Genomic DNA, 72,089 nt, shown 5'->3' on the forward strand with positions numbered 1-72,089 from the left:
TCATTGTTAATAACAGGTGCTTTGAAAAAGCAGTCCTTTAAAACTGATATTTCTATTCTTTGGCAGAAAGTTACCTTTGTCAGATTTACTAAATGTAACGCCCTTGGGAAATATAAAATAAGTACAGTCCTGTATCAATAAACATACAATTGGTACGCACAATTTTATAAATAAATATGGTTGTTGTAAAGTCACCACAAAGCTCAAAATTGAGTATAAAATATACCAGCAATGGTAAATATAAGATTAGTGAAATTTTCATAATTGCACTATTTTGTTAGGAAATTAAGAAATTTTCAAAGCGAATCTCTCTGAATGTTAGATTTAATACATGCATACTCTAAAATAAACTCTCAGCAAATGAATAAATGCATCAGTGAAAGCAATACATCTTCCAGAGTTAAATTTGTGCTTATATGATGTACAGTGATTTTACTTGCATGTACATATTTAATAGGTGTGTAATCTTCTAGTTTGAATGAGAGTCATCATATATGCAGGCACCAAGAATTGGCAAAGAAAATAAACATTAAATTGGGTTTAAATGTTCTTCAAAATTGATTATAGCAAATTACCCAAACTAAAGCTATATTTAGAAGTAAACCTAGGAAATCTTGTTTTGGCAGATGATGTAGGTCTCCTGACTAAAGATGTACAAATTCTTTCCTGAGGGCTTAGAAGAGTGCTCCTGGAGCCAGGGGGCAGAGCTGGGGAGACTGTTTTGATTCGCTGTCACAGTCAAAGTTACACACCAATAAATTTTATATTTTGATCCAAGAGCTGTTTCAAGTAGGCGTTATTTCCCAGAATTCAAAAACCAGTAGGCACATTTTTATGACTGTCTACTTGATCATAATTGGCACATGATGAAGTCTTTCCCTCAGTTAGCACAGGTTGAAGTATCTGAACTTCGAAGACTTTGATTTATCTTTATACACCTCTCATATCCCCTCACTACCCTCTGTCCTATATCTCTTCATAGAAAGCCTCAACATTTCCATATGAGTTAAATTTTCTTGTCTACTAGATCTGGTTAGGCCTTCAAATGGTCTTCAGTATGCTGTTAGCACTCTTTATGTTTCCAAATATACTTAGAATTAATTTTATTCTTATATTCTATACCTATATTCTTATTTTCATATTCTATAGGGATAGAATATGAGAATAAAATTAATATGTAAATAATATATTGTATTATGGCATAAAATATAACAATAAATTGACATATATATCCTTTCATATATATATGTTCATTTATGTATATATACGTAAGCCATTAACAGGCAATGTTCTGGGTTATATGAATATAAAGATGAATAAAAAGAGCAGCAGCCTTCACATAGTCATGACCTGGCAGAACAAAGTACATGGGATTATAAATTATTAACATAATAACCACTATTTCCACTACTGCCAATAGCAAATTTACATGATCTAAGACTTGCTAACTGAATACTATGTGTCATTACTCTATTCGTTTCCCTATAAACTGATTACTATTTGGCATTATCTGCTTATTTCATAGATATAGGTTATTTAGAGATGAGGAAACTGAGGATTAGCAATTTAGAAAGTTATTCATTAGCAAGTTGGGAGGTCAATTATTGGAATCCAGGAAGGCTGACTCTAAATCCTTGGTACTTGGCTGCTATGGGACACGGGCAAAGAACCAATTAATTACACATGAGAGGATTAGGAAGATTTCATAGAAAGGATTTCTTTCTATTTATTTTATAATATATATTAAGTACCTATTATGAGCTGGGTGCTGTGCAAGACGCTAAAAGGACACATAAAAATAAGACACAATGTCTCCCCTTAAAGTGTTCACTCATTAGTAGCGAAGATGGCCTCATTAAAAAAATGACTGACAGGGAGATAAGGGCAATAATAGAGACATATGGAATGAGGGCAACAGGGAGCCAGGCACCTGCTTGAGTGGGTGAGGAATGGCTTCACAAGGAAAAGACAAGTCCTACTGAGACCTGAAAAATAAGATAGAATTGACAGATGGCCATAGTGTAGTTCATTTGTGGCTCAGCATGTGGAAAGGCATGGAGGTTTGAAATATCATTATATATATATGGGAATATTGAAGCTGGGGCTTTAGTGAATGTGAGGAGCATCTTGGGTCTAGTTGGGTGAGTAGGAGAAGATCAAAGTAGTCTTTGGGTAGGAAGTATAACATGGTATTCTTTATAGTCCTTCTTATTAAAGACTATAAAATTTTATCTTATATGGTATGTGGAGCCATTAAGAAAGTAATCTGGCAGTGGGGGAGGTGATGGTAAAGTAATCACATGTGTGGTTTTAAAATAGGGCGAGAGTTCAGTGAATTAGGATTTGTCTAGGCTCCATGGTGGAGAAAAGTACTTCAGAAGGGTCAGAGAGAATGCACAACAGAATGACACCAAATGATATCTTCAAGGAAAAATGAGTAATGCAAATGGCAGAGAGAAGGACTGAGACTGAATAGGCTGACTAGGGTAAATTTTAAAGGACATTCAATTCCATGCATAGGAACTGTTTTGTTCTAGAAGATATGTCCAGAATAATAGTATGACCATATCTGGCTTTTAGAAAGATAAATCTAGTGGAAATCAAGAGCCATGATTGTCGCCAGACAGCCCAGCGAGTAGGTTTTGTGACAGTCCAGGTGTGAGCGAAAAAGAATAAAAAATGAAGTAGCAAGTAAAATGGAAACAGGATAGTAAATTTCAAAGGATTCTATGTGGAAACAGCATGACTTAGTATAGAAAAGGATGGACATGGTGGGAAACAGGGTAGAATTAAAGACTATTCTAATGTTTGCCTATGTATTCTAGTCATGAATTGTCTTGTACTATAACATTTTAATGTATAGATGATCTCTCCTCAAATAGTTTATATTTAAAAAAATCTTGTTTAAATTAAAAGTGGATCAAATTAGAGATGGACAGGGCCTAGCAATAGCTGGGAAAAAGGAGATGACAACAGAACAGTGAGGCAGATAAGAAGACATCCAAGAAGCAGATAAGAAGATATCCTAGATTTCTAGGCAACGAGAATCAGGGATGTGGGAAATATATATGTGAAGATTCAGGGATTCTATTTCAGTGTTGAGGGGTATTAGATCCTCACAAATATCTATTCAACTATTTAACCCTGGAGTACAGATTCAAGACAACAAGACAGGAATCAAGACAGGTAACTAGAAAAGTATAAGGCAGTGTCTTGGTCACAAGAAAGAAAACAAAACCCACCATTTGGTTAGAAAGTCTGAGTAGACTCAGTAGTACTACTGAATTGGTGGTAAGTTAATAAATTCTTGCCCATGGCTCCTTCCATCTGTCTAGAAACAAATTGCATCCTGAAGTCTGCAGAGAGCTAAACCCATAGACGCATGTCACACCTCCGCAGAGTCAGAGAAGTGCAGAACTCTAAGTAAGGCATTGCATGAGTAGAAGCTTTTGGAGGGGAGGAAAGCGAACAACTGTTTACTGCACTTCTCTTTCTGTGCTGGGTATTGTGCCCACTGGTAACAATGCCAGACATAGATTTTATTATTCCCATTTTACACACTTGGAAAACTAATTAGTGGTAAATTGTCTAAAATTGCAGAGCTAATAGGATAAGCTGGGTCTACTCTGTTTAATTCCAAAGCCAAAACAAATTCTGCCATCCCATGCTTGCTCCTAGGAGCAATCCACAAGACCTACTTTAAAATGCTTAGTGCATGTGTGTATACACACGCATGCACATACACACACACAGCCCAATAGATAACACTGCAAATACCTCCTAAATCAAAGAAGTGACTCTGTTTCTTAGGCCGAAAATAAACTGATGAGATATTCTCTCAGCAAAATATGAAAACAGAAATGTATTACCCTAACTTCCCCTATTCCCTGGGAACCTTAACTCCTTGCCCCTCCTGACCTTTTTTGACACCAATAGGGTTCTAAGTGAAGCAGCTACTACCAAGCTTTTCTTTCCTTGCTAACTAAAGTCCACCTAGCTGCTGATTTTTTCATCATCATCTCCCTGCTTATGATTGGAAGAGAAATTGTAAAACATGCTTGGATTCATTTAGACCAAGTAAGGGGCAATGGGTCATTTGAATGACAACTTTCCAGTTCTGTAGAAACTCTATGTCTGATCTAATCAATAAATCATGTAGAGTCATCAGGTCAGGAGTATGAATTCCCTTGTCACCTCACTAACAGAACTTCAGCTTCTGAAATACTTTTGAGAACTGGAAGTCCAAGCAAGATGGTGCAGGAAAATGGTACAACCAAAGTGATGTGAGGTGAGACATTGACCATCTGCTGAAGAGGCCACACACTGGGATTCATCTCTGTTGATTTTATAATATTTCTGCTACAAAAACATGCTTTGCCTTAAGACAAAGAAATTAAGTTTTATAAAGGGAAGTGTTAATTCATTTCTTCTAAATCATAAAAAATATTGCTCAAATACTAAGATTTGCACTAAATCCTCTAGCAGCTAGACCATGTACATTCACTGTGTCTTTTTACTGCTTCACTGCTTTAGCTTGGTAGACAATTAATAAATATTATCTGATTATTTCATAAAGACTCTGTGAATCACACCAAGCATCTGTGTTTTTCTTGTATCCCCAACATATTTTATTTTAGACAACTGTGCTTTCTTGTCCCTGCATTCTATGCAGCATGATTTATTAAGCACCCTAATGCAGCTTTTTGATAAACTATAAACTGTCTCCCATAAAAAAAAATGAGCTTTATTTTTTTTATTTTTTTTTTTTTTTTGAGGTGGAGTCTCGCTCTGTCGCCCGGACTGGAGTGCAGTGGCCAGATCTCAGCTCACTGCAAGCTCCGCCTCCCGGGTTTACGCCATTCTCCTGCCTCAGCCTCCCGAGTAGCTGGGACTACAGGCGCCCGCCACCTCGCCCGGCTAGTTTTTTGTATTTTTAGTAGAGACGGGGTTTCACCATGTTAGCCAGGATGGTCTCGATCTCCTGACCTCGTGATCCGCCCGTCTCGGCCTCCCAAAGTGCTGGGATTACAGGCTTGAGCCACCGCGCCCGGCCGAGCTTTATTTTTAAAAGACAGACTTGTTTGTACTTGATTGTGAAGGAATCCTAAGTCTTCAAAGGCCATGAAGCTGAGAGCCCAGGATGAGGTGGTTGCTTTTATTCTCATTACAGATTCTCTACATGGCTTCCTTACAGGATGAGGCTTTCCTTTCCACATCAAAAATAACTCATAGTTTCTATTGTACTATTTCACCCACTCACCCCCCACAAAAAAAAAAAAAAAAAAAAAAAAAAAAAAAGGAGAAAAAGAGAATTTGTATGTTTTGGAACAGATTTCGAAAAATAATGTGTGGCTAAGAATGATATCACACAGCTCATAGTTTTAATTTTTAATAATCAACACGGCCGGGCGCGGTGGCTCAAGCCTGTAATCCCAGCACTTTGGGAGGCCGAGACGGGTGGATCACGAGGTCAGGAGATCGAGACCATCCTGGCTAACACGGTGAAACCCCGTCTCTACTAAAAACTACAAAAAACTAGCCGGGCGAGGTGGCGGCGCCTGTAGTCCCAGCTACCCGGGAGGCTGAGGCAGGAGAATGGCGGGAACCCGGGAGGCGGAGCTTGCAGTGAGCTGAGATCCGGCCACAGCACTCCAGCTTGGGTGACAGAGCGAGACTCCGTCTCAAAAAAAAAAATAAAAAAATAAAAAAAAAATAATCAACAGACACATTTCGAAATACAACAAACCCAACCATCCTACAAATGTATGTTCAGAATCTACAAAGAGCAAGACACTGGTGAGTGCTGGAAAGCGTTAAGGAAAGCGTTAAGGTTGAAGGAGCCAGGCTCTAATTTCAAGGAGAACTAAGTAGAATGAGCTTCTTTCCTGCACGATCATACAACACACAGCAAGTAAAAAAGAAGGCAGACTGTTTCACACTCTATAACTAAAATATTAACCAAATACTAAATGAGAATCAATACAAAACTGAACCCAAAAAAAGTCCAGACATTTTATCTACATTCCCCATTAGTCCCAAATTTCCTGGAACTAAGAATGTTGTAAACTCTTGATACTTAAAAAAAAATCTTATTTATAACTCACTTGAAGGTAGGAAGGAAAGAATCAGATAGAAAGACATCCAAGATATTTGGAGAGCAAAAGGTACGGATATTGGAAACACATAATGATCGGAAAATTATAATTGAGTCCTAGGAAGTGCTGGATTCCCAATAAATGTCAGTTCAACTAGTCAGTTAACATATAATAGATAGAGTAGATAATCAAGGCAAAGACAAGTGTGGAAGAGAAAGACGGGTAAGATATAAGGCAGATATACATGAATGGTATATGTGTCTATGTTGAAAGAAAACAATGTAGGTTATCTAGCTGTAAAAATTTAAAAACAGATACACTTTTTTTTTTTCCTCCAGAAGGTATACTCCGTGCTCATGCTAGTAACATTCATTTGTCTCAAGTAGTATGACAGAATCACAGTTATTTCCTGCATGGTGGTGATAGTGGGGATAAGGATAGTATAGGCAGAATAGCTTTGTAATAAAATAGCCATGTTTTGAAGTCCAGCAGATTTGGTACTAAATTCTGCCCCATCACTTCCTAAGGCCTCTGACCTTAGGCAACTCTTTGCCCTTTTGTGAATTTATATGTTGTCATCTATAAAATGAGGAAAACAATCTTTACACAAGATTAACAAGTTAATACAGGTTACACATAGGACAGTGCCTGGTAGATAGTGAGAGCTCAATCAAAGATGGAAGGAAGATAGTAAGAATAGTGGCAACCTTATAGGTCACTGGAACAATAGATTGTTAAACTGATTTGGCATAATAACTAACGGCATAAGAATTGATTCCAGTTTCTGCAGAAATGGTATGGGATGTATGTTAAGTTCAGAGTGATACATTTAGAAGGGGCCAAAGCAGCCTACTTAAAAGTATCTGGGAAAAAAAAGCATTGTTGGTGATATTGTCAGCTTGTTCCAGTTTACATAATTTCTTCTAGTCTTCTGCTTGTTTTTCTCAAGTATTGATCTCAGCTCCATTTCTGGCATTTCCTAGAATCTCTTCCTTGGCAATATGATGGCTCAAACACAGAACCCTATGTCTCTTCCTAGTTTTCTAGTTCTCAGTAATCCCTGGTCTTACCCACTTGTAGACCACAACCTAGAGCAGATGCTGCTGTACCCTATAGGCTATACTTGATGTGAAAATGCATTTTCTTTGGCTGTGCATTTATTTTACTTTTTAAGCAAGTTTTCTTTTCTTTTTTTTTTTTTTTTTTTTTTTTTTTTTTTTTTTAGGTGGAGTCTTGCTCCGTCACCCAGGCTGGAGTGCAGCGGCCTGACCTCAGCTAACTGCAACCTCCACCTCCCGGGTTCACGCAATTCTCCCTCCTCAACCACCCAAGTAGCTGGGATTTCAGGCAGGAGCCACCACGCCCAGCTAATTTTTGTACTTTTAGTGGAGACGGGGGTTCCACCATGTTGGCCAGGCTAGTCTCGACCGCTTGATCTCAAGTGATCCGCCCGCCTTGGCCTCTCAACGTGTTGGGATTACAGTCATGAGCCACGGTGCCCAGTCAGCATTTTTTATTGGTACGTAATAGATGTGCTCAGTTTGGGGATACATGTGATAATTTAATACAGTTATATGATTTGTAGATACTAAATCAGTGTATTTGAGATATCTCTTACCTTAAATATTTGTCTCTTCTTTATGCTAGAAACATTTAAGTTATTGTCTTCTAGCTATTTTGGAATGTACAATAGATTATTGTTTACTATAGTTACCCTCCTGATCTATCTAACACTAGGTCTTACTTATTCTATCAAGCTATTTGCAACCATTCATGATGTGCAGTTATTTTTAAACACAAAAGTGATTTTCATAAAATTTACAGCTTTGTTCATGAAAGAAACCCAGTGATCTCAGCCCAGAGTCCCTAAAAAGGGTAACTGGCTGGAGCTAAGCAGGGATATAGAAGACACCAGTGACCAGCATCCTTTCTTTCCTTTCCTTTTCCTGGCAGAAATATGTCAGTTCAGATGCACAACTTCACGTAGCCTTTAAGACTCCATGAAAGGTGACTCCCTCAGCTTCTGAATTTTTTCTTTTAGCAGAAATGTGTCCCTCCTAGAATATATGACCAAATATGGGCTGATGAGATGTTAGGAGATATTTTCTTGGACTTCTAGAAAAGTTCCTTCTTCCTATATCTTCTGAGAAGCTTCCCAAGCTGTCCCTCCCATTTCTCCTAGATACTATTGGTCATGATCATGAGGCTTGGAACTGCTGCAGTCATCTTGCTACTACTGTCTTGAAGATAAAACCCTACACAAAGGAAGACAGAGCCAGGGGAATTTCAGGGAGACGGAGGAATAAACGTTAGAATAAGTCAGTTCAAAATTTTGTATCACCACCGAACTTACTATTATGTTAGTCAGTAGTTTCTTCATTTCATTCATTTTTAATTAGGTGGTTATTGCCTATGCTTGAAAGAACAGGAGACTACACAAGTGCACCCTACTCATCTCCACAGCAACATCTCTTCATGCACGCTCCCTGCCCTTCTTCATTCCTTTTAGCATTTGAGTTTGTATCTTTTATTACAGACATATGCTGAAACAAATTCTGACCAGGAAAGTATCAGGTTTTGTGGTGCTTCAGGAGTCAAGAGTGAAATATGGTAACTGGTGACTTCCCTCTTTTTAAAAAAGGATTGACAGAACAAACGCTCCCAGGAAATGTCTCCTACTTTTCTATTTATGGATAAGGTTTCTGCCCAGGGGTTGGTACAAAACAGTACTTCGAGGTGAGGGTTGTGAGATCAAACTGCTTAGGTATAAATTCTGGTCTTTTAGCTTTCCATCTGCATAACTTGCTCTAAGTGACACATTTTAAAATCTTCAATATTCTTACCTAAAATATTAGGATAATAACTTTACCAAACTTATTGGGCAGTTGTAAGAAGAAAATGACACATAGTATATGTAAAGTATTTAGTAGACTCCCTAATTCACATGGAATACTCAACACCTAGTTCCAAAAAAAAAAAAAAAAAAAAAAAAGACATATTAAAACCAAGATACTTATTTTAATGGTTTTGAGTCAATATATCTTAACTAGGAAATGGCTCTTTAAAATGCAGTTTCAATGATGGTATAAAGAACAAATAGACAAATGTAGGCATATACTTTTCTTTATTGAGCTTTATCATTTTTTGACCTAACATCTTTGATTAACACCCACAAAATTAACTTCTAACGTTAAAATACTGCATTTATGTATCCTCAACCTTGTGTAGGGGTATTATATTGTTTATGTTGCAAAAAGAGACATTTATGAGCTTCCTCTGCAATGCATCAGAATATTTATTTAAGAATTTTATTTGAGGATGGATACCTTGGACACTTCCTGTATGTGTTTCCCAAGAAGTTACATTCCAACTTGGGAAGAAATCTCCATTTAGACTTTAAATAGAAAATCGCAACAACAACAACAAAAAAAAACAGATAAAAATTGCATATATTTGGAACTTTGACTCACACAATTAAAAAGAATGGCATTCTACTCAAAAGGCAGGAAACAAATTGGTAGTCACTACAAATCCACTGAACTTTGTTGCTGGCATCACTCAATAGCTTAGCTCAAGAATTTTTGCATACTTTTACTCAACAAAACCTTTTCAATCATTAAATTAATGTACACACCTTGAGCGGAATATAAATTAAATTAACCTTTTTTGACACTGTTACATTTGTTCTCAAGGTTTTAACTAAGAAGAGGTATGGATTGAGTTAGAAAGAATGAGTACCACTGTATCCCCACCTTTTGCTTGTAACTAGGGTATGTTTATATTAGCAGATTCAGTCTGGATTAAAGTGAAAGTCAGAGATCTAGGAATTATAATTTGAGCTTCAGTCCTCCTAGAACTGTATGATATAATCAATTCCTCTGTCTCCTTAAAGACTTAATTTCTTTTAAAAAATAGATACAACATTTGTGCTTTCCTTTTTTGAATTTTTCAAATTGTAGTAAAATACATATGAAGTTTACCATCAACCATTTTTAAGTGTGCAGTTCAATAGCATCAAGTATATTCATGTGAATGTGCAAGCATCACCATCATCTGTGTACAGAACACTTTTCATCTTGCAAAACTGAAGCTCTATACCCATTAAACAAGAGCTTCTGAATCCATTCTCCCACAGACCCTGCAAACCACCATTCTACTTTCTATCTGTATGATTTTGACTATTCTAAGTATCTCATATAAGTGGAATCATACAGTGTCTTTTTGTGACTGACTTATTTTCCTTAGCATAATGTCCTCAAGGTTCATCCATGTTGTAGCAAATGTCAGAATTTTCTTCTCTTTGAAAGCGGAATAATATCCCATTGTATGTGTACAATACACTTAGCTTATCCATTCTTCTGTCAGTGGACCCTTGGGCTGCTTTCAAATTTTGGCTATTGTGAATAATGCTGTTATGAACGCAGATGTACAAGTATCTCCTCAAGACTCTGTTTTCAATACTTTGGGGTATATACTCAGAAGTGACTTTGCTGGATTACACGGTAATTCTGTTTTTAATTTTTCTTTTTTTTTTTTTGAGGAACTGCCCTACTATTTTCCAAAGTATACCATTTTACATTCCCACCAACAGTGCACAAGGGTTTCAATTCTCTACATCCCCCTCAGCACTAAATTTCTGCATTAAAAAAAATAGTAGCCATGTTAATGGGAATGAGCTAGTATTTCATTGTAGCTTTAGTTTGCATTTTCTTAATGATTAATGTTGTTATGTAGCTTTTAAATCTTGGCCATGTGTGTATCTTCTTTGGAGAAACGTCTACGCAAGTCCTTTGCCCATTTTTGAACTCAGCTGCGTGTTTTTCTTTGCTGTTGAGTTTTAGGTGTTCTCTATATATTTTGGATTTCAATTCTTTAACAGATACATGAATTGCAAATATTTTCTCCCATTTTGTATGTTGCCCTTTTACCCTGTTGATAGTGCTTCTGATACACAGATTTTTAAAAAAATTAAGTTCAGTTTGTCTCTTTTTTCTTTTGCTGCCTGTGCCTTCAGTGCCATCTCTAAGAAATCACTGAAAATCTAATGTTGTGAAGAATATGTCCTATGTTTTCTTCTAAGAGCTTTAGAGTTTTAGGTCTTATATTTAGGTCATGAATCCATTTTGAGTTAACTTTTGTATATGGTATTAAGTAAGAATACAGCTTCATTCTTTTGCACGTGAATATCCACTTTTCTCTGCACCATTTCTTGAAAAGACATTCTTTTTCCCCTTGAATGATCTTGGTACCCTTGTCAAAAATCATTTCACTTATATGAGAGGCTTTATTTCTATTTCTCTATTCTGTTTGATTGGCCTATATATATATTCTTATGTCAATATCCCACTCTTTTGATTATTGTAGCTTTGTAGTAAGTTTTCTAATTAGGAAGGAAGTATGAGTCCCAGTTTTGTTCTTTTCTTTTTTTTGGACAGCATTGTTTTGGCCATTCAGGGTCACTTTAAGATGCCATATGAATTTTAGAATTTTTTCTGTTTCTGCAAACCACCGTTGGGATTTTGGTAGGAATTGCATTAAATCTATAGACTGCTTTGGGTAGTACTGACATGGTAACAATAGTAACTCTTCCAATTCATGAACATGGGATGTGTTTCCATTAATTTATGCCTTCTTTATTTTCTTTTAGTAGTGTTTTGTAATTTTTATCATAAAAATCTTTCACTGTCTTGGATACTTTTCGAATATTTTTGTTCTTTTTGGTGTTATAGTAAATGAAATCGTTTATTTTAAATTGTTTATTGTTAGTGTATAGAAATGTAACTGAGTTTTGCATGTTGATTTTGTATCCTGCAACTTTCTTGAATTTTCTAATTAGTTCTAAAAATGTTTTTTCTGAAATCTTTAACGTTTTCTAAATATAAGATCATATCATCTGTGAAAAGATATTTTCTAGTTTAGATGTCTTGTTCCTTTTTTTTTGCAAAATTTCTCTGGCTATAACTTCTAGTACTATGTGGAGTACAAGTGGTGAAAGTGGGCATTCTTGTCTTATTCCTGATCTTTGTGGAAAAATTTTCAGTCTTTTACCATTGAGTATAATGTTCGCTGTGGGATTCCTGTGTATGGCTTTTATTATGTTACAATAGTTTATTTCTATTTCTAGTTTAAGTGTTTTTATTATGAAAGTGAGAGCTGAAGCCAACTGGACTTCTGGGTCAGATGGGGACTTGGAAAACTTTTCTGTCTAAAAGAGGGTTGTAAAATGTGCCAATCAGCACTCTGTGGCTAGGATTGAAAAACGCACCAATCAGTGCTCTGTAGCTAGCTAGAGGTTTGTAAAATGCACCAATCAGTGCTCTGTAAAATGCACCAATCAGCGCTCTGTGGCTAGCAAGAGGTTTGTAAAATGTGCCAATCAGCACTGTGTAAAAATGCACCAATCAGCTCTCTGTGGCTAGCTAGAGGTTTGTAAAATGGACCAATCAGCCAGGACTTGGGTGGGGACAAATAAGAGAATAAAAGCTGGCCACCCCAGCCAGCAGTGGCAACCCTTTCGGGTCCCCTTCCAAGCTGTGGAAGCTTTGTTCTTTCGTTCTTCACAATAAATCTTGCTGCTGCTCACTCTTTGGGTCCATGTTACCTTTAAGAGCTGTAACACCATGAAGGTCTGTGGCTCCATTCTTGAAGTCAGCAAGACTAAGAACCCACCAGAAGGCACCAACTCTGGACACAAAAGGATGTTGAATTCTGTCAAATGCTTTTTCTGTATTGTTTGGGCTATTCAGATTAGTATGTGTTTTTTTCCTTCATTCTATTGTATAATAAACAACATTCATCACTTTTTGCACGTTAAGCCATTCTTGCTTTACAGTAATAAATTCCACTTGGTCATGGTGTATGATCTTTTAAGTGTACTGTTGAATTTGGTTAACTAGTAATTTGTCAAAGATTTTTGGATCAATGTTTATAAGGGATATTGGTCTGTAGTTTTCTTGTAGTGTCTTTGTCTGGCTTTGGGATCATGGTAAGGTTGGCCATATAGAATAAGTTTAGAATGTACTCTCCTCTTCAATTGTTTTGGATGAGTTTGAGAAATGTTGATGTTCTCTTTAAATGTTTGGTAGAACTCACTGGTGAAGCCATGAGATCCAGGGCTTTTCTTTGTCAGGGGATTTTTGATTATTGATTCAATGTCCTCAGTATTACAGTTCTATTCAGATTTTCTATTTCTTCATGGATGAGTCTTAGTAGCTTTTGCATTTACACAAATTTGTCCATTTCTTCTAAATTATCCAACTTGTTGACATACAATTGATTATAGTTTTCCCTTATAATCCTTTTTATTTCTGTAGAATTGGTAGGAAGGTTCCCACTTTTATTTCGAATTTGAGTAATTGGACTCGTCTCTTTAGTACATCTAGTTACAGAATTGTCAATTGTATTGGTCTTTTCAAAAATTCAACTTTTAGTTTTATAGATTTTCTTTGGGTTTTTTTCATTTCTTTATTTTGTTTTTCTTATTTCTAATCTTTATTTTTTCCTTCCTGCTGCTAGTTTTGGGTTTTGTTTTGTTTTTCTTTTTCTAATTTCTTAAGTTGTAAACTTGGGTTGCTAATTTGAGGTCTTTTTTAAAATGTAAGCTTGTATAGCTATAACTTTTCCCTTTTGTACTGCTTTGCTATATCTTATAGTTTTGGCATACTGTGTTTTTGTCTTCATCTCTTGCGAAATATTTTCTCTAAATTTCTTTGTGATTTCTTTTTGGATCTATTGATTGTTTAGAGTTGTGTTATTTAATTTCTAGAAATTAGTACTTTTTTGGTTCCTTTTGTTATGAATTTTTAACTTCATCCCACTGTGGTAGGAGAAGATACTTTGCATGATATCTATCATTTTAAATCCACTGAGACTAATTTGAGGCCTAACATATTGTCTATCCTAGAAGATGTCCATGTGCACTTGAGAAGAATGTGTACTCTATTGTTATTGGTTAGAGTGTGCTATATATGCCTGTTAGATCTAGCTGGTTTATTATGTTGTCCAAGTTCTCTACTTCTTTACTTATCTTCTGTCTTGCTGTTATATTCAATATAGAGAGCAGGGTATGGAAGTCTCCTATTATTACTGTAGAATCGTTTATATCTTTCATCATTTCTGTCCATTTTTCTTTATATATTTTGATGATCTGTCATAAGGTAAATTAATGTTTGTAATTGTTAGATCTTGCTATATTGAAACTTTTATTAATATGTAATGTCTTTGTCTCCTAAAAACCTTTTTGATTCAGTCTGTATTGTCATATATAGTATAAGCCAGTCCTGCTCTGTATTGGTTACTGTTTAGATGGAATATCATTTTTCATCCTTTCAGTTTCAACCTATGTGTGTCTGGATCTAAGGTCAGACTCTTAGGGACAGCATATGGTTGAATTATTTTTAAACATCCATTCTGCCACCTGTGTCTTTTTATTTAAGAGTTTAGCCAATTTACATGTAAAGTGATGAATGTAAAGGAAGGATTTACCTAAATCATTTTACTATTTGTTTTCCATATGCCTTTTAGCTTTTTTGTTCCTTATTTCCTGTATTACTGACTTCTTTTTTATTTAGTTGATTTTCTTTGTAGTAAAATATCTACATTCTCTTCTCTTTTTTTAGTGTCATGTTCTTTAGCTATTGTCCTTGTAGTTACTATGAGGATTTTATTTAACATGCTAAGTTATAATACTCTAATTAGAATTTATAACAGCTTAACTTAACCTACAAAAACTTTGCTTTTTTAACAGCTCAGTCCCCACTTCTTTTAGTCGTTGATGTCACAGAGTTACATCTGTATATATTGTGTGTCCAAAAACATAAGCTAATGAATTTTAAAAAGAATTGGTATTTTAAACTGTTCAGAGAATAAAATGTAGAGTTACAACACACAGTTACAATCATACTACTTTTTAATCTAATAGTTTTAAAAATATATATTAGTCTCTTAAATCCCAAAGGAAACAAAAAGTGGACTCACACAACATTGTTAAAATAATTTTATAATTTCCCATGTATTTACTTTTACAGAGATTTTTATTTCTTCATAGGAATTCAAGTTTTACTGTCTAATGTCCTTTCATTTCAACCTGAGCAACTACCTTTATAACTTCTTTCAGAGTAGGTCTTGTGAAAAACAAACAGTCATAAAGTTTTGTTTATATGGGAAGTCCTAATTTCTCTTTCAGTTTTCAAGAAGAATTATGTGGGATGTAGAATTCTTGGTTATTTTCTCTGACTATATCTTAAAAGAACTCTGCTAATAATTTTACTAAGAAGCCCTCATATATGACAAGTTGCTTTTCCCTTGTTGCTTTCACAATTATTTCTTGGTCTTTCCACAGTTTAATTACAATATATCTTGGTGTGGGTCTGCCATTTTGAATGCATTATATTTGAAGTTAGTTGAGATTTTTGGAAGTTAATATTTATGTCCTTCATCAAATTTGGGAAGGTTTCAGACTCTTCTTTTTAGTATATTCTCTGCCTTTTTCTTTGTCTCTCTTCTCCTTCTGAGACCCTACAATGTGATGTTGTTCACTTGGTGGTGTCCCACAAGTCCCTTAGGCCTATTCACTTAAAATAATTTTTTATTTTTGTTCCTCAAACTTGATAATTTTCACTGTCCTATGTTCAAGTTCAGATTCTTTCTTCTGTCTGCTTAAATCTGTCTTTAAATCACTCTAGTAAATTTTTTATTTTAGTTATTGAACTTTCCAGTTCCAGAATTTTTTTAGGTTTTCTAGTTTTTAATTGATATTCCCGTTTTGTTATACATTGTTTTCTTGACCTTTTCTATGCCGTAAACTTGCCCAATTTGTTCTGTAAGACAGTAGTTTTAAAGTATTTGTCTAGTAGATCCACCATCAGCTCTTTTTCAGGAAGAGTTTCTGTTCCTTCATTTCTCTCCTTTGAATGGGCCATGCTTTTCTATTTTTTTGTATGCCTTGTGATTTGGGTGTGTGGTACACTGGACATTTTATTTTAAGAATGTGATAACTCTGAAAATTATATTTCCTCCATTCTCTCAGGTTTGCTGTTTTTTGTTTTTGTTTTTTTGTTTGTTTGTTTGTTTGTTTGTTTTTGGTTTTGCTTTTGGTTTTTTTATTATTGTAGGCTGTATCTGTATAGAGGATTAATTAGAGGTATAAACTCAAAGTCTTCTCTGGTGTTTTCTGAGCCAGTGTCTTCCCCTGTGCATGGACAATGACTTTCTAATTTCTCCATATATGAAATTACTTTTTTTTTTTTTTGAGATAGGATCTCACTCTGTTGCCTAGGCTGGAAGGAAGTGGTAAGTGGCATGATCTCAGCTCACTCCAACTTCCATTTCCTGGGTTCAAGTGATTCTCCTGCCTCAGCCTCCTGTGTAGCTGTGATTACAGATGTGCACCACCATGCCTGGCTAATTTTTGTATTTTTAGTAGAGATGGAGTCTCACCATGTTGGCCAAGCTGGTCTTGAACTCTTGACCTCAGGTGATCCACCTGTCTCAGCTAAGATTACAAGTGTGAGTCATCACGCCTGGCCTGCAATTACTTTTTAATATCCTTGTTTTCAATGTCTGGCTCCCAAAAGGAAGAAAAGGAGAAAAATGAAGGAGAAAAATTTATTGGTCCTTTAAGTTCCCTGGAAATCATTTCAATTAGAGGAGAGCAGTTTGCGACAATAAGGAGGGGGAGTCACAACAAAAGTGGGCACTGCCTCTTTGTCTGCACCTCTGTGATCAGAAACAGAAGTCACTAATCACAGCAAAGATCTCTGACATTTGGAAAGCAGGGTTATTTTTCATCCACCCTGGCCCTGCAATCTGTGTGTGAGCTGCTGGGGGCAAGGGATGGGTAGCTCTTACTGTGCTATGAGGTGAAACGGTCATAAATTAACTGAAATGTACCATCTAAGCCTTTCCACGGGAGTTGCAAGCCTTCAACAGACTCCAGAGTTTCAAAATATTTACATCAGACTGATTCTGCCAGTGCAATTTTTGTGTAGGTAGAGAGACAGATTTCTAGTGCTCCCTATTCTTCCACTTTGTCAGAAGCCTTCCATCCATGCTTTATTAACCACAGGATAAAATAATATAGCAGATGGGATAGTACTGTGAAAAAATTAAGAGAATTGGAGGAAGGCAAATTATTATGTATAAAAAAGTAAGTTAAAAAATCATTATTTTCTCCAAAGCACCTGGTGACTTTATATTGAGGTATAATTTACACAGAGTGAATGCATATATCTTAAGAACACAATCAATTTTAACAAATGTATACACCAGTAACCTACATGCCTGTTAAAATATAGGGCATTTCCTTTATCCTAGAAATATTTCTCATGCTCCTTCACACCCAGTTCACTCCCCTCACTCAAAGCAAGAACTCTTCTGATTTTCATCACCATTGATTTGCCTTGCCTGTTCTAGAACTTTGAAGAACTGGAAGTATAGAATACATAGCCTATTGAGCCTGAATTCTTTCCCTCAACATAATGTCTTTGAGATTAACCAATGTAGATTTAGTCTCCCTTTTTACTCCCATTTAGTATTCCATTATAAATAAAGGTACCCTTTATTCAGTAATCTATCCTTTTCTAGTTAGATAAGAGAAAGAAGGATCGTTTCTAGGTTGTAGCTCTTACTAGTAAGGCCGTTATGAATATCCTTGTACAAGGTTTTTGTGGACATATATTTTTGTTTCTCTTAGACAAACACCTAGAAACATCATGCAACTTTACAAGAATCTAATTTAAGCACAAACCCTAAGAGTGATTTCCTCAAGTGTCATGGCTATTTTAATATTCAAGCTAGAGGAATTCCAGTATTATTTTCTAAGAATCTGCACCCCATACTGAAGATGGGCTCTTCTGCCAAAGGGGGACCTATCCTGCCAAAGAACATAAGTATAATCTTCATCAAGTTGCAGCTTTCCTTCCTCTGAGCTCTCTCTATGTGACTGAAAACAGTAAGAAAATGCCTGAAGTCAGGCCTAGAACATTAAATGGTAATAGACTCCAAGCAACAGCAGAAGATAGAGTTGATTAAAATGTATCTTTGGGGCAAGAATAGAAATAAGTATGTGTGTGTGTGTGTGTGTGTGTGTGTGTGTGTGTGTGTATCTGTGGACAATTTCCTTTTACTTATTCCTAATGGTCCTGAAATTTAATGGATTATTGGAAATTAAAATATGAAAATCAACTTGATGCCTTACAAAAATACCATATTAAATTTCCTTCTATAAAAACACAATACCACAAATTATCCATGATAAAAAGAGTACTAATACTCTTATTTCTATATAGATTAAAAAATAGGGGAAAAGAAAAACTTTCCCCTTAATCATTTTATTCAGAAACCTATGAAATAGCCTATGCCATGATAAGTGAAAAATTTTGAAAAGAATGCCTTTCTCAACCTTGTCCTCTATGTCAGGGGTTTGACCATGTAACTCAGAGGCTGAATACATTATTTTAGTTTACCCAATCATCACTTATCCTGTTAAATTGTAAGTTACCTTTAAAATGTCAAATATCAAATGTTAGTTACCTACTTTTTTCCACTCCACGAAATGAAGCATTACCATTCTATGCATCAAAATATTTCCCAGTGATGTGATTTCACCTTCAGAATTTCTGACTAACTGAGGCTTGGTATCCAGGGCTACGGTATTATTAGTGAACTAGCCGAAGAGCAACATACAATATTTGTGCAAAACAGGGTTCCCTCATTGTAAAATCAGTGCAGCCCCTCTGTTACAGAAACATTTACGCAACAAAAGGAGTATTTCAATAAATGTCCAAACTAAGCCAGGAGAACAATCTGGGAGATGATGATAATGAAATCCTCATATTATTGGTTAAACACAAGCATAGAGAAAGACAGCAGTCCAATTACTTAGTATACCAAAGGACTTTTCTTTAAAGAGATAACCTATGGATCAGAATTCCCTGTAGTTACTGGCAGAATATAAAATAGTACTGTTGACCTTGAGGAGTTAGAAGCTAGTCTGTCAACAGGAAACCAGAAATCTAACTTTCAACTGATTGTGGAGTGTCAGCATATATCAACTTCTCTCACCACTGAATAGAAAGGGATAAAAAAGTGAGAGAAAGGACTTGCATCTGTCACTTCATTAGTAATAAAGAATTTGATTTTTACTCAACTGACCTTTATATCTAAAGCTTATGTATGGTTAATATGATTCTATTACTAAACTTGTCTTCCCATTACTAAATGTTTAGCAGTTCGCTTTTCAAGCTTAAAATAATGAGACATAGAATATGTATTCCTTTGGCAGAGGATGAGCAGTTTCAACACAAAGTGCTACTAAAATTAAAATGTTTACATATGCATTTAAGGACTATATGCTACTAGGATTTACTACATATCTGAGTTTGGGGAAAATACTCTGAAAATACACAAGAAAGCCAGGCACAGTGGCTCACGCCTGTAATCCCAGCACTTGGGGAGGCCAAGGCAGGTGGATCACACAGTCAAGAGATCAAGACCATCCTGGCCAACATGGTGAAACCCCTGTCTCTAGTAAAAATACAAAAACTACGGTGGGCCTGTAGCCGCAGCTACTTGGGAGGCTAAGGAAGGAGAATCGCTTGAACCTGGGAGGCAGAGGTTGCAGTGAGCCAAGATTGCGCCACTGCACTCAAGCCTTGCAAGCCTCGTGACAGAGCAAGACTCCATCTCAAAAAAATAAAATTAAATTTAAAAAGAAGGAAAATACCAATAAAATTAGGCAATGAATAATGCACTTTTGAAAATTGTAAACCTTTTTATTTCTAAATTAAGGTTCAAAACAGATCCCACCTCATTTATTTTGCTGCTTTATTTTGTAGGCCAAGATTGGGCAACTGATAATCAGTCCCATGCACTTCCTGAGCCAGTCTTGACTGAAACAGGAATCACATCAAAAAGTGAGGCAACACGATCAGGTGAGTTTCAAAATCAAGTTTCATTTCTTATGCCTATGACTTGGGCTCTCATTTCAGTTCTTTTCAGACAAATCAGATCCAAAACTTAAAGCTTAAACAGCAAGGACTGAGCTTTATTTGCTCCCTAATATCTCTCATTGTTATTTCCCACTTAACAAAACTGGCTTTCTACAACTATGGAAGGCTGGGAGTAAAGCTGGGCTCTAACTCTCTTCCCTCCCCCAGGGGAACATGTAGCCTCATCACTCCTGATTGTTTTAAGAATGGTGTGCTGGAGCAGACCCAAACTAGCTCATTATTTTGTTAAATCTTCAGCAATTGTGCAAACGTATTCAACATAGCCATTATTAAAAATTAAATTATATAAACATACAATGGAATTGATTATGTGAAAAACAGAAGTAATAAATACTCAAAGGTCAACACTTCAGTATCCTTTTCCAAAAGCAACTGCTATACATTACCACAAAGTTACCATAAGTTTTGTAGGTTGGAAGTCTGAAGTCAAATTGTTCCCATGTTCCCTCTGAATGCTCAGGAAGGGGGAAAGGGGGAAGAAATTCCTCCTTGTTTTCTCTAGTTTCTGGGGATTGCTGGTAATCCTTGGCATCCCTTGGTTTGTGCCAGTATAGCTTCAATTTCTGCCTCTGTCTTCACAGGGCCTTCTGTGTGTTTCTTCTATGTCATCAAATCTTTCTCTCCATTGAAATTAGGACTCACCCTAATCCAGTATGACCTCATCTTAACTTGATTACATTTGCAAAGACCCTATTTCCAAATAAAGTCCACATTCACAGGTCCCAAAGGTTTTAGAATTTCAACATATCTTTTTCAAGAGAGACAATTCAATCTACAACTTCATAACTTAAGTAAAATTTACCACATTTTACTCTTATCTTATGTTCTTGGGCTTGCTTACCCCGTTGCGTGGCTATGGTGTAAATTCCATCCAATGATGTGCTACTGAGCATTTCTCCCCAACTCTATACTTGGTTATTGTAGTTAGTCATGTCGTATTGATAGCTTGAAAACAGAGTGGAAATGTTTGTACTATGGAAACCAGCAAATACCACAAATCAGGGCTCGATTTATTATTTTGACTGCAAATACAAATCCCTACAGGGCCAGAGAATAAATATGTTACACTTTGTGCACCATAAGTTTTCTGCAGCAACTACTCAACTCTGTGGTTCTAACATAAAAGTAAACACGGACAATACATAAACAAATAAGCTAGTAGTACTGCATCGAACTTTATTTAGAAAGACAGGTGGTAGGCCAGATTTACTCTGTGGGCTGTAGTTGGTGACCCTTAGTCTAGGATTAAGAAAGTAATGGAGAAAATATTAATAATATAGATAAATTTCAGAGAGTCACGTCTGTAGCCATAACATTATTAATAGTGCAAACAAAACTAAGAAATATTATCTTAGTGCTTGAAAACAATTATTTGAATCAGCAAAGAAGTTGGTCATTGGTGAATTAGTGACGTTCTAATATATTTATTGATTTGTCTTATGAATGTAAATTAAAATACCAATATTCATGTCAGAATGTGCTGTAGTAATTGATCAACTATTACCAGTACATTGGCAATAAATACCAGAGTTTGACAAAAATCAAGGGAACAGTCTTCAAAAATCAATTGACTGTGTAAAATTTACCATAAAGAATATCACATATGTTGTTACTATTTGTAACTTGTGTCCTATGTATTCTAACATTCATGCTAAACTTATGTATCCTTATATGTGCATACTTTTTTTTTTCTGGAGAGTCATTTGTTAAACATTTTTTAGCACATTGCTGCCCAAACCACTAAGATTTGTCATGATTCCTGCAAATGGCAGTATTCATATTGGCAATGTAAACTGTAATAGGATAGTGATTTGAACCAAAAATGTAAAAAGAGAGTGAAGTAGCAGAATCTTTTACCACTTCCTAAGATTGGTAAGAGCAGAGCCTTAAAGGTGCAATGACCACCTAAGTTACATCTGAATTTGTGACGTTTTTGGTACTGATGGTTTGGACCTGACTTTCTGCCTTCGTTAGGGCCAGCCAGGCTTTGAAGCTAGGTTCTGTTTATTTTTTGCTTTTCAAAGGGCATTGACTTATTTGTATATTTAGCCCAAGCTTCATTTCTTCATATGTAAAATAAAGATTGTCAAGGTACCTTTGCAATATAAATATTAGAGAATTAAAGCAAGGAAAACAAAGATAATGCTTATTACATACGTGCCCAGTAAATACATGCTATAACAATTGCTCCCATGAATTCTGCTGTTACTAACATAAATATAAATGTTTCTAGGAGGTCTCAGTTTTCTGAGAATCCAAGTAGCCTATGTCCGTTGCTATAGGTAGGTAGAAATGACATCTATAAAATGAAATATAAATAATTCAATTTTTGTTTGTTTTTCCTGAAGACATTCCAATGTATAAGCAAGAGGACTGGTTCTTGTGGTATCATGGCATAAAATATCTCATGGCAGAAACTATTTAGGTTGCACATAATTATGTCCATTCATCCAAGTACCTACTCTGGCCAATGTCAGTAGGTAGAAATGCATGTTGAGTTCCATCTCATGGAGATCACTGCCTGTAAAATCAAGCCATCAGCGAAGAAGTGGTTATGGCATGATCATTTTTACATTGTGTGACAAGTTCCTGTAGTACTGTCAACAAACATAAACTTTAATCTCCACAAGGAGAGTTTCTGTAAACTGTATGTCACACTAATGCTTTTATTTTGCATGGTTCTTTTCCTCAGAGAAATTCCTTTTACCTTTATTTCTTTACTACAATTGTAATTCATTTCTGACTGACATGCTGACAAATCTATTCAATTTCTTTATATTATTGTACAGCCACTGATTATTCAACATATTTGAGCTCCCTATTTTTCTTTTTTAAAATAAATACTGCTCCCATTGTCTGCACAGAGATGGCTTTGAATACGCATTTAAGTTCAAGAGGGAAGTAGATGTCCCCTATATTAGGCTTGCCATGTCTAATTTGAAATTTATAGCTTGACTTTGCACAGTTAATTGAAATCATTTCCTCGTCATCAAAAATGTCCTTTAGAATGTAACATTTATCAGAATCAATAAAGTGTGGTTTTAAAGACCAGTTCGGCATATCTGTCTATACATAATAACTGAACAAAATATTGTGATACCAATGGTGTCTTAAGGTCAATTTAAGTCAGGTCAGACCAATGGCAAATTGGTCTAATCACAATGGGAAAGAAGGAGTGATACTTTACTAGGTGGTTGGATAACATGCTATCTGTACTATCTCTTTTCTCCAAACTCTTTATTTCTTTGATCCTAAAGACATTCCACACCATGTTCCTCAAGGCCGCATTACAATTCTCTATTCATCTTGACTTCTGATTAATTTATAAGCATTGTTCTTTCTACCACTTGACTCCCTGCAGGCATTCATATTCTAACTCATCAATGCTTAGCTGCCCTTCCTGCTTAAATGGGACCATAATGAGTAGGGAGGCAAGGATATATTCAGAATTGCTTTGTATTTGAAACAATGGATCTCTCTCATCATCTTTGAGGACAAGGACCTCACTCACCTAAGCCTCTGCACAGTTTTAGACACATTAAATTGGTACAAAGCTTGTATTTGTTGACCAACAAAATTAATGAAATCCCCTAAAGGTGCTGATTTATACTTTAATTTCTTATGTTCTATCACAATAATTAAAAAAAAAATGCCCTTGAAGGGCTCAACTTGCTTTCTATCTTACTAAGACCATTCTTCCTAGCGTCTACATTTTCTTCTGAAATTGGTTCCTTCCTTGCTGAAGTGTCACCCATGGTGATTATAAACTTTGGTGTATGTCATTGATAGATCAATATTTTATAAACTGCAAAATTGAAAACTTTGATTCATGACATCACTTCACTAATACTTTAAAATATATCCCAGTTCAGTATTATAATAAAAATGAAAGCAAAACAAACGTAAGTAGCCTTTGTTTTATACACTTGTTTAAGCCAGGTTTGCTAAAACAAAGTTAATTTTTCAGTGAGCCTCGCAAATTACATTTTTAAAAAATGCACAGATCTGACCCTATCGTAGGAAAAGGCAAAAAATTACAATGGACAATTGTGCTGATGACCATTCTATGGCTGAATAAATCAAGTATGATAGCATTACATGTTTCTAACATGATTCTTAGTTATTTCTAGGCTTAACACTGTCTTGTATGTTTTATTTTCCATGTACGGCAAGAAAGAAGTGCAAACATTCCAAATTCAGTAATCACATTGGTATCTCAATAGTTCGTTCAATTATTATAGACAGATAGATATGCATACTTGCCTTCAGAACCACACACTCATGCCCTCTTCATTAGCTCTTTTATTTTAAAAACCTAGGAACAAGTGTTGAATTTATGTTAAAAATTTTCCAGCAATCCAACACAATTTAATACTTTTATTATTGACATTCCTTTAGTTTTTAAAATCATCATTGATTGATTAGTTCATCTTTTTATTGTTGTTCTGTTTTACCTTCTCATGCTGAGTTTCCAATAACCATTAGATGATAGAACTGCTGCAAAATGGGTATCTTACCCTGTTTTGGCTTGAATCCAACAATGTTGCACATTTACCAAATCAAGGCATAAGTAACTCTGTTCTTCACATTCTGTAATAGCATAAGGCAGCATCATATTTGTTGGTCTTTCGTGTCCTTTAACAGTCATAACTAATGGAGACTCTCTTCTCGGAAATTGAGTGGGGAAGGCATTCCTGTAGAGTGTGCCATTTCCAGACAATGTTCTCTTAATTTTTTAATGCAACTATTATTGTGATTTATAATTGCATCAGAGGTTCTTCGTAATCTTTTTCAGGATATGTTTGTTGTTATTAGTGAAATCCTTAAGTCTTTGGAAGAGATGTTTTACAACGCTATTTAATAATATAACACTCTCCTGAAAAATTGTACAATCTTATAACTTCTTTTAACAGATCCGATTTATACCTGCAAACTTTAAAGAGCTTCCTAAACTTAAATAGTCCTAAGTTGGGGGCATGTTGAATTTGAGGGGAGTTATTTTATTATGTAGATTTGGAAAAAAATACAAAGTATCTATTGTTTTATAATTCTGAACTGTTTCCTACATCAGAGGATTCACAAGTGACTGCCTATGATGTGGTTTGAAGACATTGGTAAATTGTTGAAGTTCTTTCTTATATCATCATTTTTGGATTAAAACTGTCTGCTAATTAATGAATTCTAACTGGGTGGAGCATATCAAAATGTGTTTTCTATAACTATTGTATTAGCTTGAGTTAACAAAGACTAGTAGCTATCTGGGAGAAGGCAGAAATATTTTATTAATAGGAAAAATACGTTCAAACTACATTGGAGCTCCAGCATTACAAAATCTTTTAAATAGAAAATTCAGCAGAAGGAGAGTCTCTATTGGACTATGTCTGTAGGGTCTATTATCCAAGATACTGGAAGGAGCTTGCTATGAATATGTTTCGGGCTTGTAGTATGCATCTTGAGAATAGTGGATTAGCAAGGCTCCAGCATATGAATTATATATGCCTCTTGATAGTGTATCAGCACAATAATTGTAAGACAGAATTTCAATAAATTCCTCCTCTTACTCTTCCCCAAATTCCTCAAAAGCAGGTTTTGGTTATGGTAAAGTTTTGGCCATTATTTCTTATATATTCAAAAAGTTAGGGAGAAAAGAAAAATCTAATGCAAATAAATATATTTAACAAAATTAAATATTAGTTTAGAATTCGGTATTTATTTATATATGTATTTTAAATTACTAGATGCCAGAGGTAGAGCTTAAAAAAAGGTTTGGCTAGAATTTAGAATCTATCACTCTAGTATTTATTCAATGTATATAAAACAAGTTCATGAATAATATGGAAGTCAACAATGGAAGCGGGAGGGTCTATTGAATTACTTCTGGAATAACACAAAGAAAATGTAAAGGAATCAATCCAGATAGATACAACTGGGCAAAGAGATGTTAGAATTTGTGGCCAACATAATGATTTTATTTTATTTTTTAAATAAAGCACCTGGGAATTATCCCTATGGAAACAGGAACTTAAAAGGTAGGATAATGAATCCAGGTGAACTAATCGAGTCATAACATCAATTATCAGAAAACCTTTCAGACTCTGAATTTATATATATATATATTCTGTTACAAAATAATAAAAACAGGGCATAAAGTTATTGAAGGTCTTTCATGCCAGAAGCAACATCAGACATTATAATATTTGGAAACAATTTCTAATTTCAGGATTGTAGATGTCAGCAAGTATTCATTCCAGCTATGTGCAAAAAAAAACCCCAAACACACTACTTGGTGTCCACATTCTAGCAAAAAGCTGTTCTGGCAAAGCAAACATGACTATAGGAGATGAAAAATTATCTTAGAAGAGCAGAAAAATATCAGTACATATCAGCAAGTTCTTTCTTGTTTTTTTTTAAGATAGAGTAAGCATTAATCACGGAATTTTGAAAGCACTGAAGAAGAAAGTGGGAAGAAAGGTAGGAGAGAAGAAAGGAAAGAGAATATCCACTTGAGCTATAATGAACATCACAAAATCCTAAGGTTTTGTTCATGTTACCCTCTCAAATTTTCTGGAATATTTGCAGGTTAATAGGATGATCTCTATATTGGTAATTTGTGGGGGCACATAAATAATTAGCTATTATATATACTATATATAGTATTTATATATACTTTTTATAAAACTGTTATTAAATTCAGACCTTGAATTAAGTCACCCAGAAACTGATATTCCAGCAAAATATTACTTAAATGACAATAGGATGTGAATTTTCAGCTTTGACATATTAATTTCAGCCAAAATATATCCTTTAAGAAACTCTTCTACTTCTTTGCATCCCCTAAAGTATCTGAACTGAGGTTGTAGACTCTCTTAGTGTTTACTCCAGGGCTAATGATGTGTGGTGGCCATGTCTCATACTGTCATCCCATGTTACACAATTTACAATATACTATTTAATTTACTATCTGGCTAGATTGTTTCGTTGTGTAGGGAGACTCAAATGGAACATATTTCATTATCTTAGCTCCTAGAAGAACACTGTGGAGATTGAAATGGGTTTAAATTGGCATGCCTCACATTATACTAGGTTTCAAAAAGACAGAGCCCAGGTGCTTTTAGCTAAATCAGACAAATGATCTTGCCAAAATTCTTCAATATAACATTCCTCGGCTACACACGAATATCGTCCTATATAGAGGCTGCCTCCTTAGCTGGAAAGAATGGACATTTTGAGAGATAGAAGATTAAGAAAATTCAATCATTGTTGCAAAAACAGAACAAGAAATTCTATCTTCACAATATCATAAGCTAAGATATTTGTATCTAGCATTCACTTTAGTAATCCCTCAGGTTTCAAACTCTCTCTTACATAACGTTTGTGCAGTTTCTACATCTTTCTCAGATGTCCTGTAATTTTCCTCTCAACAAACACCGCAGGCAGAAGAGAACCACCAGTAGCTTCTCACATACCCTGTTCCATGACCTGTCTGACTTATTGCATAAATTTAGGCTTTCCTCTGTGAGTCCCTTTAGCAGAAATTCAAAGTTTTCTTTAAATTTCATCACATGTGATGGTGGCTACTCACATACACAATCCATACATGTAACTGGTGGTGTAGGGAAGGGAGGCCATAGGCTTTGCATTTTATGAGGTAAGCAGAAAAAATACATATGCCATCTAGAAAACTGCTTCTAGGATTCATTATAGAATTGGCACATCTTGTTTGAGGAAAATAAACACGCACGGAAAATAATAAAAATAGGTGGAAATAAATAGAAGGTGAGATTTTGAGAGCTCTGAAGCTGATAGTAAGGAGGGAAAAGGCCTGGTCTAGGTAGGAAAGGGGCCCAAAGAAAAAAGTGTGTGTGTGTGTGTGCGCGCGCGCACGTGTGCCTATGTGTGTGTGTGCATGTGCGTGTGTATGTGTGCATGTCTGTGTGTGCGCATGCATGACTGTGTATTAAAAATGGAGAAGGCAGATGAAAAAACACAAAGGAGAGAAAGGAGTTGCAGAGAGAGATGACAGGAAAGAATGTAAAACTTCTATGGCAGGAACACCAAGAGAGATACTCCTTAGGAGAGCAAGAAAGCTTCTGGAGAACTTTAAAGCCTAATTTAAAAAAAAAAAAAAAAAAATGAGCCTTTTACGATGCAAGGCCCAATATGTTATTAATTGTGCTATTATCAACACTGCTGTACAGATGACTCCCCTTGTATGAGTGAGTGACTGAATATTAAGAAACAGAATGGCGTTTCCTGTCTGTGTTGACATGGTAAAGAGCAGAGACTGCAGGAAGATATCTCACGCCAACTTAGATCCCATTAGGGATTTGCAGAAGTCTCATTGGAAACATCGATCCTTCATAGAATGTGGAATTGCAGTTGAGATCATAACAGTTTTTTTTTTTTTTCTGGAATTCAAGGGGCAGCTTGCATCTGAAAGAGGTCTAGCTGGCATCTGTCTGCATCCAGAAGTCTTTACCCCACATGTTCGGGTAAGGTAAACAAGTAAAATGAGGCAAGCAGGAGACATTGGCGATGATGGGGACTGTGGGAACCTGAAGTCTCCTGCCATTCCTAGATGACTCTGCTGCTTCTTAGTTTCACAGTATGTGGGCCATGTGAGAGTATGCACTGAGTGTTGCTACAGTTACTATTTTTTTTTCCAAGAGAAGCTCCAAATCTAAATATTTAGATAAAAACCTCTTCATTTAAAAAAATCTGTGGGCCAGATAGATATGAGATCTACCAGTTTGCAAACTCTCCTGTATATCTTAGCTGAAATTTCACTCTTTCATATACAACCAATTAAAACAGTACATAAATCAGCTCTTTTTCATCTTACAAATAACACAAATCCAAAATGTTCAGTTTTCCCTTCCTTAAGGAATGGGTCTCATTTAATATTCTAAGACTGAGTCCCAGACAGTACATCTATATTTCAGAAAGGATATTCAGGAACTTGACAGTGTCAGAAACAGTGGAATGTCCTCTGCATTGCTAGATGGAACTTTCTTCTCTGGAAACGGCAAAGGCGTGAAGCAGCCATTTCCTAGAGTTGGGTCCTAGAAGGCACCTTCTGATACTACAAATGCATACCACTGAGCTAAACTCAGTTACATGGCCACAACTTACTGTAAAAAATAAAATAAAGGACGTCAAAAATATAGACCTTTTCTGACTGCTCACTTGCCTGTCTAAAAATTCTAGTATCTTGGAGGAAGTATAGACCACAAATCTTGGGAAGACCAGCACAACAGATCCCTCTGTATGTTTGGAATTAGAGTGTGGCTATAAAAATGACAATTTCCCACCATTCCCACATCCATTCAAAATCCTCAACATCGTTAAAATAATCCACTAGATGAAGAATTGTTAATTTCACTCATTCTCAATTAATTTGTGGGTGACCTGAAACAGCAATAAAGTTAAATGAATTTTTTAAACATGTGGAGCCATTTCAAAAAATAATTTTTGAAACATTAATTTTTATTGAAGAAATATTTCAAAACTAGAGAAAAGCAGAATAATAGGTATTACAGATACTCATGTATCCCACCAACTAGAGTTAACAAGTGTTAAAATATTGCTGTATTAGTTCTCTATTTCTTGAAACAAATTTTTAGATAAAAGCAGAGTATGTAAAAGCTCACGTGGAGCTGAATTGTTTGCAGATAAAGGAAGACTCAAAATCTCGCTCACTGGGCAACCCCATTTCCCCTAAACCTTCAGTGTTCCACTGAGTGGTGAACAAGCAAGAGTCAATCAGGCATTGATAATCAAAGATAAAGAAATACTACTTTTAAGTTAATTCGAATTTAAACATTATGCTAGCTGAATTTATATCCTCCAAAAATGTATTTGTTAAAACCGAATGCCAAATGTGATGTTATTTGAAGATGGGCCCTTGGAAGGTGATTTGGTCATGAGGACAGAGCCCTCCTGAAGGTAAATAGGACCCTTATAAAAGAGGGCAGATAGCTCCTTGTTCCTTTGGCCGTATGAGGACACAGCAAGATCATTGTGAACAAAGAAGCAGGTCCTTGTCACACACCAAATCTATTGGTGCCTTGATCTTGAACTTCCTAGACTCTAGAACTGTAACCATTGACAATCCTGACAAAAACAAGCAATGGGGAAAGGATTCCCTATTTAACAAATCGTGTTGGGAAAACTGGCTACCCATATGCAGAAAACTGAAACTATACCCCTTCCTTATACCTTATACAAAAATTAACTCAAGATGGGTTAAAGACTTAAACATAAGACATAAAACCATAAAAACTCTAGAAGAAAACCAAGGCAATATCTTTCAGGACATAGACATGGGCAAAGACTTCATGACTAAACACCAAAAGCAATGGCAACAAAAGCCAGAATTGACAAATGGGATCTAATTAAACTAAAGAGCTTCTGCACAGCAAAGGAAACTATCATCCGAGTGAACAGGCAACCTACAGAATGGGAAAAAGTTTTTGCAATCTTTCCATCTGACAAACGGCTAATATCCAGAATCTACAAGAAACTTAAACAAATTTACAAGAAAAAAACAACCCCATCAAAAAGTGAGCAAAGGATATGAACAGACACTTCTCAAAAGAAGGCATTTATGTGGCCAAAAAACATATGAAAAAAAGCTCATCATCTCTGGTCATTAGAGAAAAGCAAATCAAAACCACGAGATACCGTCTCACACCAGTTGGAATGGCAATCATTAAAAAATCTGAAAACAACAGATGCTGGCAAGGCTGTGGAGAAATAGGAACGCTTTTACACTGTTGGTGGGAGTGTAAATTAGTTCAACCATTGTGGAAGACACTGTGGCGATTCTTCAAGGATCTAGAACCAGAAACACCATTTGACCCAGCAATTCCATTACTAGGTATATACCCAAAGGATTATAAATCATTCTACTATAAAGACACATGCACATGTACGTTTATTACAGCACTATCCACAATAGCAAAGACTTGGGACCAACCCAAATACCCATCAATGATAGTCTGGATAAAGAAAATGTGGCACATATACACCATGGGATACTATGCAGTCATAAAAAAGGATGAGTTCGTGTCCTTTGCAGGGACATGGATGAAGCTGGAAGCCATCATTCTCAGCAAGCTAACACAGGAACAGAAAACCAAACACTGCATGTTCTCACTCATAAGTGGGAGTTGAACAATGAGAACACATGGACACAGGGAGGGGAACATAACACACCGGGACCTACTGGGGGTTGGAAAGCAAGGCGGGAGAAAATATTAGGAGAAATACCTAATGTAGATGACGGATTGGTGGGTGCAGCAAACCACCATGGCACATGTATACCTAGGTAACAAACCTTCACATTCTGCACATGTATCCCAGAACTTAAAGTATAATAATAATAAAATTTTAAAAAAGAAAAATAAATGTGTGTTGTTAAAGCCACCTAGTCTATGGTATTTTTGTTACAGCAGCCTGAACAGACTAAGGCATTTCACAAATGTAAATTTTCTACACAAGTAGTAACAATAAGGCTATAGTACAAGCACACTTTTTCCTTCCTGCCTGCCTGACTGCCTGCCTGCCTTCACTTCTTCCTTCCACCTTTCTCCCTCCCTCCTTCCTCCTTTTCCCCTCTCTTCTTGCATTCCTTCCTTTTTTCCTTCTCTGCTTCCTTTTAAAGGAGTTACTGGTTTTATTCATTACACATGAAAACATTGTGTGTTCTGACTTTGTTATTTATTTATATTCGAGGGACTTCAGGAAATTTCTCAAAACTCTTTGACCCCATTAGAAAATGAATCTGAATGCCTAGCTATTACACTTTCAGAAGTAAACTGTGCTATATAACTTCAAAATCATCAGTCAAAATACTATGTATTTTTAAATATTACATGATTGGTTATAATATAACAAGTGTTTCATTTTTTCCATAAAGTCAAATACATTTAAACTTTACAGAAAAGCAATAACAAAATGATGCTAAAATGCAAAAACACAACTACAGTAGAATTAACTCTACTCTATGATCTTTTGTGCCTGTACTTAAATATGGGTCACATTCAGATGCCTAGCTTGATACTGCTGTAATTTTAAGCACTACCTTTGCAATACTGGATTTAAATAATAAGAACACTAATTACATAGAGAGGTGAAACTCACAATTCTGAAATAGAAATTCACCCAGAGTTTCTCTTGCCACTTGGGCCATGAGCTACTTAAACATTATTAAACAGTATGGTAGCTGACAAGCAGAAAACACGGGTCTCAACATGTCAGGTGGTCTATTTCTGTGCAGCGCAGCTAAACACTTCATTTTGCCCTGAAAAACTAAATTTGCCTAATTTACCTGTGACACAAGCCCCCGGAGAGTTCCTGAACAAGTTTTGTACCATGTATTCCACACGCTTCAAAAGTAAGAAATAAATATGATGCGACTTACCCCTACCTTCCTTCCAGTAACTCCTGCCTTCATTCACGCATCATTTCTAAAGAAAGAAAAAGCAAGAAGTATTCATTGTTCATGTACCTACCAGTTATATTACTTAATCCAGAATATAATTCAAATTAGCTACTGAATGGTAGCTTTGCTTTTTTTAAAAAAAAACTTTGATGAGTTGTTGAAAATTGTTTTAATGTTTTCTATCATTAACCATCCACTTTACCAGTTGTAGACCAAAGTAGATCAGGACACATCTGTTCAGGAAACCTAGACTGCTCCCTTTTTCTTCAGAATCCATCTGTCTTTAGATTTTGAGTTAAATACAGTATTTGGATCTATATTGCATTTTGGAATTTTAAAAAATTTCCTTAAATACATTGGAAAAAAGAATACATGAACCAATTTTCCCATTCCTGTTATTTACTTATGTCAACCCCCTCTCCCATTTACTCTTATTTCTTTAATTGTCTCATCCCTAAATATATCTACATTAATTTAGGAGAAACACTTAGGCAGCCAAATTCAATATGTACCAAGCAAAATGGATACTGGGAACTTCGCAAGTTAGGCATATATGCTCATCTAGGGATAGGAGGGAGAGGAGAGGTTGGGTATAACAGAGAAATAGCAGAATTAAATTCTCAGATCCCAAAGAGTTAATTTATGCATCTAAGCCTGTGTGTCTGAGAAATGGATTCTATTTATTTGGAATACTTTTAAAAAGTCAGAAATCAAAAGAGAATGGTTTAATATCCATTGTATTTTGATAGAATTCTGAAAAATAAGTAAAGATTGAGGTTTATTGACGCTGGAGAGTTACCTCGTTTTCTAATTGCAATTTTATTGAAGTCAAAGTTGAGCACCCTCGTGGGGCCTCCCTGCTATTAGAATAACAAGTTAGGGCTGGCCAAAACACACTGGCTCTATAGCCATTGGGCAAAACAGGCGATAAACCAGCAGTGAAATAACAAGTTGGCACCATTATTTCCTTCTATCATATGTTGACAAAGAAAAATAATGAAAGCTGCACCAACAACTGTACTTAAGACAAAAATGCATTTATATGAAATACTTGATTTGGAGGCAATCAGAATTTTCATTTATAGCAGCTTGTTACTAGAGTGGTACCAACAGTCCTTAGTAATTAAAGGTGTCTTCTATGTCCAGACCCTTGACGAGAGAAGTAAAAATTCACCCCCTGTTTCTTGGGAATTGTGGTTTTCTAATCATTTGGAAATGATTAGCATTTGGGTGACTAGCAGTCACCTCCCCACTTTCTGTTATACAAATAGCTCATCTTGGGAATAGCTTCTGAGTTACCAAACATCCCCTCCACACCTCACTCCCGAAGGTAGCGCATTTCATTTTGTGCATCCCTCCCAATTCTGGCTGGCATTCCTTTAAGGAGATCTGATTCTGAACTTTCAGAAGAATGTGATGTTTTACATTAACACCAAAAGCTCTATACACTGAGGAAGAAAACATCAAGAGATGGAGGTTCAAATAAATTTCTAATCTTTATAGTCCTTTAGTATTTATATTTTAAAAACGGAGGCATAATTTATTTCTGGTGAAACCGAATTGCTCAGCTCTCCGCTAATAGGATCCTCAGGGCAAAAAGGGTAGAGTAAGAGTCATCATAAAAAGCAGAAGCTTCACAATTTTTTGAAACTTAAACTTGAAAACAATAAATTAATAATTAGGTTTGTCATGATTATTGCACTTTATGATAAATTGTTCTCATTTGGTGAATGGGATTAATGAACTTGAGTGACCCGGAGATTAGTAAAAGACAAGTAATATTGGCCTAAGAAGCACTGGTGACCATTCCTATTTTGATAAGGAAACCAACAAGCCATGGGAAGGTGTAATGGCACATCACAATTTTTTTACCCTTTCTTCTTATTCTTTTTATCCCCCCTAGAATTAATTTGACTGTTTGCCAAATGTTTTCCACCTGAAAGCTGACCAGTGCAAAGACCTTTCTGCTCTTGCCACAGAACTGTAGCAGAGTTTCCATCTGGTGCAAACACTTTTTTTTTTTTTTTTTTTTTTTGGAGCCCAATCATGGTGATTTATTTTTCAATCAGCCACATAATCAAAGGAATGCTTAAATATCTTATACTGTCATTGTGGAGGGACGGAGCGGCATTCTACAAAAGAATCATCACTAAAGCAATGGAGGGTCCATCTGCCTAATTATCCAGCGATGAAGATCGCCTTTAGTAAGCACAATATTAAAACTGTTTTGGGTTCTTCAAAGGTGCTGCATTCCCATCATCTTCCCTTGAAAATAATGAAAGGGAAGGCACAAGAATAGAGCGTTAAAGTGGATGGCATGTAGCAAGGGCTCCAGGCAAGCTTTGTGTCTCCTCCTGTGAAAAGTATCACCATTTATTATCACTCATTAAAATTTAATTTTATATGGCATCTTTAAAAGGTCATTTTTTAAATTGGAATTTTGTCGGCAACATTACTGACTGGTTAACTACTGTGAAAAAACAAACCTTCATAGATTTATTGTTTTAAGCTATTATTAAAGAGGCACCTAAAAAAAAACAGAACAAATTATTTCCTTCTTATAGAGCAAGATTGTTCTCCTTTCTAAGTAATTTAGTTTACACAGTATTTTCAGTTGATTTTTGTACTAAAAGCACCTTGGAAACCTAATTAGAAATAGAAAATCATTAGCATATAAAGGGTTTAAACCTATAGCTTAACTATGACAAATTTAAACCAAGACTATGATGGTGAAATGCAAATCACTCTAGCATGGAAAGTGGAGAAGTTCAACTCATATCTTTTCTTTGTACTTTCTTCAATCAAAATCTATTATTTTTCTACTGAATCTTATTTTATTATAGACTATGATTACTTTGACTTCTAGTCTAAATTGGTTTTATGTAGCTGTACAGTTGTAATAAATATTAATACTTATACTATCAATATAAAAGAAACCCTTTATTCTCCAAAAGGAAAGAGAAACATTTTTATAGCACCAAAATTTTCAGGCACTTGATACACATTTTATTCTTTAATCATACAAAAAAATTGAGATAGACATTGAGCCTATTTTGGCATCAAGGAAATTGATGTTTATGAAAGATAAGAGACATATGCTAAAACCATGCAAGAAGAAGTTAGTTTAATAGGAAACATAGATCTAACCCAGATCTTCCTGGCTCCAACAGAATTTCCAATACCTAGGCTATCTCCTAAAGAAAGTATATCTATTTTCACAAAAAGAGAAGTCAGCAAACTTCCTGTAAAGAGAAAAATAGTAAGTATTTTCTGCTTTTCAGGGTGTACCATCTATGTAGCAACTACTCGATTTTGCCTTTGCAGCACAAAAGCAGCTATAGATAAAATGTAAAGGAATAGGCTAGCTGTGTTCAAATAAAGCTTTCTTTTCAAAATTGGGCAGCAGGCTAGGTCAAAGGGTCACAGTTTGCCCTGCACTACAGTATAAGCTATGTAAAGGCATAAACTTTATTTTTTCCATATTATATAATCCAATGTCTAAAAAAACAATGATTAATGATATTAAAAATAATGCCAGCTAATACTTATTTTGAGTTTGTTATGTGCTGGCTGCTTTTGCATACAATAACTCATTTCTTCTCATAATATCCCTGCAAGTTAGTTACTATTTTTACCCATTTTAGGAGATAAGGGAACTGAGGAATGAATAATTAATTGGTCAAGATAATTCAGCAAGTAAGTCAGGAATCTGGGATTTAAATAATAAAAATGCATAATACACAGTAAGATCTCAATAATTGATTAAACAAATGAATAAATGAATGATTGAATGAATCAGTACAGAGAACTAGTCCTGGGTATTTTGAGAAAAAATATATATCTTGGTCATTTAGGAGATACCATTCTTCCAAATGGTCTAGGTTTACATAGCCAGAGGCAATTTTTTTTTTTTTTTTTTTTTTAAGGAGAGGCAAATCCAATGATGGAAAATGTTAATCTGCTATTGAGGATATATTTCTGTATTTCAATTAATTAAATTAATTGTCTGCTACGGTTTGAATGTGCCCTCCAAAGACTCATGTGTTGGAAACTTAATCCCCAATGCAACAATGTTGGGAGGTGAGGCCTCATAAGAAGTGATTGGGCCATAAAGGCAGAGACCTCATGAACGAGTTGACCCTGTTAATGCACAAGTGGATTAGTCAGTGAAAGTGTATGTTGTCGCTCGGGCGCGGTGGCTCACACCTGTAATTCCAGCACTTTGGGAGGCCAAAGCGGGCGGATCACGAGGTCAGGAGATCAAGACCATCCTGGCTAACACAGTGTAACTACGTCTCTACTAAAAATACAAAAAACTAGCCGGGCGTGGTGGCGGGCGCCTGTAGTCCCAGGCACTCAGGAGGCTGAGGCAGCAGAATGGCGGGAACCCGGGAGGCGGAGCTTGCGGTGAGCCGAGATCGCACCACTGCACTCCAGCCTGGGCGACAGAGCGAGACTCCGTCTCAAAAAAACAGAAAAAGAGTGTGATGTTATGAAGAAGTCTGGCCTCTGGCGTCTCTGTCTTGTGCACTCACTTTCGCCTTATGCCCTTCCACCATGAGATGACCTTGTCAGTTGCTGACTTCATGCTCTTGGACTTCCCAGCATGCATCTAGAACTGTAAATTAAATTAACTTGTATTTTTAATAAACTATCCAGTCTGTAATATTCTGTTCTAACAACAGAAAACAAACTAAGACATTGTCTTATCTTAAATAAAACCAAACTTTACATAAGTAGGTGGGAAGTTTGTCAAAAGTCCGCGTTTGTCATGAAGGAATGCAGGAAGCAAAGAAGGAAGAAAAAGGAAGGAAGGATAGAAATCTGAGAGAAGTTGAAAATAGAGATGGGAGCTAAGGGATATCTGGTGAGAAGAGAATTGTGAGGAAGTCCTTTTAATCAACAGGTATTTACCAAAGGTTTAAAATCTATTGGGTACTAAGTTATGCACTGATAATACATTGATTTTAAAAAGAAAGAAAAATAACTAAGGTTGTTTTATTTATAAAGCTTACAGTATATTAAGGAGACAACATAAACATCATTTATAAAAGTATTATTACAAATCATGATAAGTGCAACAACAAAAAAATGGATAAATGCTCTGAGAGTGTTACAGTAAAATTTAATTAAGACCTGCTGGACGTGGTGGCTCACGCCTATAATCCCAGCAATTTGGGAGGCTGAGGTGGGTGAATCACCTGAGGTCAGGAGTGCAGGACCAGCCTGGCCAACACAGTGAAACCCTATCTCTACTAAAAATACAAAAATTAGCCGGGACTGGTGGCAGGGAGCCTGTAACCCCAGCCACCCGGGAGGCTGAGGCATGAGAATTGTTTGACCCGGGAGGCAGAGGTTGCAGTGAGCTGAGAGTGCACCATTGCACTCCAACTTGGGCAACATGCAAGACTCCATCGCAAAAAAAAAAAAAAAAAAAAAAAGAAAAAAAGAAAAGAAAAGAAAAACAAAAAAGAGTGTGATTTAGACTTAGGAATTTAAGAAGGACTCTTCCAGGAAAGGATATTTAAATTGAGAATTGCAGATGAATAAGAATTATCTGGATGAAGAGTAGGGAGAATAGCATTTCAGGCAGACAATTAGCAGGAGCAAAGTTTCAGAGATGGGAAATAATTTGATACACTACATGGACTTTAAGAAATGCCAGTATAGGCCGGGCGCGGTGGCTCAAGCCTGTAATCCCAGCACTTTGGGAGGTCGAGGCGGGCGGATCATGAGGTCAGGAGATCGAGACCATCCTGGCTAACACGGTAAAACCCCGTCTCTACTAAAAAATACAAAAAACTAGCCGGGCGAGGTGGCGGGCGCCTGTAGTCCCAGCTGCTCGGGAGGCTGAGGCAGGAGAATGGCGTAAACCTGGGAGGCGGAGCTTGCAGTGAGCTGAGATCCGGCCACTGCACTCCAGCCTGGGCGACAGAGTGAGACTCCGTCTCAAAAAAAAAGAAATGCCAGTATGGTATATTGCTGTGAGTTGGGGGAAAAGCGGTAAAAGTGACAAGAGCAAGATGGGATAATCCAGCAGTGTTTGTTAATCATATTAAGAATTTTAGAGGTTATTTATTTATTTTTCTCAGATTATATTCCAGGTTTAATGGGCAAAAATGGAAAGGATTTAAATAGTGCAAAAACAAATTTTGGTTTTTATTAAAAAATAAAAGAAAACTGGCAGCATTGGAGGCAGAAGTCAAGAAGTATCAAAGAAGAAGGTATGTGGGGAGATAGGTTAAGAGGATGTTACAATAACAGGACATCAGAGAGAGACTCATGGATAAGGCTAGTGACTGAATGGTACAGCTGAAGATAGATGGATAGATACTTTGGACATAGACGTTGACATGAATTTGTGGATTAGATGTTAATAGGTGAAAGAGAGAGAATGTTTTCTGTTGGTAGAGTGAGGAGGTGGGAATTCAAGGATAAGATTTTGAACAACTTAAGTTTGAGAAAACTGAGAGACATTCAAATAGAGGCAGTGGATCCATTAGCTTATCTCTCAAAAGAGAGGTATGGATGAGTGATAGTAAAGGGTAAATATTACCCTAAGTCGTGGGTGTAGAAGATCACTTAGAGAAAGATTGTAGAAAGAGAAGAGAAGAATCCTGATATTTAAGAGTGTAGCAGAAAGCGTAGTGAAGAAGACTGAGAAACTGTGGTTAGAGACAAAAAGACAACACCAGGCAATTGTAGTTGTATTATATAAGCCAAGACAAGAGAGTTTTCAAGAAGGAGGCATGGTCAACTGTGTGAAATGTGGTGAGAAGTCAAGTAAAAAGTCAAGTAAGAGTAAAGTTCTTAAATTTTCAACATGGTGGTCATTGGTGTCCTTCACCAAAGCTTTTATAGAGTTGTGGGTATAGAAATAAGATGTGTGTGGTAGAGTAACAGAACAGCAAGGGAGTGACAATGTGTATAGACAACTCTTTTGAAAAGTCTCAGGGTGAACTAAAGTAGATAGTGGAATATCTGGAGAAGGATGAAAAGGCAAGAGTAGTGATTATTAATGTTTGAATGCTGATTGGAGTATATAGTAAGGAAAAGAGGTGAGGATGGAGGAATAAGAGTGGCTCTGTGTAAAGCTATAAAGGAAAATAAAAGGAAAGGAAAGCATGTGAAAACAAGAACATGAAGAAAAAAAGGAAAAAAGCAAGTGAATAAAATTGAGCTGGGGTTGGCACAGACAACAAGGAAACCTAGAATCTAAACAATCAATGGCTTATACTACAGAGATTCTCTGGGAGGCCTGAAGGTTGATCCCACATAATAATTTAAGAGTAGTATGGATTACCTACTCTCACTTTCTCCCACTATTTATGGGTGCAGTCAATTAAGCTTAGCAACATTACACAGTAGTAGCAGAGCTATTGCATTTCCCATCCTGTGGGGCTGTCAGCACACACAGTCATTTTCCAGCTGTCAGGGCAGAGGATTCGGTCTCTGGATAGTGATTACACTCCATTGAATGTGTATGTGGAAACTCTTTCTACCCACAGGAGGATCTATTACAATGAGCACCACCAGCGAGTGATACACTGCTTCCTTTTGCATTCTTAACACAAGCATAACTAAGTTACCAAATAAATCAGAGAAGCATAGACGTTCCTTAGGAATTATTTTTCTTAAATTGAAATTGATTGTTAGGGACCAGATCTCTACTTCAGTCCTCTATTTTTTATTAAATTTTGCCAAGCCCTGCATTTTACCTTTTATTCACGAATTTATTTTAAAAAATTAAAAAGCGGCTGGGCGCGGTGGCTCATGCCTGTAATCCCAGCACTTTGGGAGGCCAAAACGGGTGGATCATGAGGTCAGCAGTTTGAGATTAGCCTGACCAACATGGTGAAACCCTGTGCCTACTAAAAATATAAAAATTAGCCAGCCGTGGTGGTGCGTACCTGTAATCCCAGCTACTCAGGAGGCTGAGACAGGAGAATCGCTTGCACCTGGGAGGCGGAGATTGCAGTGAGCTGAGATCTTGCCATTGCACTCTGGCCTGGGCAAAAGAGCAAGACTCTATCTCAAACATAAATATATATAGTAATTCCTATGTGTCAGAAGCTGGAAATATTGAAATGAAGAAGACAGCCATGTTCCAGCTTTTATGGGGCTTATGTTCAAATGAAGGAGACACACTTTATATTTATTTTGTAACATTATTTGAAGTTTACAATCATTTGGAAGGCAGAGTGAATACTCAATCTCATCTTAAAAGTAAACTGAAAGGAATTCGCATAATGGCATAGCACACGGTTCTCAAAGCATGTCACCCCGGCAACCAGTATCAACTGAAAACTTGCTAGAAATGCAAATTCTCTGTCCCTAGTCATAAATTGGAAACTCTAAGATGGGGCTACAAAGTGTCTTTATTAAGACTTCCAGATGATTCAGATGCACGTTTGAGAAACATTGGTATAAAAAAATACACTAGACTGAATTAAAAGACTAGGCATTTGTTATGAGAGCTGGGGAAATTTACTTAATGATTTGACTTCTGTTTTCTAAAAATGAAGTGTGTTTTCCTTTTCTGTAGATAAATCTATGCCAGGGGTCACAAACTCAAATAACTGTAGATGTTAAGTTGGCAACATCAGTGAATGAAAATGGTCAGGCATATGAGAACACAACAGCCTAAGTGAGTTGAGACATGACAACTAGGTGTTGGGAGACAGAAGTGTGTAGTGGGAACCACAGCAAACTTGAAACAACAAAGCCCTTCTAGAAAAAAAAAAAAAACATTTCGAGTAAAAATAGAAACCTGAATTTGTGTGTATGTGTAATCTCTTAATTTTTAATTATGAACTAACACTGTAGTCCAAAAAATTGCGTGTGTGCAAAAAATAAAATAAAATTGGAGAGAGAGAAAGAGAAGGAGATTGGGGCTGAGAGACTTGTAGGCTAAATTTGGCCAGAAAGCTGTCAGGCTGTAAACTTTGGCTGTGGTTTTGAGGTCCACATAAGGAAAGTAATATCTCTGTGGGTAAACCTAAGTGTTGTGGTAGGAAGGGGTTGATTAGATGGCAGGGTAGAAATGGTAGACTTCCAAGATGGGCTTCTGCCATGATGGTCTTTAACAGAGTCATACTGCTGATAAATAGTAGAATCACACATGTTATTGCCTATTAAGATACCAATAATGACTCAAAAAAATGGAGGAAATTTGAATTTGAAGTGCTTTTAAATTCACCCGTTGGGCCCAAGTGTCAAAGGGACAAGAGTTGGCCAGGTAAGGCCAGGACTGGAAGTCTGGTTAGAAAAGCGGTCTCACAAGGTCTGGACAAGCAAAATGTTGTGTATCAAAATGGCAGAAAAGACACAAATCCTATATAAATGCAATACAGATGATATAAGAAGATAACGCCAGGGAAGAAAGAGGTACTTATTCAAAGAATGGGTAAGGAGATAGTATTTGATCTGGAAGGCGAAATTAACTAGTAAAAATGACACAATAAAATCTAGGGTTACTTTTTTTCCTGCCTTTTAAGAAAGCACTGTATAGGCCGGGTGCGGTGGCTCACGTCTATAATCTCAACACTTTAGGAGGCCAAGGAGGACAGATCATGAGGTCAACAGATTGAGACCATCCTGGCCAACATGGTGAAACCCCATCTCTACTAAAAATACAAAAATTAGCTGGACATGGTGGTGCGTGCCTGTAGTCCCAGCTACTTGGGAGGCTGAGGCAGGAGAATGGCTTGAACCCGGGAGATGGAGGTTGCAGTGAGACAAGATCATGCCACTGCACTCCAGCCTGGTGACAGAGTGATACTTTGTCTCAAAAAAAAAAAAAAAAAAAAAAATACGGTATAATAACTTTGTGCTTATGCCACAGAAGATAACAATTGCTAGAAGGTACATAGAGGCTTACAGATGATTCTCATCCCTTTTGAGGGCATTGATCAAAATGATAGAAAATGATTACGGTTATAATTCTCTATTTCTATTATTTTTAATGAAAGCTTAACAGAATATGGGAAATAGGGAGTATGGATAATTTTAAAAGAATCCCCCACTACAGTTGAAAACTCAGGTCCTAAAAGATACTCATGTCCTCAAAGAAAAGACAATTACTACATGTTCTCATTATTTAATTTTTATTCATTTATTTTTATTTTTTGGAGACAATATCTCACTCTGTTGCACAGGCTGGAGTGCAGTGGTTCAGTCATGGATCACTGCAGCCTTGAACTCCTGGATTCAAGTGATCTTCCCTTTTAGCCTCCCAAATTACTGGGATTACAGGCATGGGTCATCATCCTGGCCTTGTTCTCACTTATAAATTGGAGCTAAATACTGTGTACACATGGACATAGAGTGTGGAATGATAGACACTGGAAACTCAGAAGGGTAGGGAGTGGGAGGGGGGCGATGATAAGAAATTGTTTAATGGGCACAATGTACATTATTTGTGTGATGGATGCATTAAAAGCTCTAACTTTACCACTATGCAACCTATGCATGTAACAAAATCATACTTGAAGGCCAGGTGTGATGGCTCATGCCTGTAATTCCAGCACTTTGGGAGGCGGAGGCAGGAGGCAACCTTGAGCCCAGGAATTGTAGACTTGCATGGGCAACATAGTGACATCCCATCTCAATAATAAAAAAACAAAAACAAACTACACTTATACCCCATAAATTTATACAAATTTTTAAAAGAAAAAAAAAAGAATACTTAGCTTCTGATGATATTTATCTCAAAATAAATGCCTTGCTTAATAACAAAAATGTTTCTCTTTTCTAGCATTCCCCCCCTCCAAGTTACACAATAACACAGGATTCAGTTCAAAGCCAAACTGGCAAATTTGCAAATACTATCTACTCACACAGGCTTCAGAATGCCATTGCTTGTATCAATTATAACAATTTCCATATAATTACAAACTGACCCATACCAAGATAAAAATGGTCATATTTTTAAAAAGTGTCTCTTTACTAGCATAAGGAAAATAAATTTTTAAAAATTCTGGTTTTATGCTACTTGACATATTCGATAATCTTATTTAGGACACAGCAAGGGGGACACAGTTTCTGAATGAAAATAGTAACTCCATATAGCAGTGTTTTAAATCCTATTGGGGCTGTAAGTCACCTATCGGTGGGCATCATGGTGGAGGGCCTCAGTGCACATGCGGCTCTCTGCTCTCAGCCCATCCACCATTTTTATCTATACTTGGCAGATTTCTGCTTATCCTTCAAAATCTATCAAAAGTGACACCTTCTCTATGGAGCCTTTCTGGGCTACTGTAGGCAGAACTAATTGCTTGCTTTCTCCTTCCACAGCACTCTGTGCTTACCTTTGTTTTGATGTTTTTTTCTCATCATTTTGTAACTTTATCTGGCTAACTGCTACTTTAGACTGTGACTCTCTCAACAGGCATGCCCGTATCTACTTCATCTTCTACTCCCTGGGATCGATCTGAGCACTTGGCCTGCAAAATGTTTACTAAATAAGCAGAGATGTAAATGAATGAGTGAACGAATGAATGAATGAATGGATAAACGGAGGAAAGTATGATAAGGAGGACAAGATGCCTTTCATTAGACCAAGGCCAAAGTTTCCCTTTTGTAATACATGAATGATTTAGACAGGATGTAGTAAACCGCAGTTGAGTTTAGAAACTCCTGAGTCAGTCTACAAGATCTCGGTACACACCTACACATTGAAATTGACATGGTTGATAAAGGCAAAAATAAGTAGAAAAAGGAAATGTATGAATTGCATATACATAGTATTGGAAAAGCAAGTCAAGTCACAGGATTCATTCTTCTTTCATGGGTTTCTACAATCATAGCAGATTTTTTTAGGAAAGTACCACAGTTTTATTTATTTATTTATTTATTTATTTATTTATTTATTTATTTATTTTTACTATAATCCTATATTTCTAGTAATTAGACATGCATCTGGCTTTCTGCTGGGAACGCCATGGCAATTCTAATACATTCTTGGCCTAAGAAGTAGAAAGAATGACTTGAGACTGTGGTCCTATTCACAGTCATGACTTTTGATCGGTTTCATTCTGTTTTACCTTTGGAAAGTGGGAGAACTGAGGAACACTTTCTCTTGCAAAACAATTGTTGTATCTTCTTTTTATACGTACAGTTTCAAAATGTATTTTTTTAGACCTATCTATTGTCTCTTTTGTTAAAGACAGTAGAAAGCATATTTTGTCAAGACCATGTTCCTATTTTTTCCCTCTATGTGTGCATATATATGCATACACACATTTGTACAGATATAAAACAGTAAGTGCCTGAGCCCCTGGAAAATGACACACAATTTGAATGAAAGGAGTGAGAAATTGCAGGTCTGTGTCATTTCATGTGAGGGAAAATAAAGGAAATTGCTTGAAAAACACAGAAAAGTTGCAGGGAAATGTTCAGCAATTGCAGAAGGATTGCTACTTCATAAGACATTTTTCCTTATTATTCGTGTCTTTAAGTAGAATACCCTGTGTTCTGTTTATGTATGAGTTTATGCCTCAGCTTTGCTCTCTGATCCTCATTTAGACCTAGCAATTGACATGGCCTTCAGAGGATCTTGGACAGCCTCAAGAGAGGATGAGACATACTCAACTGCATACCTGCAAAGGAATTCAGAACCTGTAGGTAAACAGCCTATTTCAGATTCTCAAAGACTGAAACACTCGAGTAATTACTCCTACAATGTGTTTTTTTTGTTTGTTTTTTTTTTTTTGTTTTGTTTTTTGAGACAGAGTCTCACTCTGTCGCCCAGGCTGGAGTACAGTGGTGCAATCTCAGCTCACTGCAAGCTCCGCCTCCCAGGTTCACACCATTCTCCTGCCTCAGCCTCCTGACTAGCTGGGACTACAGGCGCCCGCCACCACGCCCTGCTAATTTTTGTGTGTGTGTTTTTCAGTAGAATGCGGTTTCACCGTGTTAACCAGGATGGTCTCAATCTCCTGACCTCGTGATCTACCTGCCTCGGCCTCCCAAAGTACTGGGATTACAGGCGTGAGCCACCACGCCGGGCCTCCTACATTGTTTTAATCACTCATGCTACAGGCTTAAGAAGCTTAAGGAAAAGCATGCAAGACATCACTCTCCTAGCGTGGAACAAAAGGAAACCTTTATCTTGTCTGTTTTAATTTCCCAGATTTCCTACCTTCTCATTTTATCATACGCACTTTTCAGTGTTAATATATTATTGTCTGATATTCAAATTCTCTCTGGTGCTTCCTTTAATGACATGTCCAGTCTTCTGTTGGGACACAATTCTGCCCATGTTGCTCATTTCTTAATTTCCCTGCCCCTACCCTCTCTCTTCATTGCAAAGTATCACTTGAGACTAAATGAGATTTTTTGCCTGTTGTTTGTTTTTAAGCCTTCGACTGTCCTGCTGCGCAATTTCCAGCTGAAGTTATAATCTTCTGTTTGGGATACCATAGTTGATTACTGTTGAAATGACTGTAATACTCATTATCCACCATTTGTTGGAAGAGTGGCAGAAGACTGTGATTAAATAAAAATTGGCTTGGATTTTGCTTCCAACTTCTACCACATTACTTTAAGAACTTAATCAAAATTTTGCTGTTGGTGTTTCTAGATGTTTTTCTCGATCACTTGCTTGGTCAGTACAAATGTGGTAGATTGAATTATTGACTCCATTATTTACTACTGCAGGAATCTACATGCTTCTCCACAGACCTTTGTACTTCCCCTCACTGTAGATCGAGTAGACTAAAGTCAGTCATGTGACTTGCTTTAGTCAAGAAGGCTTGAAATGTGCTTGCATAGATGGGCTTGCCCTCTCACACCTCTGCCACCTTTGTAAAAAGCAGCTGTCCTGTTACAATTTTGTACCAAGGAAGCTGATGGATACAGAAGCATATTTGGACCCATCTCACACCCTGGCATCCATGGCAGACTGGAAAGACAGTTCTGTGCTTACTCACACACATGTAAGAGAGAATAAATGGTTGCTTTCAGCCAGCATTAGGACTGTTTATTGTGCAACAATAGCTGACTAATGTAACCATCCACATTTATGACTATGAGTGAAAAGATACGTTATTAACTGCAGTCACATCATCAATTAACATTCCCAGAGTACTCACTGCAGGGAGAAACATTCTGAGGAGCCCTAAAAGAGATACAGAAGTTTTGTCTGCTGCTCTGGAAGATTCTGATAGAAGGGGATGCTGCTCATCAGATTTCATTATTTCAATAACATTTATTGAGAGCATACTCTGTCAGACACTGTGCTACAGCCTGGAAGAACAAAGATAAACAAGTCAGGCCTGACTTCAACAAGCATGAGGCCTAGTAGGAGAGACAGACTTACAAGCAAAGGGCTGCTTTATAAAACTCCCAAACTGGCCGGGTGCAGTGGCTCACGCCTGTAATCCCAGCAGTTTGGGAGGCTGAGGCAGGCAGATCACGAGGTCAGGAGATCGAGACTATCCTGGCTAACACAGTGAAACCCCGTCTCTACTAAACATGCGAAAAAAATAAAAAATTAGGCGGGTGTGGTGACGGGCGCCTGTAGTCCCAGCTACTCGGGAGGCTGAGGCAGGAGAATGGCATGAACCCGGGAGGCGGAGCTTGCAGTAAGCACAGATCGCACCACTGCACTCCAGCCTGGGTGACAGAGTGAGACTCTGTCTCAAAAAAAGAAAAAGAAAAAGAAAAAAATTCCCAAACTGCAACTGTATTTGAACTGTACACAGTGCAGTGATCTGGAGCCCAGCATACGATGCCCAAGTGTTTGCAACAGAACCCTGGCTCGACCAATTTTTTCACCTTTATTTGCCTCAGTTCCCTCATTCATAAAAACTGAATAATTCACATATAGGATGGTATCTGACATATAACATCAACTCAATGTCAGCTATTATTATCACTGTTGTTATTATTATTAATATAAACATCATCATCAGCAGCAGTAGTATAGTATTAAAGATGAAGTAGCCAACCTTTCCTTGACCATGGCACATTTAGAGACATTGAAATTATTGTGCTAAATGCTAAGAGGGATTAGAAAATAAATGAAGCAAGGCTCCATTCTCAAGATGCTTACCAGAAACATTCACACAAAAAGGTCAGTAATTATTGAGGATGAAAATGATGGTAACTGAAAAAAACATGTATTATAAAGCTTGTCAATTCAAACAAAATTATTTTATACACATACAACCACCTAGGCTTGATTGGTTAGGGGTTTTCACTGGCATGGTGACATTTGTCTCAATTTTGCTGAAGATGACACTATGTAAATTCATGCTTGATAGTTATACTTAAATTAAAATGGAAGATTTGTGTTTCTCCCTTGATAAATTGACTCAGTCTCACCTACATCCTTAGAAGCTCAGTCTCAGGCAACAAATTTCCATGTAATTCCATTCAAGTTGTATACACTGGGCTACAGTCATACTTCTACCATTTGTAAATGAAAAATACATAATTGAATTAGGCTTCTGGAGCTTGCCTTACTTATCAAGTTTCAAATCCAGACTAAGTGTCTAGAACAGCCCTTATACTACTCTAAGTTACTAGATTAACCACAGTATCTAATTTCCACTCAAGTTGTATGTGCAGAAAGGCCCAGAATAAGCATGTTATTAAAGTTTAATATGAATGATAAATATAATCATAAAATAATATATTTCCCAAAGTGTATGTGTGGCTGAAACCAGGCAAGGGCCAGTTCTCTGGACTTGGTCTAGGTGATGTGATGGTTAGAGTGCTTCAGGTGAAGATGCAGGGAATAAGGGGACGGGACTGATTAGAAGTATACATAATTGGCAGGGCATGATGGCACACACCTGTAATCCCATCACTTTGGGAGCCTGAGACAGGTGGATTACCTGAGGTCAGGAGTTTGAGACCAGCCTGATTAACATGGTGAAACTCCTTTTCTACTAAATACAAAAAATTAGCCAGGCATGGTAGCAGGCGCCTGTAAGTCAAGCTACTTGGGAGGCTGAGACAGAAGAATCACTTGAATCTGGGAGGCAGAGGTTGCAGTGAGCCAAGATCACACCATTGCAGTCCAGCCTGGGCAACAAGAGCAAAACTCTATCTCAAAAAAAAAAAAAAAAAAAAAAAAAAAAAAGTATACATAATCTTCATATATTTTCCCCTCAAAAATTGTACATTTGGCTAATTGCAAAAGCTTATAAACATCTACAACATACACATACACACACACACACACACACACACACCCCAACAAATAAGAAAGTGAAAATTGGCAAAAGTTGTAAAGAGGTAACTCACTGCAAAGCAAATATAAATGGCTATCAGACGAAAATGTTTGACCTTACCAGTAACTAGAGAAATTAAAGTTAAAACAATATAAAAACATTTTACACTTATCTGATAATTTAAATTTTTAGAAATTTATATAATGACAAGCTTTCGTTCTCAGCTTGAATGCTATTGGTGTATGGAAATGTTACTGATTGTTATCTGCTGATTTTTTAATCCTGAAATTTTGCTGAAGTTGTTAATCAAGTCTAGGCATCTTTTGGAGGAGTCTTTAGGGTTTTCTAGGTACACAGTAATGTCATTAGTGAAGACAGAGTACTTGACTTCTTTTTTTCCAATTTGGATACCTTTTATTTCTTTCTCATGCTTAATTGCTCTGGCTAGGACTTCTAGTACAATATTGAATAGAAGTGGTGAGAGTGGAAATCCTTGTCTTTTTCTACTTCTTGCAGGGAATGCTTTCAACTTTTCTCCATTCAATATGATGTTGGCTGTGGGTTTGTCATAGATGGCTCTTATTATTTTGAGATGTGTGTGTGTGTGTGTATGTACACAAATATATATACACACACATATGTTATATAGATATATACACCAACACACACATATATGTTATATATTATATATACCAACTTAAATCCCAAAGGTGAAAACTACAATGTGTAAGATAAAAATTACATTGGATGGATTTAACAACAGATTATATATTTCAAAGGAAATGCAGAAGAACTTGAAGCAGAGAGAAGAGAGAGAATTTTTCCAGAAAGAAAAAGAGTATCAGCATTCTGTGAGACAACTGCAAGTGGCCTAATATAGGTAAAAGGGCATGAAAGAGAAAAAATAAATGAAACATAATGACCTGAATTTTTTTCCAAATTTGATGAAAACTCTAATATCCAGATCCAAGAGGCAAAATAAATCCCCAAGCACCAGAAAACATTATTTTCATTTTTTTTTTTTTTTTTTTTTGAGACGGAGTCTCGCTCTGTCGCCCGGGCTGGAGTGCAGTGGCCGGATCTCAGCTCACTGCAAGCTCCGCCTCCCGGGTTTACGCCATTCTCCTGCCTCAGCCTCCCGAGTAGCTGGGACTACAGGCGCCCGCCACCTCACCCGGCTAGTTTTTTGTATTTTTTAGTAGAGACGGGGTTTCACCATGTTAGCCAGGATGGTCTCGATCTTCTGACCTCGTGATCCGCCCGTCTCGGCCTCCCAAAGCGCTGGGATTACAGGCTTGAGCCACCGCGCCCGGCCATTATTTTCATTTTTACTTTTATTTTTTGGTAGAGAAAAGTCCTTTCTATGTTGCCCAGGCTGATCTTGAGATCCTAGGGTCAAGCAATCCTCCCATCTTGGCCTCCCAAAGTGCTAGGATTACAGGCATGAACCACCACACAGGGCCAGAAAAAATTCTAAAACTGTACTAAGGCATGTCATAATCAAATTGCTAAGACCCAGTAATTTTTTTAAAATCTTAAAAGATAATCTTATTTACAGAGGAACAAAGGTAAAGAGGACAGAAGATTTCTTGTTAGAAAGAAATATATCCAAGAAAAGAGTTGAGCAACATTTTTAAACTACTACAAAAGAAAAGAATCCTTATAATCTAGAATTCTACGTCCAGCGAAACTATCATTCAAAAACAGGTGAAACGACATTTCCAGAACACAAAAGCTGAAACAATTCATTAATTGATACACACTAAAATATATTAAAGGCAGTGTTTTAGGCAGAAAGTAAATTATATTGATAGACTGTGATAAGTTAAGATGTCAAGTATGCATCCTGAAGCAACTGCAAAAATAACAAAACAGAGTTTTAGCTAATAGGCTAACAAAGAAGAAAAATTCAAGTTATAAAATCTACTAATCCAATAGTTGACAGTAAAAAAAAAAAAAAAAATTCAAAGAACAAAGAAAAGGTGGTACAAATAGTGAGTTTGTTGATGTCAAACTTAAACCTAACCATTTCAATAATCACACTAATATTTAATATTATCTCTTCAAATATAAAGATACAGCCATTAAAAGATTAAGATATAAAACAGTGGTATCTATGTACAGTGATAACACTTTCAAAAGAAAGCTGAAGTGGCTGTTAAATATCAGACAAATTATACTTCAGAGCAAAGAATATTACCACTAATAAAAATGATTTTTTTCTGATAATGGCAGAGTGCCAATTCATCAAGGCATAATTATTATGCATTTCTATGCACCTAATAACATAATTTCAAAATAAGTGAAACAAAAATGCATAGAATAGCAAGGACAAATAAAAAAAATCCAAACTTAAGTCAAGGATTTCAATACTGTTCTCTCAATAATTGATAGAATGAATAGAGAAAAAATCAGTAAGGATATAAATAATTGAAAACCACTAGGAACTTACATGACATTTATGGAACACTCCACACAAAAACAGGAGATACACATTTTTTCCAAGTGTACATGGAACATTTGCCAAAATAGACTATACTCTGGACCATAAACATAAGTCTCAGTATATTTAAAAGTATTCCAATCACATCAATAACATTCTAACATAAACTAAGTAAAGATAACAAAAATATTTCAGATAATATTAAAGTATTAGGGAACCAAATAACACTCTTCAAAATAATCTATGGGTCAAAGCATACATAAAACGGGAAATTATAAAGTATTTTGAACTGAATAATAATGAAAAGAAACCATATTAAAGAATTTTAGGGTAACAATTTGTTTTTTGTTTTTGTTTTTTTTTTTTTTTTTGAGACAAAGTCTCACTCTGTTGCCCTGGCTGGAGTGCAGTGGCATGATGTTGGCTCACTGCAACCTCTGCTTCCGGGGTTCAACCGATTCTCCTGCCTCAGCCACCGGAGTAGCTAGGATTACAGGTACCTGCCACCACGTTTGGCTAATTTTTCTATTTTTTTAGTAGAGACAGGGTTTCACCATGTTGGCCAGGCTGGTCTCAAACTCTTGATCTCAAGAGATCCACCTGCCTTGGCCTGCCAAAGTGCTGGGATTATAGGCGTGAGTCACCATACTGGGCTGGGGATGCCAATTTATAGCAATCTATGCCCACATTTAATAAGATGTGTGGTTTTAAATGAGTGACCTCAAATTCTACCTAAGAAATTAGAAAAAGAAGAGGAAAATAATCCCAAAGCAGAAAAAAAGAAAATCATAAAAATCAAGACAGAAATCAATAAAATAGAAAACAGCAAACAAAAGAGAAAATTAATGACACCAAAAGCTAGTTATTTTACATAATCAATTAACCCGATAAACCTCTGGATAGACTTAGAATAAAAAGAGACAAGACTCAAAATACCAGTATAGGGAATGAAAGAGGTGACAGCAATACAAATTCCTCATATTAAAAGAATAATCAGAGGAAATACTAATAAGTTAAAAACTTTAATGAATAGAAAAAAATTCTTAAAAGACGCAATGTAACAAAACGTATTCAAGAAGAGATAAATAATCTGATAGGCTTATATCCATTTTTTTAAAAACCTGAAACTGTTCTTCCAGCCTTAGATAGCTTCACTGGTTAATTCTACAAAACATTTAAGGAAAAAAAAAATAACAAATTTCATACCAAAAATTCCAGAAGATTGTTAAGGAGGAAACATTTCACAATTCATTTTATATGGCCATCATTATTTTGATACCCAAACTAGACAAAGACATTACAAGAAATTACAGACTTATCACAATAATACAGATTAAAAAATCTAAACTTCAGAAAACAAAACCCAACTCTTAAGAAAGATTATGTCATTAAATTGAGTTTATTCCATGAATAAAAGGGTGATGTAACATTAAATGTTAATCAATGTAATTCAGAATACTAACAAACTAAAGAAGTAAAAACATATGAACATCTCAGTAGATACAGGGAAAATATTTGACAAAATCTGACTTCCATTCCTGATAACCACTCTAGCAAACTAGGAATAGCAAAATATTTCTACTACCTGAAAAGCATATCTATGAAGAACCTATAGTTAATATGATAATAATGATGAAAGACTGAATGTTTCCTGCCTAAGGAAGAAAATAAGAATGTCAGCCTTTAGCACTTCTATTTAACAATTTTACTTGAGCCAGTGATTTAATAAAGCAGGAAAGAAAAATAATTAAAAATTATCTTTATTTTCAGATGATATGACTGTCTATGTTAAAAGCATGATGAATTATACAAAAAGTTACAGAATTTATTATTGAGTTTGGCAAGGTTGCAGAATGCAAGATCAATATTTGAAAATTAACTGCATTGCTATATACAAGCAACAATTGAAAACTGAAATAAAAATACCATTTGCATTAACATCAAAATATGACCAGCCTGGGCAACAGAGTGAGACTCCGTCCCACCACCCCCCCAAAAAAAAGACATTCTTAGGAATAAATCTGAAAAGAGATATAAAAGATCTATACACAGAAAATTTTTAAAAAATATTGCTGGAAGGAATTAAAGAAGAGCTGAATAATTGGAATGACGCACTGTGTTCATGGTTTGAATGACTTATTATTAAGATGCCAATTCTTCCCAAAGTGATCTGTAAATTCAACAGAACCTAAAATAAAATATCATCAGGCTTTTCTTGTAGACATCAACATAATTTATAGGGAAAGGTACATAACCTAGAATAACCAAAATAACTTTTAAAAAGGAAAAAAATTATAGGGCTAACAATATCTGATTTCAAGACTTATTACAAAGCTACATAACTAAGGGTGCTATCATTACTAAAATAAACAAATATGCAAATAGAACAGCCTAGAGTTTTCAGAAATAGATCCATACACTATGGACTGCCTTTTAACAAAAGCACAAAGACAATACAGTGGAGAAATGATAGTCTTCGACAAACACTATTGAATCATTTGAACAAGTTGTATGTAAAAAAAATGAACTTCAATTCAAGCCTCATACTATATAAAAGAATTATCTTAGAAAAGGATCATCGACATAAATGTAAAACATGAAACTATAATAATGTTTTAACAAAACTACATAGAAGAAAATGTGGCCTCAGATTAGTCAAATATCTCTTAGATAGGATAGCAAAGGTATGATTCTTAAAATGATACATAAGTAAATTATACTTCAAAAACAAAAACTCTTTCTTAAAAGATACTTCTAGCTGCAGCAAACCACCATGGCACGTGTATACCTATGTAACAAACCTGCACATTCTGCACATGTATCCTAGAACTTAAAGTGTAATAATAATAATTTAACAACAACAAAAAAAGTTTGGGCGTGGTATCCAAGAACTTAAAGTATAATAATAATTATTAAAAAAAAAAAAAAAAAGGCCGGTTGCGGTGGCTCACACCTGTAATCCCAGCGTGTTGGGAGGCCGAGACAGGTGGGTTGCCTCAGGTCAGGAGTTTAAGACCAGCCTGACCTACATGGTGAAACCCTGTCTCTACTAAAAATACAAAAAATTAGCTGGCTGTAGTGGCGGGCACCTGTAACCCCAGCTACTCAGGAGGCTGAGGCAGGAGAATCGCTTGAATCCAGGAGGCGGAAGTTGCAGTGAGCCAAGATCACACCATTGCACTCCAGCCTGGGCAACAAGAACAAAACTCCATCTCTATTAATAATAATAATAATAATAATAAATAATAAATCACTATTAGGAGAATACAAAGACAAATTTCATCCTGGGAGATATTTGCAAATTGTATATTTAATTAATTACTTGTATCCAGAAATACATAAAGAACTTTCAAAACTCAATAATTAAAACCAGACAGCATACCACAAAAACAGAAAAAATATTTCAGCCGATACCTCACTAAGGAAGACAAGTAAATACCAAGAGGCATGTGAAAATATGTGTAATGTAATTCTTCATTAGGGAAATGAAAAATTATGATATAATGAGAAAGCACTCCACACCTGTCAGAATGGCTAAAATAAACAAAGTCTGACCAGATCAAGTGTTGGTAAGGATGTGTAGGAACCACCTCAGAAGATATTTACTTAATGCAAAGAAAGGCATAAAGGAAGAATAGAAGAACCCAAAACACCTGACATATATGAAAAACAATACAATGTACTGTGGAAATCTTTCTAAATGTATACCTGAGCCACAAGCCAACTTTTTCTTTTAAATGGTTGCATCACATTCTACTTAGTGTTATGTTCTATAATTTATCTATTACCAATGATGATTGTATAGAGTGAATCCGTGTCTTTATTATTTATTTATTTATTTATCTTTGAGACGGAGTCTCCCTCTGTCGCCCAGGCTGGAGTGCAGTGGCTCCATCTCCGCTCACTGCAAGCTCTGCCTCCTGGGTTCACGCCATTCTCCTGCCTCAGCCTCCCGAGTAGCTGGGACTACAGGCGCCCATCACCACGCCTGGCTAATTTTTTGTATTTTTCGTAGAGACGGGGTTTCACCATGTTAGCCAGGGTGGTTTGGATCTCCTGACCTCGTGATCCACCCGCCTCCGCCTCCCAGAGTGCTGGGATTATAGGCGTGAGCCAAAGCGCCTGGCCCCATGTCTTTATTATTAAAACAAAAAACATCCTTACAGATACACCTTTGCAATTCAGGGCTGGTTTATCTGTTTATTTTAAAGGGTCAGCTGGTAGCACATTTTCTTCATACACACTGGGTAGTTATGAAGGAACACCACAGTGTGAACACAATATATAATCATGGTACTTTTGCATACTTTAAAAATCACTCAGGTTCCTTCCAAATATGAGCTAATCCAAAAAACTACTTGGGATGCACTGGCAATATGGGTGGTCCTTCTGTTCAGGATTAAATTGTGGCAAAATTTCATGTAAGCCTCATACTGGTTGTATTACTAGAAAAGTTCTCAGCCTCAACTTCTACGCTTGTGTTCATATAGGAGCCTAATGCAATAGCAGGGACTTTCATACTGAGGACAATGAGGTAAAATAATAATAATAATAATAACAACAACAGCAGCAACAAAACAGGCCACCACCACTACTCTCATTAATACTACCAGTGCTGTCATTTATTCTGGGCTTACACTCTTATTAGCAAGCTGTACACAAAATAATTCCTATTATGTTATTTACTCTTCAAGGTAGTAAAGGAGGTAGATAGTATTGTCTCTGATTCATAGGTAAGTAAATCTGGATGCAAGTCATTTAAGGAACTTTCCCGCAGTCACTTAGCTGGTAAAGGGATCAAAGATTCAAATACAGATTTTTCTGCCAGAAAAACCACACGCTATGCAATTACCTTACCGCTGTATTTAACTGTAAAAAATCATCTGGAATTTCAATGTCCAACAATAAGAAATACATTGTGTAAAGGATGGAATATTTACATGATGAAATGTTCTGCACACATTTGAAACATATATTCAAAATTAATTCAAATAACACTAAGCTGTAAAACATAATGATTTAAATCTTATTAAAAACTGAGAGTGTAGAAGGGGACAGAGTGTAGGAGGGGACGTCTAGATTGCTCCAATTTTTTTTTTTTTTTTTTTTTTTTTTTGAGACAGAATCTCACTCTGTCATCAGGCTGGAGTGCAGTGGCATGATCTCGCCTCACTGTAACCTCCGTCTCCCGGGTTCAAGCAATCTTCCTGCCGCAACCTTCCAAGTAGTTGGGACTACAGGCACGCGCCATCATTCCCAGCTAATTTTTTTGTATTTTTAGTAGAGACGAGGTTTCACCATGCTGGCCAGGATGGTCTCGATCTCTTGACCTCGTGATCCACCCCACCTCAGCTTCCCAAAGTGCTGGGATTACAGGTGTGAGCCACCGCACCTGGCTCAATTTTTTTTTTTTCCTTCATTTTACTCCTCATGGGCATTTAGGAAGACTATATCTGTTCATTTATTTTGCAATAAATTTGAGACCATGTGGCAAAAGTTGCTTGGTTCTTATAAATATCCTTTATGAGCGTCCTATCTTATTCTATCATAGGAAACTTGGAGGCCTTGTGTTTCAAATCATTTACCTATGGTATAGTGGAACCTGCAACAGACTGGAACTTTGAGGAACTATGGGAAGCAGAACTCTTGTTAACCTACATTAAGTATATGATGGAATTAGGAACCAACCTTTGTGCTGTAAAACTCCTAAAATTTAGGGATCTGTCATTGCATCATAACCAGCCTATCCTGACCAGTACTTTCTCCCTAAGTTTGCAAATATGAACATATGCACAAATATATCCCAGAAACATATGGATCAAAATAATCGTACATTTTCTGTGTTAATTTTGAGATTGTTTCGTGTCTTTTATTTTCTTCTCTGCATTTACACATTTCCCTCTAAAAATACCAATGTCTTATGTAATTATTTAAATTTTTTTTAATCGTCCAGATATTTTTTGTAATTATTAGGACAGACAATAATTCAAAAAGAGTTTCTCTACTACTTTTTTAAAAAAATGTTCAAATTTATTTCCTTTTCTCAGCTTCACATAGGTTTCAATCTCAGCTCATCTGTCCTATTATTTGAAGTCTTTAAAATATATATGAATTTACATTTTTATCTATCTTCTTGTAACAAATAATTTCCATTAATTCCCATTTTACTTTATTTTTTAAAAATGTTCCAGAATTTGCTTAATTGATTTCAAATTTTGTTGGAAAATTCAGTCTGTACTGTTTTACTGGCATTAGCTCTACATAGGCTTTTTCAAATGCAAGAAACTTGTCATTTAATTTTTAGTATCTTATATAAGCCCAAGTATAGCTATAACCGCCAATATAGTCATAACTTGTGCCCATAAACATGGAAACCTTTATTACAATTCCCACATTACATATTATTAAGGGAACATGCAAGTACTACGTATTGACAATCTAAGATTAAGGACCAAATGAGAAGGGAGAAAGGGATTATTGACAAGGAGAAGGTTGGGTCAATATAATATCAAACAATGGTCTCCAAGAGACTCTGAGAACTGTGTATTGATTATTGATATCTTTCTGAATCAATAAGCTGATAGGTTGTGAGTACCTTCCTATAAAGAGCCCTTAAATAATTTCTCTCATTGATCCAGTAGGCAGCTGTTCCCATTGCTTTTGTGCATATATGGGCGTGCAGATGTGTGCTTTGTTTATGTATCTGTACATGTAGAAAGTGACAAGATTAGGAAGGAAAGAAGGAAGAAATGAAGAAACAATGAGAGAAGTTCACCAACAATGAGAAAAAGAAGTGCATTTGCCAGCTGGATTTCTTTTCTCACGATCAGTGACATGAAACAACAGCTCGCCTTGTATAATTCTAGACTCAACCAAAAGAAACATCAGACTTTAAAGAATGGTTTCTTGGCATCCTTTGGCTTCCAGGAGATTGAGGAGTAATAAGACTTCATCATGAACTCAAATAGCATAAAAACCTCTGGGCCCTTGCTTGACCTGCATTCCTCTATGAACATCATAACACACACAAAAAAATTGGGGACAAAGTTCTCCAGATAGTTTTATTACTGAATTTGCAAATTCTCTTACTATTTCATAAATAAGAAATGAAACATGTTTTAAGAAAACATGTAATAATAAGCTTTAAAAAATGGGCTGCCTTCTAGGCAAGGACTTCCTGAAGTCATGAGTCAGGGAGGGGTGGTCCAGAGCTGGTTTATTTTTTAGTGATTTTTAACTACGAGATTTCTGTCTTGAGAAAATAGTTCTTGTTTCAAATTGGGCATTGGTCCTTACCCTTATAATCATTCCCATGGTTCCACAAAGTTGAAAATCGACATGGAACATATGGCATTCATATATCTTGTAGTCCCAGAATCCTATGATCACGTGAGTTGCAATCTCATTCTGACTTATTTTCAAAACCTCTGATTAGCTCTGTTCTGCACCTTCCCCATTCTTAATCTGCATTCCCCCACAAGATAGCCATGTACAATCAACAGAGCTCCCCAAATAGAAGGCAAGAAATGACGAGCCAGAAACAAAACATCTTTTTAAGATATAGTTTGCAAACTCTTCCTTGTTTGCTGCCTACTGTCTGTTTTTAAATAATGCACAAATCAACTTCAGTACCATGGAAATAATCAACACAGGATCAAAACCTGGAGTTTCTAGTAGAGCACAAATCAAAAGCTGTAGGAATCCAACAGCTGGAGCCTGTCTCATTATTTCCCCATTCTTTGATGTGCTTTTCAGCCAAGTATCTTAGAGAATTACTTGCAGATATGTCTATCTACAAATTCTACATTGCTTACATATTATAGTTTCCAACAGAGATAAATACTGTAACTGAGTTCTCATTTTCAAAATAGAACCCCTTCTTTTTTTCATCTTTTATTATGCACACAATCTTGTAAATGGCAAAACTGAAAATCAGCTGCATCTACTAAGAGAATCAAGTTTGTTATTGACTCTGAGATGCTCGTTTCCATTAGATCATCCATCATAGCTTTATTATGTGATCAACTACCTAATTAATTTTGTACTGGGGTATTTAGACAGAACACTGAATGTTTCAGTGGGGTTTTACTATAATCCTGCACCTGCGGCCTCAGAGATTTAGATATCCTCCTATCATAAGTTTGTACTGTGCCTATAATCACTTCTGCTTCACTAGGATTCCAGCAATTCAGTCCAGTGAAATTCAGCAATATTAATTTCAGAAACACCAGAACATTTGCATCTGTGGTTATGTTTCTTTGGACTTTAATCAGATCAAAGTCACTGCAAGATATTAAGAGCGCTAGATACAATATTTTGTTCAGACAGTTTTAGTGGCTAAATCAGACACTGTTTTGATTTTCTGTGCTTATCTGTTAATATGAACAGATGCAATCATGCTATTGTATAATGACTCTTGATTGCCAGCAGTATTTGATTTTGCAACCATTCGGTGGTGATAATTAAAGATAACGGGATATCCTATACAGTAATAATTAAAGATAGCTTTGTGAGCTTTATCACATGAATAAATGCCACAGAAGAGGAATTGGTTCTCTAAAGTTCCTCAGCAATGCATATTTTTGGAAGGCCAAGTCTGAAAAGCCTTAAAAAGAGACATTTTGGTGCAACAGGCATAGCTCAGTTTGAGCTAATTTAAAAATTTTCACTTATCTTGATTGCCACACATTACGACTTTGTTCTTTATTTGTTCAGAAAAATACGAGCAAGAGTGTCCTGTTCACAAGACAGAAACGGAGAAGAATCAAGCAATATGGAATGTTATATTTCACACACAAACAGGCATTGATAAATGTACAAATAAAGAATCTTCCAATCCATCTTCCATTTGAGAAGAGGAACTAGAAGTCTGTGAAACTTTGCCTTTGTCTACTCTATGGAAACTAGGTGACAACTTGGGATGCAGACAGCCCCTCTCACAGGACATTATTCCCCCGGGACTAAAACTGAAGGAAAAAATTTAATTAATTATGTTTCTGTCAATTAATTGAAAGTGAAGGCAATGACTTGTCACAAAAAGCAATTCTTAAAGCAAGGCCAGCAGTGAACCCAGCTTGTAACATCTGCCTTCAGGAATACATTGCTTATAAGTGTAGGAATGCCATGATAAGTATAGGACACTCAATTGAATTTAAGTTTCAGATGTAAAAAACATCACTCTTTAAAAATCAGATTTAATTCTATTTCTTGTATTTGCATTTGCTAAGTCTGCCAACCCTATATAAACATCTATACAGGTATACCTCAGAGATATTGCTGGTTTCATTCCATTCCAGACCATCACAATAGAGTGAATATCATGATAAAGTGAGTCACGTGAATTTTTTGGTTTCCTAGTGCATATAAAAAGTATGTTTACACTCTACTGTATTCTATTAAGCATATAATAGCATTATTTCTAAAAACAAGGCACATGCCTTAATTTAAAAATTCTTAATTGCTAAAAATGCTAATGATCATCTGAGCCTTCAGGGAGCAGTAATCCTTTTGCTAGTGGAGGGTCTTGATTCCATGTTGATGGCTGCTGACTGATCAGGGTGGTGGTTGCTGAAGGTTGGGGCGGCTGTGGCAATTTCGTAAAATAAGACAACAATGAAGTTTGCTGCATCGATTGACTCTTCTTTTTAAGAAAGATTTCTCTATAGCAGGCCATGCTGTTTGATAGCATTTTATACACAGTAGAACTTCTTTCAAAATTGCAGTCAATCCTCTCAAATCCTACTACTGCTTAGCAACTAACTTTATGTAATATTCTAAATCCTTTGTTGTCATTTTCAACAATGTTCACAGCATTTCACCTGAAGTAGATTCCATCTCAAGAAACCACTTTCTTTGCTCATCCATAAGAAGCAATTCCTCATCTGTTAAAGTTCTATCATGAGATTGTAGCAATTTAGCCACGTCTTCAAGTTCCACTTCTAATTCTGGTTTTCTTGCTTCCACCATACCTGCAGTTACTTACTCCACTGAAGTCTTGAGCCCCCAAAGTCACTCGTGAGTGTGGGACTCGACCTCTCCCTAATTCCTGCTAATGTTGATATTTTGACCTCCTCAAATGAAATCACAAATGTTCTTAATGGCATCTAGAATGGTGAATCTTTTCCAGAAGGCTTTCAATTTTCTTTGCCTCGTCTCTACTAAAAATTAAAAAAAAAAAAAAAAAATTAGCTTGGCACAGTGGCACACACCTGTAGTCTCAGCTACTTGGGGAAGCTGAGGCAGGAGAATTGCTTGGACCTGGGAGGCGGAGGTAGCGGTGAACCGAGATCCTGCCACTGACTGCACTCCAGGCTGGGCAACAGAGCAAATCTTCTAAAAAACAAAACAAACAAAAACAAACAAACAAAAAACCTACTATATATGATAGCTGTAGCCTTAGAACATGTATTTCTTAAATAAGAAGACTTGAAAGTCAAAATGACTCCTTGGTTCATGGGCTGTAGAAAAGATGCTGTGTTAGCAGGCATGAAAACAACATTCATACCCTTGGGCATTTCATCAGAGCCCTTGGGTGACTAGGTGCGTTGTCATTGAGCAGTCATATTTTGAAAGGAATCTTTTTTCTGAGTGTTAGGCCTCAAAATATTCAGTAAACCATAGTGTAAATGGATGTGCTGTCGTCCAGGCTTTCTTGTTCCATTTATAGAACACAGGCAGAGTAGATTTAGCATAATTCTTAAAGGCACTTAAAGAAAATCTTAAAGATTTTCAGAATAGTAAATGAACATTGGCTTTAGCTCAGTCACCAGCTATACTAGCCACTAAATAAGAGTCAGGCTGTCCTTTGAAGCATTGAATCCAGACATTGAGTTGTCCTTTCTACCTATGAAATTCCTAGATGGCATCTTCTTCCAATATGAGGCAGTTCGTGTAAACTGAAAATAGATTGTTTAGCGTAGCCACCTTCCATCAGAGATCTTAGCTAGATCTTCCAGATAACTTGCTGCATCTTCTGTTACTACATCAGCATTTGCTGCTTCATCTTGCACTTTTTGTTATGGAGATGGCGTTTTCCCTTAAACCTCACAAACCAACCACTTCAAGCTTCCAACTTTTCTTCTGCGGCTCCCTTACCTCTCTCAGCCTCCACAGAATTGAAGAGAGTTAGGGCCTTGTTCTGAATTAGGCTTTGGCTTAAGGGAATGTTGTGGCTGGTTTGATCTTCTATCTTGACCACTCAAACTTTCTCCATTTCAGCAATCAGGCTGTTTCACTTTCTTATTGTTCATTTGTTCACTCGAACAGCACTTTTAATTTCCTTCAAGAACTTTTCCTTTGCATTAACAACTTGGCTAACTGGCACAAGAGGCCTGCCTTTTGACCTGTCTCAGCTTTTGACCTGTCTTCTTCACTAAGCTTAATCATTTCTAGCTTTTGATTTAAACTGAGAGACATGTGACACTCTCTTTTACTTAGAAGTCATTGTAGGGTTATTAATTGACCCAGTTTCAGTATTGTTATGTCTCAGGTAATAGAGAGCCCCAAAGAGACGGTAAGGAGTGGGGAAAGGGCCATTTGGTGGAGCAGTCAAAACACACACACATTTACTGATTAAATTTGCACTCTTATATGGGTGTGGTTCGTAGCACCCCCATAACAATTCTAATACTAACCTCAAAGATTACTGAACACAGATCGTCATAACAGATATAACGATAATAAAAATTTTGCAATGTTGCAAGAATTACCAAAGTGTGACCCAGAGACGTGAAGTGAACACATGTTTTTGGAAAAATGGTGCTGGTAGGTTTGCTAGACACAGGGTTGTTACAAACCTTCTATTTGTAAAAAAAAAACTCATATCTTCAGTATCTGTGAAGTGCAATATAACGAGGTGTGCCTGCACTTTCTGATAACCAGGCTTCAGAGCACCTGCTGTGTTTTTCTAAGTAATACTTGATGGGGAAGATCAAAGGTTAGAATAATAGCAGAAGTAAGTCTTGTAAAATGTGAAGTAAGGCCTGATGGCTGGGAGTTAGCCACCGAAGTCATAGCCAGGTAAGTTCCCTGAGCAGGGAAACAACCTCTCCTCAGTTCAGACTTACATTTTCTTTCCTCCCTCCTGCTGCCCCTCAGTTTTTAAGTAGACAGCACTTGAAAATGATGCTGTGGATGGGAGGAGGGAGATGGGTGGTGCCTTACTTTAAATGGCTTTAATGAGGAGTCTATTGCACTTATCAGAAAACAGTTTATAATTTTCATCAGCTTATCAAAGGGATGAATAATAACTAAAGATCTCCTAGTTGACCACCACTTTACCCATCTGAAATAGTTCATATGTTTTGCAGTGACCTTCCTCTTCCGACTTCTATCCTAATTGGATAATTCATTCATGGGACATCCTTTCCTATGAATTAAAGGAAGGGTAAAGATTAAGTATCTTCAGATCACTTGAGGCCAGGAGTTCAAGACCAGCCTGGCCAATATGGTGAAACCTTGTCTCAACTAAAAATACAAAAATTAGCTGGGTATGATGGCACACGCCTGTAACTCCAGTTACTTGGGAGGCTGAGGCACGAGAATTGCTTGAACCTGGAAGGTGGAGGTTGCAGTGAGCTGAGATCCCGCCACTGCACTTCTGCCTGGGTGACACAGTGAGACTATGTCTCAAAAAAATAAATAAATAAACAAGCAAGCAAACAAACATTAAGTATCTCTATATGTGGTCTCTTAAGTCTTCTGATAAGACTGAAATGTCACAAAAAGATATACAGGAAATTTGGTAACAGGCATAACATTCTCCTTTATAGAAGTTATGAGTCAAGGGAGAAGGTTTCCCTTTCCAATCCTTATGTCGAGAATAGAAAATTGTTTGTGAGTGAGTGATGGTAAAGAGCCTGGGTGAAAACACTACAATAGGCCGGGTGCGGCGGCTCAAGCCTGTAATCCCAGCACTTTGGGAGGCCGAGACGGGCGGATCACGAGGTCAGGAGATCGAGACCATCCTGGTTAACACGGTGAAACCCCATCTCTACTAAAAATACAAAAAACTAGCCGGGCGAGGTGGCGGGCGCCTGTGGTCCCAGCTACTCGGGAGGCTGAGGCAGGAGAATGGCGTGAACCTGGGAGGCGGAGCTTGCAGTGAGCTGAGATCCGGCCACCGCACTCCAGCCTGGGCGACAGAGCAAGACTCCGTCTCAAAAACAAAAACAAAAACAAAAACCACTACAATAATCATCCTTGGCCGGGCGCGGTGGCTCACGCCTGTAAATCCCAGCACTTTGGGAGGCTGAGGCAGGTGGATCACGAAGTCAGGAGGTTGAGAACATCCTGGCTAACACGGTGTAACCCCATCTCTGCTAAAAAATACAAAAAATTAGCCGGGCATGGTGGCGGGCACCTATAGTCCCAGCTACTCGGGAGGCTGAGGCAGGAGAATGGCGTGAACCCGGGAGGCGGAGCTTGCAGTGAGCCGAGATCGCGCCACTGCACTCCAGCCTGGGTGACAGAGCGAGACTCCATCTCAAAAAATAAAAATAAAAATAATAATAATAATAGTAATAATAATCAGCCTTATTAGCTACGTTACCTTGGAGAAATTACTTACGCACTTCAAGTTGTAGTTTCAAGTTCTATAAAGTGGGTATATTAACGGAACAACCGTGGAGGCTTAAGGTGAAATGCAAAGATTTTCACTAATATTTTATTTCTCAAATAGGATAACGTGGAAGTGGACTTGAGAAAGCGCAAAGTACAAAAATTTCAACCAACTGTTGCCTAGTAAAATTTTTCAGCATAAGGAAAAGTGTGTTAATAAAAGGATATTCTATGAATTTTAGAATTTTGACATGACAGGTTTATGACATAAGAGACATATACTTTATAACACAAATTTTCACAGATTTCAGTTGAGTCAGTTCTGTTATAATGCTTTTTGTGAAAATGCAAATTTGGTCCAATGCAATTAGCACAGCAGGGAATAATGCATAATGCAATTCATGTTTATTTACACATGATTTCATCTGAGTGCAATGCTAGGTGAACACAGAAAACTGTACCCAGCTGACCCATGTTTCATAGGAAAGCACAAAACTCACATACCTTAAACATCTATCAGCTACCAAAAGTTCCCCACCTCTGTGATGAGCCACACCTATTCTTTATTGTTCGTTTGTTTTGTTTTGTTTTGTTTTGTTTTTTTGAGACAGACTCTAGCTCTGTCGCTCAGGCTGGAGTGCAGTGACGCGATCTTGACTCACTGCAACCTCCACCTCCTAGGTTCAAGGGATCCTCCTACCTCAGCCTCCCAAGTAGCTGGGACTACAGGCGTGTGCCACCACGCCCAGCTCATTTTTTGTATTTTTAGTAGAGATGGGGTTTCACCATGTTAGCCAGGATGGTCTCTAGCTCTGGACCTGGTGATCTACCTGCCTCAGCCTCCCGAAGTGCTGAGATTACAGGTGTGAGCCACTGAGCTGGGACCTGAGCCACACCTATTCTTATTCGATGTAATAGCTTTCTTTTTGATATTAGAGAATCATCTTTCTACCAGTTTAGAATAACAAGCTGCAACTCTTCCGAAACTCACTTCCACAAGCAAATGTCGGTGTTTTTGAGAAAGTGCCACACTTATATCATATTTACTAATTTCTTAACCATTTAACATGTAACACTGCTAAAATTTTATTAGTTTCTATTGTTTTGATGCCAATAATGTTAACAGTAAATGTCAATAATAAAATTTTTGAGTGTTGCACCCCAACCTCACTTTTCCCACAAGCCGCTGGTTTGTAACGCTGTGATTTGGCATAGCATATGATTTTTAGAAAGGAATATGTTGCATTATAAGAAAACTCCCTGTACAGTGAAGGTACAAATTTCCCAATTGTGAATTAAGTTTATAAATTTCAAATTTTTAATCTCTTTTGTTTCTAAAGTTTAATTCATCTGTAGTATAAGCATTTAATTCATTGTTCAGTATATAATTTGGACATTTATTCAAGATTAGAGGATAGAAGGGTAGAAGAGAACGTTAGTGTTAATTCTTTTTCTGCTAATAGTTTGATATCTCTTCCTTAATGAGGTAAATCTTGCCTAATGTGAACAGTAACTTGCTGTCTCTATGAATACTTAAGAAGTTAAGTTAAACATAGGTATTTATAATCAGTAAACTCATAGTTAATGATTGCACTAACTTCTCTCAAACACAATGGTAATTTTAGAATTTATTTTTAATAATTCAATTTAACATTTTTCAATCTACTCGAGTTTAAAACTCATTTCTCCCAACATTTAATTACGCAAACACTTACTTCACTTCCAGGCAAAAACATTTCCTATCTTAGTGCTCTTCCACATCAATGTCGAATGGGCACATGCTATTAAGCAGATGCTGCCATTTTCAATGTGGCATGCGAATGCCTGTCACTAAATTCCAGACAGTGTTATTAATTTTGATCATGCTTCAGAATCTAGCCTAGCCAGCATCCTAGTTATTCCACTGGTATTTCATCTAATAAGTAATTTTTTTAAATAAAAACAATAACACTTGCACGTAGAGCTTCATTCTGTTGAAGAAGTGATGTGTGTCATGCGTCCAAAAAGGCCAATTAAAGAATTTCTTTTCTTTCTTAAAACTGCTGACTGTATACTAACATTTGCCTGTTTTAAAACAAAGAAGTCATATATGCTTTCCTGTTACTCTTATTCATGGGGGCTGGGAAATATCTAAGTTTTTTCCTAGCAAAAAAAGTAGTGGATAACGGTACTTTATACTTTATAAGTGTCCCATTTCTCACTTTGGTCTTGTGTCTTAGGAAGATATAAGTTTCTTGAAGAAAAAGAGCTCAGAAGCATTTGTGCTGACAGTATGCTAGTACCTTTTTATTCCAATTTACACAAAACAGAGTAAAACAATTTTATGACTCCATGCATGCCCTATTGGGGTGGCAGTGCAAGCCTTGATTAGCTCATCAGAGATCAAACTCTTTAGCAAGGTACCGACAGATGCAGCGTTAAATCTAGGAAGTAGGTCAGGTTTATCACCTACATCAATCCTTTTATTCAGTAGGGCAGACACATAAAGGGAAAGAGAAAGAGCATTTGTGTGCAGAAACGAGTTGACAGACACATTACAAAAATAAGTCTCCTCCTTCAGAATATCTCTCATTTAAAAAAAGAAAAAATTGAAGATTACACTTCTAGATAGGAACCATGCACACTCCAGGCTGCCCTGTGTAAAATGTGATTGTGTTTCTCATCACAATTATAAAGATGACTTTTCATGATATATGGTAGGGAATAACAAATACCATTCTTTTTATGCTTTCTCAGACATAATAACTAAGTTAAGATCTGTACAAATTTGGCTTTTAACAGTGCCTCTGATTTAAACTCTTCATATATTTTTCAGCTGAAAATATATTCATATATTTGGCATTATAGTAATATTTAAACCAAATTCTAAGAACTGTCTACAGATTCTGACAGTTGTCTAAAATTTTCAAATGAGTATTTATGTTAGATCACCAGTACCTCATTCAATCTTTCTCTTTCTCTCGACCTCCTAGCACTTTGCTTTCCATTGCTGTTGGTGAAAAAAACAACTTAAAAAAATGCACAAATAAAAACCATGCCCTAGCATTCATTTTTAGAATCATATTTCCTCAGATTTTGGAGGAAAGAGAATGACAATCCCAACAGTGTCTATGTCCCTTACTGGTTAAATAATTAATGGTGAAAATAAAATGAACACAGCATTTTTTCCATCGAAAATTAGAAGCTCACAATTTATATGGATAATTTTTAATATAACCACAAACCTTTTTCTTTTCTTGGTTCCCCTTTCACATTTAATTTATGATGAACCATTAAAAGTCAATAATAAATGCCTCAGATTAAAACACTTAACATCTATGTATGCTAATTATTAGAGTTTTGAAGAACTAAAATAATAAACTGAGCCAAAAGTAAGATCCATGGAGAATTATATTTCATAAGTAAAACATATGAATCCTAAATATGCTTTCTTGGCCAATCATGTAATCTCTAAGGGTATACCATAAAAATGCGAATGCACCCACATATTCCAATTAATGTTTCCATCTTGGCTGACTTGCTTGGTGGATTCAGAAAGCCAGAATGTTCTAACAACTTCACAAATACAGCATGAGAGTCAGGCCTATACTTTAACAAGCTACTTTTTCCAAATACTGCACATGCTCCTAATGCAAAATGGTATAGTTCAAAAGTAATACTATAAAAAGTTTTAAAAAGATAACAAAATGCTATTACCTATTAGTGTCTGAACTTGCAAAAAAACATGATGCATTTCTCTGTTTTAGGTAGAAGGGTTGTATGGATCAGCTCGTATTTGCAAATGCATGTGAGTTTTTTGTTCTGGCCAAATGAGCCCATCAAGGTCATGAACTTGAGGGGCTATCTCTTAAAAAGTGTGGACACATCGCATTACAAATGAATAACAAGGCATTTTCGAAGTACTAAATACAGTTATTTATTTGTTTCATTACATAATGTTTCTGAAAGAAATTAATAAATTCATCTGAGTCTATCAAAATCTCTCCACGCTGGAGTTCATCTATCATTTTCACAAACAATTGAAATTCATGGTATGTCAAGGCACACTTGCCAGATTATCATCTTAGGTATATCTTCTTTTAGAACAACAGGAAGACAAAAAGGAGAGAGGAAATATTAAAAGTCAAGTATTTGTGAGTATTGGGGTAGATTTTAGCCCAGAGAAATATCTTCCAGGATACCATTGTGTTCTTAATTTATATTTGTTTCTCCCTTTGACTTACTGTTTTTCTTGAACAATATTTAAGGGGTTTCTAAGGCAACGGACACATTCCTTCCCACTGCCATTGTTTTCTGGTATTTATGCCACTTTGGTTTGCTACTAGATATTGAAATACAGAGTTTCATTTTGCTATCTCACCATGTCAAATGTACACAGTCGTCCTTTGGTACACTCAGGGAGTTGGTTCCCAGACCACTCTCTGCCCCACATAAACCCAAATTTGCACATACTAACGTCCCACAGTGGGCCCAGAGGAATCTGTGTATACAAAAAGTCGGCCATCTATATACGTGGGTTTCACATCCCATCATTACTCTATTTTTTAATCTGTGTTTGACAGATTGACAAAGATCAATGTATATAATAAGTGGACTCATGCAGTTCAAGCCCATGTTGTTCAAGGGTCAGCTGCATATCTAAGATGGTTTCTATCCAACATTCTGGAATTCAGCATCTGATTATTTAGGCTTTACTTGTGTACCCAATACTTTGCTCTGTTTCCAGGCCAATAATTAGATGGAAACTGGATTGTTTTTAATGGTGGTAGCAGAATCTCTTGAAATGGAATTCTTTAAGAGACTTCAAAAAATGTCTATCTCTGGGCTCCAACACTGCCCTAATGAACCAGATACTTAGGGTCATAAATCTACAATATTAACAATTTTCTCTGTTGATTCTTATGTCCACTAATGTTTGGTGATAAGTGCTTTCAATAATTTCACAGCTCAGTAAAACCTCCACTGTACATTAACAAACAAAACCCAAATAGACAGAATAAAGCATCATTCTATTTGGTAGTCATACTTTGGTGAAAGCCAGAGAAAATAGTGGCTAAATGAGCTTTTGGAATTCTGTCTAGCTTTTATTAATTCTTCCCATTTTCCCCCTACTATCATGATAAGTAAAAATGAACTTTGGGGCCATTCTAATAAACTGACTTTCTGAACCCATTTGTGGAAAACTGTATCATAACTAGTGAAACAGAGACATATTCTATGCATTCACACATTAATCTGTACACTTATTCTTTCACCAATGGTATATTATTGCCACATATTGTATGTGACAATTATTATATGAAATCTGTGGATAAAAAAAAAAAAAAAAAAAAATAAGAGAGATATCTGCCTCCAGAAAGAAAAAACATGTGACCAACAATTTGGAAAATGAATATGACTGGAGTCCACCATAATTGACATATGAACAAAGTGCTGTAGGAGCACAGTAGAGTCACGTATTAACTCAGTAACTCAGTTCTTATGGTAAATAAAGAAAAAAAAATGAACCAATAAAGTCTCCAGGGCATGATCTGTGCCTTCTTTGGGCATAGAAATAATTATGAGCAAATGCATGAAGGTATGGAGGTAGGGTGTGTTGAGGAAACAGGTTACCGGGGCCCCCTTATAAGGTGCATGAGGATTTGTGTCAGAAAGTGAGGACAAAATAATCAGTTCTGAAGTGTGTTTTTGTTTATATGTTTGAGATGGGTTTAGGACTTGTGTTCACAGAAGATTTGACATTAAAGCTGCCTAGAAAGACGAATAGGATTTTATCACCAAACAATGAAAGCATACTCTGACAGCAGCGTTAACACGAGCTAAATGCACAGGAGCATTTGAGTGTTCCCTGTCACTAGGGAACAGGGTTGCTTTACAGCCTTGGAATATATAATACATATGCTGGGGAATGATACTATAGAAAGTTGGAAGATTAGATTGAGATTAGATTTCAAAAAGCTGCAAATTATAAACTAGGAAGGTTAGAAGCTATTCTAAATGGAATGGAATGGAATGAAATGAATGAATGAAATAAAAATATTTAATAAGAGGAAAAATACCATCAGAGGTCACTTGTAAAATGACAATTATAATAGCAGTCATTTTGGGTGCTGTGTAGTATTCCACACAAGGATATGCTACAATTTATTTATCTATTATAATATCAATGGATAGCCTATCCATGTGTGAAATACTATATGGCACCCAAAATGATTGAGCCAAAGCCCCCCAAATTTACAGCTGAATCTCACAAGCATAATGTAAGTTAAAGAAGACAGGCACAATAAAATCCAAGTAATGTGTTTCTGTTTGTATAAAATTAAAAGAAGAGGTAAAACAAAGCGGTGATTAGACAGTAACACCAAGGAAAGTGATTATAATACTTGTCAGGACAATGGTTAGGATATAAGAAAGAAGTAGTGATGGGGAGAGGCTAGAAAGGAGATTTCAGGTTATAGGTCATGATCTACTTATTGCTATGAGTAGTAGACACATAAATGTTGATTTTATGATAATTTAGTCTTGATTTTTGTTTCATGCCTGTTCTCTGTATTTTACTTGATACACACAAACATTTTTAAAAATATATTGGTGACAGGGTAGTTGAGAGGCTAGGAGACCAGTCAGGTGCATTAAAAAAAAAATCTTGACTGGGAGAAGTGCTCATGCCTGTAATCCCAGCACTTTGGGAGGTCAAGGCAGGTGAATCTCTTGAGGTCAGGAGTTTGAGACCAGCCTGACCAACATGGCAAAGCCCCATCTTTACTAAAAATACAAAAAAAAAAAAAAATTGCCCAGTCTTGGTGGCACATGCCTATAGTTCCAGCTGCTCACAAGGCTAAGCCAGGAGAATCACTTGAACCCGGGGAAGCGGAGGTTGCAGTGAGCCTAGATCACACCAGTGTACTCCTGCCTGGGTGACAGAGTGAGATTCCATCAACTTTTCAACACTGTCATATACAACCTAACTTTAAGATAATTTCAATTAAATCAAAATTAATTTACTTTTGCTTATTAGACAATCACCTATGTAAATTATGGATATTCTCTTAAGGAATTTGTTCAAGTTTTATTGTTGATATTGTTTCATATTCATTAGGATTTCTTCTCCTAAATTTTCTTTACTTCAAATAATATTTGAACCTCAAATGTTAGATCTGAATTTCCTCTAGTAACTTGCCTTTGACTTCATCGAGTAATACCAAGTAGTTTGCTGCTCTAAAGGTGTACATATTTCACAAACCTGTCTTAAAAATGATGATGAGTAAAGAAGAATTTAGATATTCTATGTCAATTTTAACTACCGAAATGTCTCTTTTTTAAATCTATCATAAAACATGGCTTTTATACTGTCATCCC

Source organism: Rhinopithecus roxellana, chromosome 3 (assembly GCF_007565055.1).
Source record: "Rhinopithecus roxellana isolate Shanxi Qingling chromosome 3, ASM756505v1, whole genome shotgun sequence".
Taxonomy (NCBI): domain Eukaryota; kingdom Metazoa; phylum Chordata; class Mammalia; order Primates; family Cercopithecidae; genus Rhinopithecus; species Rhinopithecus roxellana.